General features: G+C 42.6%; 3 protein-coding genes and 1 pseudogene across 3 annotated transcripts; all 4 read right to left on the bottom strand.

Annotated features, from left to right (window-relative positions):
• Positions 1-16,187: 16,187 nt before the first annotated feature.
• On the bottom strand, positions 16,188-16,866 carry LOC121536217 (gamma-crystallin M2-like). The gene has a single exon (XM_041843486.2). The coding sequence runs from the start codon at positions 16,800-16,802 to the stop codon at positions 16,254-16,256; it is 549 nt and encodes a 182-aa protein (XP_041699420.1). The 5' UTR covers positions 16,803-16,866; the 3' UTR covers positions 16,188-16,253.
• Positions 16,867-28,522: 11,656 nt separating this feature from the next.
• Positions 28,523-29,199, bottom strand: LOC121536628 (gamma-crystallin M2-like). The gene has a single exon (XM_041844033.2). The coding sequence runs from the start codon at positions 29,135-29,137 to the stop codon at positions 28,589-28,591; it is 549 nt and encodes a 182-aa protein (XP_041699967.1). The 5' UTR covers positions 29,138-29,199; the 3' UTR covers positions 28,523-28,588.
• Positions 29,200-49,738: 20,539 nt separating this feature from the next.
• On the bottom strand, positions 49,739-50,422 carry LOC121536218 (annotated as a pseudogene).
• A 10,342-nt stretch (positions 50,423-60,764) lies between these two features.
• LOC121536096 (ras-related protein Rab-17-like) lies at positions 60,765-64,030 on the bottom strand. Its single transcript, XM_041843397.2, is given in 6 exon segments — positions 60,765-61,095; positions 61,397-61,490; positions 61,829-61,954; positions 62,061-62,107; positions 62,110-62,119; positions 64,013-64,030. Coding segments are annotated over 6 exon segments (348 nt in total). The 3' UTR covers positions 60,765-61,042.
• Between the last annotated feature and the right edge of the window lie 8,059 nt (positions 64,031-72,089).

Below are 72,089 nucleotides of genomic sequence, written 5' to 3' on the forward strand. Positions count from 1 at the left end.
GGCATTGAAGATGAAACGTGGCTGGGTCTTTCACCATGACAATGATCCCAAACACACCGCCCGGGCAACGAAGGAGTGGCTTCGTAAGAAGCATTTCAAGGTCCTGGAGTGGCCTAGCCAGTCTCCAGATCTCAACCCCATAGAAAATCTTTGGAGGGAGTTGAAAGTCCGTGTTGCCCAGCGACAGCCCCAAAACATCACTGCTCTAGAGGATATCTGCATGGAGGAATGGGCCAAAATACCAGCAACAGGGTGTGAAAACCTTGTGAAGACTTACAGAAAACGTTTGACCTGTGTCATTGCCAACAAAGGGTACATAACAAAGTATTGAGAAACTTTTGTTATTGATCAAATACTTATTTTCCACCATAATTTGCAAATAAATTCATTAAAAATCCTACAATGGGATTTTCTGGATTTTTTTTTCTCATTTTGTCTGTCATAGTTGACGTGTACCTATGATGAAAATTACAGGCCTCTCTCATCTTTTTAAGTGGGAGAACTTGCACAATTGGTGGCTGACTAAATACTTTTTTTCCCCACTGTACAATGGATGGTGAATATCTTCTGTTTGTCTTTTATTGTTACTAGAAGGCATGGCTTTGATGTTGACATTTGTTTCCCGGAGCCAGGTTTGCAGCTTATATTGAAGATATGTAACCACATATATCCACAGATGTGAGCGCAAAACAGCCAAAGGCGGAGAAAGATAGCTTTTGTTCTTATTTGTTTGTTGGTTTCTGTGCCCTGCCCCTCAGGCTTCATAGAAAGACTTCATAGATAACACCGCACCTTCATTACTTTGGATAGCCCAAGGATACACATGCCTTGATCCATCACTGAGCATATTAGGGGATAGGAAAGGGACTGATTGCAGGCTTACAGTACCAATTGGGCCATAATCTTCAACTCCCGTTACTGGTATAGAATAATCTATCCACTGTCAGCCCTTTCATTAATCAGGTTGTCCCTCCATTTGTCCGTTCGTATGTCCAGTCTTCTGTCTTTATGTCCGTCCGTCCATCCATCCATCCACCCGTCCACTACAGTCTATCTGCTAGGGCTGCACGATTTGGACAAAATATTGAATAGCTATTTTTTTTGTCCAGATACTGCAATTGCGATTATGAATTGCAATTTTTAAAGACTTGGGTGAAAACTTGGTAATTCCATCAGACATGGATAAAACAAGTGTCAGGGTAGAGAACATCAATTTTAAAATGAGATCATATGAATGAATACATACTGTGCTAACTGAATACAAAACCAAATGAAACAAATCTCTTCCAACATTGTTATAGGCTACATATGATAATATATAGGATTATTACACATACATATTAACAAACATACATTTTTAACATGGTCATCAAAATATAGTTTGCTATAAACGCAGCACTAATTCATTAATTAATTAATAACATTGAGCTCCTATTTCCTATTTTACCATTGAGTTCTTAAATAACCTAAGTTAATGATTTATTCAGGCACCATGGGCTGTAGATGGAATAGGAAGCTTATGATTGTGTAATTATGTATCAGTAGGCTCAATCATTATTAGAATTGAAATGAAGCCAGTGCCTTAAAAACATGTAACACTTAGCCTATTGATTGCAAGGTGCAGCCTGTGTCCAAAACAGTCTTGTTCAGTCATTGAACGTGATGGCCTCTACCACGTTTCCGCCTTTATTGTTATGCACACTTGTTACACCTCACAGGCCCCAGGCGGCTAAAGCTTCTCTCAAGCCCAGAGCGATGTTTTCTCCAGTGTAATCTCCGGGGAAGTAGCCTATGATGTTTGCAAGCACCGACCTTTCAGTTGAAACTCATCATCCATAAGGTGTACTTTCAAACTAATGTAGGGCTCAGTTCTACTAGACCAAAGGTCAGTTTAAGTCGCGTAATAATCAACGTGTGAGCTCTGTTTCTAATAATCAACATGTGAGCTCTGTTTCTACTTCTCCGTTCATTTTGTTGTACAGTGTTGGGATGGCGACTTGGGAAAAATATGGATGGAATCTTTTATCTACTTTCCAGCTTGTGTATCATCTTCTTGAAGCTGTCTTTGCTGAAAGTGTAAATAGGAATCATGTCTTTGGTGATAGCCTCAGTGATTTCTATGTGTCTGCAGTATGTTTTTTCGTAGGGCGTCACTTGAAAACGCATTGGCAATCAATGCCTGCTTAATGTAGGTGGCTGGCTATTAATGAGGGTCTTTTTTCACCATGCAATCGTTGTAAAGTATGGGATGGTTCTTCTTCAATTTATTGAATAAATGTGTCATGTTGCCTTTTGTTGTCACCAAAACTGAGGCACGTTTTGCACAGCACTTTCATTTGGTTGACATCGGTTTGCCTGTAGCCGAAATACTGACATACCACCAAAGATGCACCACTTTGGCACCAAACAATGTTATCGTTAGCTCTAGGAGCACTCATGTTTCCGACACACTCTGTGAAGCTCTTTCTCTCCTCACTAACATCTAACTGCGTGCTCTAAGCGGGGACGATTGTGTTTGGCCAGCATGTGCATGTCATGCAGAGAGTGAGAGAGCCCGCTTGTGATTGGTCAGCATCCTCTGTGCATGTAGAGAGTGAATGAATGAAGTCTAGTGCATCTCATTGGAGGAGGTACCGTAGTCTAGTTTTTGTTGTATTAACGGAGTGTCAAAGAAAGGAGAGAATCGCAGCCTCTTGCGATATGGATATTGCACATGTCAACATTGCAATTTCGGTCTGAATTCGATTAATCGTGCAGCCCTACAATCTGCCAAGCTATCCATCAGCTTCTGTTTATGTGTCAATCTATTGATCAATCCATCCTTGTCTCTTTCGCAGGGAACTAAAGACACAGCTAGAGAAGGAGGACACCAAGAGAGAGCTGCTGGGCACTGGGACCAGCCTGAAGAGTCCCACTACATCTGCTGCCTGCAGCCCGTTAAGTTCCTGGTGAACAGCAAGCGCCAGTGTCTGGACTGCCAGCTGTGCCCCTGCAAGGCCTTCAGCCGCAACAACAAGAAGGAGCACTGCTGGGTGTATGACCCCTGCCGCATGGCCAGGTGAGCTGGGGAAACATGCTAATGATAAGATGTTAACACGCTATCTTTTACAACCCCCCAAAACTAAATGGAGGAAGACCACAGGCCATTTCAGGCAACCAGGAAAAATATAAAAAAATAAGGGAGAATGTAACACATATCTTACATCTTGCCAATGTACAGGTTCTACTCCCAATTCCTACTCGAGGTCTGAAGGCAAGTTGATAGTCCCTTTCATCCACCCCTCTGACAAATCTCCCACATACCTGGCCAGATGCATTTCGCAAACTCCACATATCTAACATACTGTGTGTGATCATGATCCAAGTACTCTAATATTGGCTCCTACTCTGCACAAGGCCAGATTCTTCAGATGTAAACCTTGGTAGGCTACTGTACTTTACAGGTAACTGCCAAAATAAAGGAAACACTAACATAAAGTGTCTTAATAGGGCGTTGGGCCACCACAACCCGCCTGAACAGCTTCAATGAGCCTTGGTATAGATTTTACAAGTATCTGGAACTCTATTGGAGGGATGCGACACCATTCTTCCACAATAAATTCCATCATTTGGTGTTTTGTTGATGGTGGTGGAAAATGCTCCAGAAACTCCCATAAGTAATAAATAATAAATAATAAGTGTTCAATTGGGTTGAGATCTGGTGACTGAGAGACACACACACATACACACAAACTCACCCTTTAAACCCCCTATGCTCCTTTGAAACCCCTCTTTCAAAGTCGCTGAGATCTCTTCTAGCCATGGTAGCCAAAATAATGGGCAACTGGGCATTTCTATACATGACCCTAAGTATGATGGGATGTTAATTGCTTAATTAAATCAGGAACCACACATGTGGAGAGCACCTGCTTCAATATACTTTCCATCCCTTATTTATTCAAGTGTTCCCTTTATTTGGGCAGTTACCTGTATGTACAGTATCTATTGATGTGTCTATATGCACTGTTGGGATTAATTACATTTAACAAAAGTAACATCTTACTTTACAGTATTACTTTGTGTGGAAAGTCATGCGTTATATTACTAGTTATATGACTTTGCGTTACTTTCATGAAATAAATCAAAAAATCTCACCCGCGCGCTCTACCAAAGATAGGCTACTTACTAACTCAGGTTAGATCACTAGATTCTCCTTTTATCTGTGGCACTGCTTTCCTGTGCTAAGTGCTGTGCTATATATGGGCTGCCATATATAGCCATATATAGCCATATATACTGTAAGCCAGTGGTCACCAACCTGTTCTGAGTCGAGATCACTTTTTGAGTCTAAATGCAAGCCGAGATCTACCACTGTTTTACGTCATCCTATGCAACAATAACCTATTAAAAACAGTTCTGTAGCAATGAGGTTTGTGCAGTAGGCTATAGGCCCAATACATTATCACTGCATGTTGGCTATGCTTGAATTGCCCTGCCAATGTTGTTATTCTCAGACCATTTTGAAATTATATTTATAAATATATATGATCACAGTGGTAATATATCATTTGTTGTATTACTTGTGAGGCACAGCTGAGTGAGCATAATAATTGTTTTACTGGACTGTACTGGATCTGATGGTCAGTCTGAGGGAGGGAGCAGCGGTGAGGCTGCCTCTCACCCGACTCACCGTCCCTCCGCTGAGAAAAGGGGACATGATGGGGAAACTCAAGTCGCACTGCATTATTTCTGTCTCGTGCACCAATTTATGTTGTTACTCCTATGACCAGAGAAAGTGAAATATTCCTTGATATTAAAAAAGACACAAGCTGCTAATAATAACAAAGCAAGCTTATAGGAACACTTTGCTATACTCCTTTATTGCAGCTGCAGTGCTGGTTGTAGCATGAGTGGAATTAGGGAGAATGCACATTTTATGGTTTAAAGTGTTGACAGTGCTGAATAACAACTTAACCATGAACTTACTCGTAAAAACAGCAGCTCTTTGCTGTATTCGTGGAGTCTTTCTCTAGTCATGGTTTTAAACTTTTTGAAATCTCACAGTATCAACTTTGCTGCGCGTTCAAGGCTTCTTTTTACACTCAATGGCTCGAGGAAATTGTGCAGACACAGTGATCTGAGCTATCTGATTGGCCAGTGGTAGGCCTATGGGTGCACTTGATTTGCTCTGTGGGCATGCCGGGTAGGCGCAGTTCTACCTTCAGACATAAAATGGTTCAAAATGGGAGCACTTTGCCTTCCCGGCACTAGGGTTGCTGAATCAAGTGCACCAACCACTTTAACTCTACCCACATGTACATATTACCTCAATTACCTCGACTAGCCGGTGCCCCCGCACATTGACTCTGCACCAGTACCCACCTGTATATAGCCTCCCTACTGTTATTTTATTTTACTGCTGCTCTTTAGTTATTTGCTTTAATTTTTTTACTTAGCACTTTTTCTATTTTACATTTTAAATGCATTGTTGGTTAAGGGCTTGTAAGTAAGCATTTCACTGTAATGTCTACACCTGTTGTATTTGGCGCATGTGGCAAATAAAATTTGATTTGATTTGAATCTGAAATCAAACAACACAACATTTCTTTATTTTTTGTTTAAAGGAAATATGTGACTTGTTTCAGAAAACTAGGCGTATGTCGCACATCACTACTTCACAGGAGAGGCATTTGAACTTAACTTTTTTTTAAATCAAAATGTGTTTGTTGGCAGAAATGCCTTCTGGAATATGTGAACTTTCATGTGCCTTAATAACAAACTTGTATGCCATCTGTAAATACCAATAAATTGTTAAATTACTAGCCTAGTTGGTTTAGCCACGGAAAAAGACAGGAACCTTTCCGCTAGCCATGATTGGCTGAGATAATGGGTGGGCTAGATATGCCGAGAGATGAGTTTGGATTGGTCTGCCATGTAACACGCTTCTGTCTATAACATGGTCAGTATGTGTAGGTAATCCTTTCTAACGCTACTTTTTTGAAAGATATCACATAGTAGAACTGCAAAAATGTTGCTCTCCACTTTCTGGAGGGCCGAGTTTTGAAATCAGTGGAATTCCCAGTGGAATTAGAGTATAATAGCTAAGGAGATGGAGAAAATACTGCCGTTTGATTGCAAATATGCAGAGGAAGTCAAAAAGAGAACACACAGAAGGCTGTTATATAAAACACCTGTCTCTTGATTACATCTTCAAACTAAGGGCAACCATGGCATCCATGACAGAGAGGGAGAAGCTTCCATCCATGTATACGGGTAAGATAGTCTAGCTAGCTACATTTTCAGATATTATACATTTCTAATTTTGTCAGAAAGTCGTTCTCATTTCAAGTTAAAGCGTACTGTTAGCTAGCTAATGTTAGCTAGCTGGCTCGCTAGTTAACGTTATGTGTTTGATCTGTGTAGTAATATTATTCGTATCTCAGAGCCATTTGCATTGCTCGTTATAGCCTAATGTTAGCTAGCTAGCTAACATTGAACCTGGTTGGTTAGCTACCTGCAGATTCATGCAGGGTAGTAACATTATGAGTTGGGATTATGGTTCATTGTTTAACTAGCTAGCTACATGTCTAAACAAAAGACTCCACCATGCAAGTAACCATTTCACTAAACCTTCTGTATCCTGTGCATGTGACAAATAAACATGAATTTGATTTGATATAGTATGTGTTTACCAGAGACAGTAATGTGATGAACATGACCTGCACCAAAGTCAAATTAAGATATAAGGTTAGGCCAATAAGACAGGCCAAAATGATAATCAAGGACAACAACCACCCGAGCCACTGCCTGTTCACCCCGATATCGTCCAGAAGGCGAGGTCAGTACAGGTGCATCAAAGCAGTGACCGAGAGCCTGAAAAACAGCTTCTGTCTCAAGTCCATCAGACTGTTAAACAGCCTTCACTAGCACATTAGAGGCATTAGAAATCACTGGCCACTTTAATAAATTGAACACTAGTCACTTTAATAATGTTTACATATCTTGCATTACTAATCTCTATGTATATACTGTATTCTATACTATTCTACTGTATCTTAGTCTATGCCACTCTGACATTGATCGTCCATATATTTATTTATATATTCTTAATTCTATTGCTTTACTTAGATTTGTGTGTATTGGGTATATGTTGTGAAATTGTTAGATATTACTTGTTAGATATTACTGCACTGTCGGAGCTAGAAAAACAAACATTTTGCTACACCCGCAATAACAGCTGCTAACCACGTGTATGTGACCAATAAAATGTCATTTGATTTGATTTGACAGTGTCCAAGTTCTAAGATTCTCTGGTAGAAGGCCCTGCTTTTATTTTGTTACACTCACAACCATAAGCTATTTTCTGTAATTGGCTCACCATTAACTTGTAAATAATGATCTTGTTGTGAGTTTATTTTCCTGTAATAATGAAGACAAATGAGCTAAAGTGAAGATGTTGATAGCTACTGTATGTTATTTTGGACCCCCAGGCTGCTGATGTCATGCAGCCTGTAGTTTTTGTGTATATACTTTTTCATAACGACAACGACAAGTTTGACGACAATAGAATGTTCATGATGTCACTGCAACAACTGTCTACAGACATCTCAATAGACCAGCCTTTAGTCTTGAAATCTTTGGTTGTTTAGTACACTACCATACTCACTCTGTTTAGCACATGGCCTCATATGTGATTCCTTAAAGAGAAGGGCTTAAGAGGGTGTGAACAATGGTGAATGGGTGTAGACAAAGAAGAGCTCTCCGGTAGGTGTACCAAAACATTCAAGAGCCATTTTCTCAAAAGTGGGGTTACAAGCAGAATTACTTTCCCATTGTTCCTCAACTGTAGTGTATGATATACCATTTTCTAGCTCTGAGTCTCTACTTTTATCCAATGTAAAAAACACAATATCAAATTTTGCTACAGAAGTCCGATTCGAGTCGTCGTTCACAAATAGTGTCCACTTGCCAAAATATAATATAATATAATATAATATGCCATTTAGCAGACGCTTTTATCCAAAGCGACTTACAGTCATGCGTGCATACATTTTTGTGTATGGGTGGTCCCGGGGCTCGAACCCACTACCTTGGCGTTTCAAGCGCCGTGCTCTACCAGTTGAGCTACAGAGGACCAAAATGCATCCACCCCTGCATCCCAAAGGCTTTATTGTGCGTTATCCTTGATGATTGTGTGGCTTTTTCAAGTTTGATGTGTGCTTGTTTTTTAAATGGTCTAATTAATAAGCTAAACTAAAGTACCTTGCTAAAACTTGCCAAATTCTGCCCGGGCTATGTAATGAAAGAAAAATATATATAGCGTTCATTGCTATGCTGGTTGCTATGTTCTGATTGTTCTGAGGTGCGCTGAGAGAGAGGCGCGTGCAGTCAAAAGACGGGGGAAAATGCCATTGATTATTTACGAGATGTTTTAGCTTTAATACTCACTGATTATTGGTGGATAAAGTACAAAACATGATCCATGCGTGGTCGTTGATGTTTACTTTCTTGCAAAACTTGATTGCAAACCTTGATTTAGCTAGCACGCGCATGCGGCAAGCAGGCATGGATGCTGCAAACGATGGATGCAAACACTAATGTTACTGCGTGGTAAGACCACTTTTCCAAATCTCTTTATTTAGCTAGCTAGCTAACTAGCTAAGCTTTGTTTTGCATTGAATTATTTGTGTTTGTAGAAAATCAGTTGATTTAAATAGGATACTTAGTATTAAAGAGAGCTATGACAAGTGTTATAACAAGTGCTATATCAACTGTAAAATGTTATTGGGAAAAGGTGAACCCCATTAATCAATCTTCTGGTCATGAGTGATCAGATTGTACCTGGGTCCACCATAAAAGAGAGGCTGGTTTCAGACTATATCTAGAACATGCCCTCGTAAAACTGACTATCCTACCGATCCTTGACTTCGGCGATGTCATTTACAAAATAGCCTCCAACACTCTACTCAGCAAATTGGATGTAGTCTATCACAGTGCCATCCGTTTTGTCTCCAAAGCCCCATACACTACCCACCACTGTGACCTGTACGCTCTTGTTGGCTGGTCCTCACTACATGTTCGTCGTCAAACCCACTGGCTCCAGGCCATCTATAAATCACTGCTAGGCAAATCCCCGCCTTATCTTAGCTCATTGGTCACCATAGCAGCACCCACCCGTAGTCTGCGCTCCAGCAGGTATATCTCACTGGTCATTCCCAAAGCCAACACCTCCTTTGGCCGCCATTCCTTCCAGTTCTCTGCTGCCAATGACTGGAACGAATTGCAAAAATCTCTGAAGCTGGAGACTCTTATCTCCCTCAATAACTTTAAGCATCAGTTGTCAGAGCACCTTACCGATCACTGCACCTGTACACAGCCCATCTGAAATTACCCCACCCAACTACCTCATCCCTATATTGTTATTTATTTTGCTCATTTGCACCCCAGTATCTCTATTTGCACACAATCTCTTGCACATCTAGCATTCCAGTGTTAATACTATTGTAATTATTCTGCACTATAGCCTATTTATTGCCTTACCTCCATAACTTGCTACATTTGCACACACTGTATATATATTTTCTGTTGTATTTCTGACTTTATGTTTTTACCCCATATGTAACTCTGTGTTGTTGTTTTATTGCACTACTATGCTTTATCTTGGCCAGGTCGCAGTTGTAAATGAGAACCTGTTCTCAACTGGCTTACCTGGTTAAATAAAGGTGAAATAAAAAAAATTAAAAAAACTATAGAACATGCTGTGGCCTTTACCAGGGAAATGCATAAGAGGAAGGACCTGTACTAGTAGATCATAGGAAACCCTATCGCAATGAGGTTATTGTAGAAATAACAATACCTATTGAATACCAATGTAGGTGTGTAAATGAATTAATTTCTTGCTGAATTACTACATTCATGATAGCTTGGTTTTTTATCCATATACTAAAATTAATTTAGTATATGTCAATCTAGCAAACCAGGCAACTAAAAGCAACTTTCTAAACAATGTTTTGGTTCATTTCTAGCTTGTTAGCTGGCTAGGCAGTTCAAATAATGACCACATCATATAGCTGACAACGTTTTCACTTTAGCTCATTAGTATTCATTATTACAGGAAAATAAACTCACAACAAGATCATTATTTACAAGTTAATGGCGAGCTAATTACAGAAAATAGGTTACCGTTGTGAGTGTGATGAAATAAAAGTAGGGCATTCTACCGGAGAATGTTAAAACTTGGACACTGTCTCATTGGCCTAATGTTATATCCTGATTGACTTTGGTGCAGGTCATGTTGTTCTTCACATTACCGTCTCTTGTAAACACATACTATATCAAATAAAATCTAAGTGTATTTGTCACATGCATAGGATACGGAAGGTGTAAACTGTACATTTCAATTGCTACTTGCATAGTGGAGTCTTTTGTTTAGACATGTAGCTAGCTAGCTAGCTAAACAATGTACTATAATCCCAACTCATATCATTACTACCCTGCATGAATCTGCAGGTAGCTAACCAACTGGGTTCAATGTTAGCTAGCTAGCTAACGTTAGGCTATAACGAGCAATTCAAATGGCTCTGAGATACGAATAATATTACTACACAGATCATACACGTAACGTTAGCTAGCGAGCCAGCCAGCTAACTTTAGCTATATATCTAACAGTATGCTTTAACTTGAAAAGGAAACGACATTCTGACAAAATTAGAAACGTATAATATCTGAAAATGTAGCTAGCTAGACTATCTTACCCGTATACATGGTTGGACACTTCTCCCGCTCTGTCACGGATGCCATGATTGCCCTTAGTTTGAACATGTAGTCCAGAGACAGGTGTTTTATACAACAGCCTTCTGTGTGTTCTCTTTTCGACTCCCTCTGCATATGTACAATCAAACGGCAGAATTTTCTCCATCTCTTTAGCTATCATACTGTGCTTCCACCAGGCATTCCACTGATTTCAAAACTCGGTCCTCCAGAAAGTGGAGAGCAACACTTTTGCTGTTCTTCATGATATCTTTCAAAAAAGCTGTGTTAGAAAGGATTACCTACACATACTGAGCATCTGATGATATAGACAGAAGCGTACTACATGGCAGACCAATCCGAACTCATCTCTCCGCATGTCCAGCCTATCCATTATCTCAGCCATTCATGGCTAGCGGGAAGGTTCCTGCCTAGTTTCCTGAAACGAGTCACAAGTGTTTACCAAGACAATTGTTGCCTATTTGGTTCAGTTCAATGTTGACTCTAATATCTTGCCTGCTCATTTTAAATGTAAGTAATTTAGCAGACACTCTTATCCAGAGTGACTTACTGGAGCAATAAGGGTTAAGTGCCTTGCTCAAGGGCACATTGACAGATTTTTCACCTAGTCAGCTCGGTGATTCTAACCAGCGACCTTTTGGTTCCTGGCCAAAACCCACAGTCCTTGTGTTACAAGCGCAACGCTCTACCAACTGAGCCACATGGGACTCAGACTATGCTGTGAGGATGGCACCATCAGGTCTGGGTGTCTCTCAGTTCACACACTAACTCACTCTACTGGAGGTCTCACTCAGGTAACATACACATAAAACACATTTCAAATATTGTTTATGGACATCTCTCATCTTTTTTTTTTCTCTCTCTCTCGCTCTCTTCCTCTGTGTCTGTTAATCTCTCCCTCTCTGTGTCTGTATGGTTGGTCTCTAGGGAGGAGGATTTCAAGTTTGTACGTCTATAAGAAAGAAGAGAAAGGAGTTCCAGGGCTACGCACCCGTCAGCCCAATGAACAAGCAGCTTTCATTCAAAATTGGAGGGGTGGGCCTAAAGTCAACCTCACAGCTGTCTCTCATCTTCCTCATGGACCCAGCCTGGAACTTAGCAAAAGAGGACCGCTGTAACCACTTCAGCCAGAAGAGGGACATTGTCATCATTACGTTTATATAGTAAAGGACTCCGTAGAGGAGAACATAGTGAGGATTCAGAGGCAGAAGTAGGATTTGGTGGCGGAGAGCCCTAACCTATATATCATATAGATGATATTCAAGCCCTAAAGGCAAATGGTTTGATTTTGATTATTGCTCCATTTCACCTTTCAACAAAGTTTAGAATTGTAAAGAATAGAGAATAAAACCGTATTATTTGTAACTTCAAGCACTGCTTCGGGACTCCTGGTTATACACCACATGACCACACCATCAGACCAGGCTAAACATTGATGTGTGATTTTGACTCCCTCTGTCATTACTTGTACTCCATGTAAAATCTGTGTTTCAGGATTGTTTAGCTTTGTTTAGCTAAACTGAATAGGCGATATTACGTTTATTTGGCAGGGACAATCTAAAAAAAGTTTCAGAATGTGAGTAGTGACGCTTTCCACCAGAGATGTCCTTAACATAAAATAGCCCACCAAATCATGATTTATATAATAAATATATATGTACAGTATATACTGCACATGTCCTTATCACATTGCACATGGTCTCCCCCTACATACTGCTGTTTAGGAGTATTACTAAGGGGATGAATAAGTGCTTCTATCTGTTGAGTCTGCCTGAGGAGAACATTTGAAACTTTGGGTAAAGTACATAGTAAAGGTCTGAGATTCTTTTATTTGGCCGTCCCATGATTGTTTGTTCACACCCATCATATTAATTGATGTCTGGACAGTCATTTTAAACTAACTGACAATTTCACAAACCTGGCTAAAATGCCATATAATAGAAAGCTCTCTATAACAGACTGGTTAGGAGCATGACCTTGGGTTTGACTCCAAAAACCCTGAATCTACCATAAGTAAAGTCCACATTAATTAGGACCACACCACAGGTGAGTAGCCACCAATGGGTTTTAATCAAAAAACATTGTCTTGACATGTATGAGGTGGTGGTAATCACACCACTGCACAAAACTCTCAATCAATCGTATGTTATTTATAAAGCCCTTTTTACACCAGGAGTTGTCATTTAGTGCTTATACAGATACCCGGCCTAAACCCCTCAAGAACAAGCAATGCATAGTGGCTTGGAAAAACTGACTAGAAAGGCAGGAGCCTAGGCCCTAGGGGAAAACTAGAGAGGAGTGGCCATTCCTCTTCTAGCTGTGCCTAGTTGAGATTTAAGAGTGTCAGAACGGCTGATGTGGATGTGGTGTAGGAGTCAAACGCAGGACACAGAAGCTTCGTCCAACAGACTTTACTAAACGAAAAAAATAATAACACTGGGCCTCAACTAATCAGGAGGCGAACGATTACGCAGCAGTGCGTAAAACACCTAAATACTATAGCGCACGAAATACAGTGCGACTGTCCTGAACATACAAATAGCAAAAACGAGCAGCACCAAAAGACAGGCGGAACAATTACACACAACACACAACTAACAAAACGAGAAACTTATAGGAGACATAATTAACACTAAATGGAAACAGGTGTACAAAGAAGACAAAACCAAACAAACATCGATAACCTACAACGGTGGCAGCGAGTACTCCAGGGAAGACGACCGCCGAAGCCTGCCCGAGCAAGGAGGAGGAGCAGCCTCGGCCGAAACCGTGACAAAGAGTACACGTGGCCAATTAAGGCCACATTTTCTTCAAGATTTTGAACATGTTAACAAACTTTACAGTTTCAGTCAAACTTTATGTAGAAGTCATTAGGTTAATTTGACAGTCTTTTCATAATAGGCAACATAACATATTATTTTATGTTGCCTACAGTGGATTTACAGTGGATTTCTGGTAGGAGTCATATTGTTGACCTTGTCATTGAATAGAATGAAAATACAATACAGAGCCCAGCAGTTCCCATTCTAAGCTGGTTTGCTGCCAGATTCTACAAGAGTAGATTATTGAGCCAAAAACGATTTTATTGTCATCCTATGATGATAGCCATGAGTTATAATAAGGAAATACACAGTACCAGTCAAAACTTTGGACACACCTACACATTCAAGGGTTTTTCTTTATTTTCACGATTTTCTACATTTTAGAATAATAGTGAAGAAATCAAAACTGAAATAACACATATGGAATCATGTAGTAAACAAAAAAGTGTTTAACAAATCAAAATATATTTTATATTTGAGATTCTACAAATAGCCACCCTTTGCCTTGATGACAGCTTTGCACACTCTTGGCATTCTCTCAACAAGCTTCACCTGGAATGCTTTTCCAACAGTCTTAAAGGAGTTCCCACATATTCTGAGCACTTGTTGGCTGCTTTTCCTTCACTCTGCCGTCCGACTCATCCCAAACCATCTCAATTGGATTGAGGTTGGGGGATTGTGGAGGCCAGGTCATCTGATGCATCACTCCATCACTCTCCTTCTTTGTAAAATAGCCCTTACACAGCCTGGAGGTGTGTTGGGTCATTGTCCTGTTGAAAAGTCCCACTAAGCCCAAACCAGATGGGATGGTGTATTGCTGCAGAATGCTGTGGTAGCCATGCTGGTTAAGTGTGCCTTGAATTTTAAATAAATCAAAGACAGTGTCACCAGCAAAGCACCCCCACACCATAACACCTCCTCCTCCATGCTTTACGGTGGGAACTACACATGCAGAGATCATTCATTCACCCACACCGTGTCTCACAAAGACACGGCGGTTGGAACCAAGAATCTCCAATTTGGACTCCAGACCAAAGGACACATTTCCACCGGTCTAATGTCCATTGCTCGTGTTTCTTGGCCCAAGCAGGTCTCGTCTTCTTATTGGTGTCCTTTAGTAGTGGTTTCTTTGCAGCAATTCGACCATGAAGGCCTGATTCACACAGTCCCTTCTGAACAGTTGATGTTGAGATGTGTCTGTTACTTGAACTCTGTGAAGCATTTATTTGGGCTGCAATTTCTAAGGCTGGTAACTCTAATGACCTTATCCTCTGCAGCAGAGGTAACTCTGGGTCTTCCATTCCTGTGGCGGTCCTCATGAGAGCCAGTTTCATCATAGCGCTTGGTGGTTTTTCGACTGCACTTTAAGAAACGTTCAAAGTTCTTGACATTTTCCGTATTGACTGACCTTCATGTTTTAAAGTAATGATGGACTGTCGTTTCTCTTTGCTTATTTGAGCAGTTCTTGCCATAATATGGACTTCTTTTACCAAATAGGGCTATCTTCTGTATAACCCCTTTACCTTGTCACAACACAACTGATTGTCTCAAAAGCATTAAGAAGGAAAGAAATTCCACAAATTAACTTTTAGGAAGGCACACTTGTTAATTGAAATGTATTCCAGGTGACTACCTCATGCAGCTGGTTGAGAGAATGCCAAGAGTGTGCAAAGCTGTCATCAAGGCAAAGGGTGGCTATTTGAAGAATCTCAAATCTCAAATATATTTTGATTTGTTTAACACTTATTTGGTTACTACATGATTCCATATGTGTTATGTCATAGTTTTGATGTCTTCACTATTATTCTACAATGTAAAAAATTGTAAAAATAAAGGAAAACCCTTGAATTAATATGTGTGTCCAAACTTTTGACTGGTAGTGTAGATTTACTGGTAAATCTAAAACCTGTTTAGTCTGTTTGGTGCCTAGTAATAAGTCTACAACAGTAATTATAATAAGCCTTACTAACAAAACACAATTTTACTGTCATCATATGATAGCCAAACAGACGTCATAATGAGTTATAAACCTAATATGACAGGTATTCATTCCTCTTCTGTTCCCATGCTGGAGACCAGGGCTTGATTACAACCTGTTATAATGGTGCCAATATTTTGAGGCTGAACTTTCAGCGGGGGAGTGGGTGAGTGTGTCAAAGACTTGACTGGGCCCAGCACTGTGCGGTATGGCTCGTTTTTGCTGTGTGCGTGTTTGTGTACTGAGGAACAAGGCACTTTCAATTTCTTTAGGTTGGTTCATCAAGGTAAGTGTTTCTTGGTGTAACGCAGGGTTCTTCAATTCCGGTCCTGGAGGGCCGAAGCACCTCTGTTTTTCATCCTCTCCTTTTATTCAGGGGCTAATTCAGACCTGGGACACCAGGTGAGTGCATTTAACTACCAGGTAGAAATAAAAAACAGAAGTGTTTCGGCCCTCCAGGACCGGAATTGAAGAACCCTGGTGTAACGTCATCCCCAGGTTATTGCACACACAGCACATATAAGCCTGGGATATCAACCATTCAAAGTTGGCCTTAGTGGGAGTGACCATAAAATTCTATAGGAGTGACCTTACCGAGTAAAGTATTTGTCATCATCACAACTTTTTTTTATTATTTTTTTATTTACTTTTTATCAATGTTTTTATTCAATGGCTTCTCGTATTTGCATCAGTAAAAGCTATATCTAGTAACAGGACTCGTTGATACGTCTCATGCTCATGAACCTCATGCCCATGCCCATCTGGTTGAAGTTTCTGTACTCTCCAGGCCTCATGTACATCATCCTGCCTCTGTACTGGGGCTGCTCATACATGAGCCAGTGGCCGTCCATAACGTTGCAGGACATGCAGTTGTTCATGCGGTAACGATCCATGATGTTGTCACAGTCGTCCATCATCTCGTGCATCTGACCTCCGAAGTTCTCCCTCTCGTAGATCCTCATCCTGAAAGATCCTCTGTGCATGGGGATCATGCGACAGGACCTAATGTCGGTCATTCCCATCATGCGCTGGTAGTCGTGGTACTCTCCCCTCTTCATGAACCACTGGTTTCCCATGTAGTTGGGGCGGTCGTACACCATGAAGCAGCCGCTCTCAACCCTGCAGGATTGGCAGCGGCTCAGGTAGGAGGACATGTCAGCGCAGTCGCTGCTGCACTCATAGGAACGACCCTGGAAGTTCCTGTCCTCGTAGAAGGTGATTCTGCCGTTCATGTTCATGCCGGTGGAGGTCATTTCGTCTCTCTGTGCTTCTGCTGCTGCTCTTGCTGTGGAACTGTTATCCTACTGGTTTAAAACCTTTCTTTTTATACCTGTGAACCCCATTGTACTAACCCCTGACTCAGCAACATGGCATAGAGGGCCATAGATCACTGAGGTCTGTTCACATGTCCAGGGACACGGGTCTCTCAAAAGAACAAAGTTCTGTAACCATGAGCCTTTGTGAAAGGGTTTTAACACTAAAAGGTCACACCTTTGCAATTGTAAAGTGTGCATTTTGTTCATCTCACAATACCTTCCTACATTTGAGATTTTCTCCTTAGTATTTTACTATTGGAAATGCTATATTGTGTTACATTGTGGATGATAATATATAGTATAGTAACTTTTAACAAGGCACACCTGTTAACTGAAATGCATTCCAGGTGACTACCTCATGAAGCTGGTTGAGAGAATGCCAAGAGTGTGCAACGCTGTCATCAAGGCAAAGGGTGACTACTCTGAAGAATCTAAAATCTCAAATGTATTATGTTTACGACATGATTCCATATGTTATTTCATAGCTTTGATGTCTTCACTATTATTCTACAATGTAGAAAATAGTAAAAATGAAGAAAAACCCTTGAATGAGTACGTGTGTCCAAACTTGATCCGATTGTACCTGGGTCCACCATAAGAGAGGCTAGTTTCAGACTATATCTAGAATTATAGAACATGCTGTGACCTTTACCAGGGAAATGCATAAGAGGAAGGACCTGTACTAGTAGATCATAGGAAACCCTATTGCAGTGAGGTTATTGTAGCAATAACAATACTTATTGAATACCAATGTATGTGTGTAAATGAATTAATTTCTTGCTGAATTACTACATTCATGATAGCTTGGTTTTTTTATCCTTAGTTTTTTTTTAGGTTGGGTCACTCTTTAAATGACGTGCAGCTTATAAAGGCTTCATAAAGCCTTCATAAACACTACATAAATGTGTTACAAATAATCAATAAATGTATGACATACTTTATAAAGGGTTCATAAATGTGGCATAACTGTGTGACATAACCGCCAATGTCAAATGTGACATAACCAACTGTGTCAAATATGACATAAACCTGTGCTTTATAAAGGGTGGCATAAACACTGCTTAATAAAGGCCTTATAAATCCTATTAAATTGAGGCTTCACAAAGCATTTATAACCCTGTCATGCATATTGGTAGAGCATTGCAACGCCCAGATATTGGGTTAGATTCCCGGGACCACCCATACTTAAAAATGTATTCATGCATGGCTGTTAGTCGCTTTGGATAGAAGTGTCTGCTAAATTGTATGTATTATATTTCACTAAAACATTTGTAGGAGGGCCCAACCTCATTCCCATTTGGGTGCATAGTCAATATGTGACCGACCGGCTCAATGGTATATCATACAATGCAGTTGAGGAACAATGGGAAAGTAATTCTGCTTTGAAAGTTGAAAAACTTGTAACCCCCCTTTTGACAAAATGGCCATTGAATGTTTTGGTACACCTACTGGAGAGCTCTTCTTTGTCTACACCCATTCAGCATCGTTCACACCCTCTTAAGCCTTAGCCACACCCATCTCTTTAAGGATTCACATGTGAGGCCATGTACTAAACAACCAAAGATTTCAAAACTAAAGGGTGGTTTATACATTTACATTTACGTCATTTAGCAGACGCTCTTATCCAGAGCGACTTAAAAGTTGGTGCATTCACCCTATAGCCAGTGGGATAACCACTTTACAAATATTTTTTTTTGGGGGGGGGTAGAACTGTCTATCGACAGTTGTCACAGTGACATCATAAACATTCTATTGTCGTCCGATATCAAACTTGTCGTTGTCATTATGAAAAAGTATAAACAGAAAAAGCAGCCAGGTGGTCCAAAATAGCATAACTGGTGTATTTTAACACCAATAAAAACACCCTTTTAAAATGAATTTAGTATATGTCAATCTAGCAAACCAGGCAACTAAAAGCAACTTTCTAAACAATGTTTTGGTTCATTTCTAGCTTGTTAGCTTGCTAGATAATGTCAAGTTAGCTGGCCAGCCAGTTCAAATAATGACCACATCATATAGCTGACATTTTCACTTTAGTTCATTAGTATTCATTATTACAGGAAAATAAACTCACAACAAGATAATTTTTTACAAGTTAATGGCAAGCCAATTAAAGAAAATAGCTTACGGTGGTGAGTGTGACGAAATAAAGCAGGGCATTCTACCGGAGAATGTTAGAACTTGGACACTGTCTCTTTTGGCCTAATGTTATATCCTAATTGACTTTGGTGCAGGTCATGTTGTTCTTCACATTACCGTCTCTTGTAAACACATACTATCTCAATTAAAATCAAAGTGTATTTGTCACATGCATAGGATACAGAAGTTGTAAACTGTACATTTAAATTGTTACTTGCATAGTGGAGTCTTTTGTTTAGACATGTAGCTAGCTATCTAGCTAAACAATGAACTATAATCCCAACTCATATCATTACTACCCTGCATGAATCTGCAGGTAGCTAACCAACCGGGTTCAATGTTAGCTAGCTAGCTAACGTTAGGCTATATCTAGCAATGCAAATGGCTCTGAGATACGAATAATATTACTACACAGATCATACACGTAGCGTTAGCTAGTGAGCCAGCCAGCTAACTTTAGCTATATATCTAACAGTATGCTTTAACTTGAAAAGGAAACGACTTTCTGACAAAATTAGAAACATATAATATCTGAAAATGTAGCTAGCTAGACTATCTTACCTGTATACATGGATGGAAGCTTCTCCCGCTCTGTCACGGATGCCATGGTTGCCCTTAGTTTGAAGATGTAGTCCGGAGACAGGTGTTTTATACAACAACCTTCTGTGTGTTCTCTTTTCGACTCTCTCTGCATATGTGCAATCAAACAGCAGAATTTTCTCCATCACCTTAGCTATCATACTGTGCTTCCACCAGGCATTCCAATGACTTCAAAACTTGGTCCTTCAGAAAGTGGAGAGCAACACTTTTGCAGTTCTTTGTGAAATCTTTCAAAAAAGCTGCGTTAGAAAGGATTACCTACACATACTGAGCAGCTGATGATATAGACAGAAGCATGCTACATGGCAGACCAATCCGAACTCATCTCCCCGCATGTCCAGCCTATCCATTATCTCAGCCATTCATGGCTAGCGGGAAGGTTCCTGCCTAGTTTCCTGAAACGAGTCACAAGTGTTTAGAAAGACAATTGTTGCCTATTTGGTTCAGTTCAATGTTGACTCTAATGTCTAGCCTGCTCATTTTAAATGTAAGTAATTTAGCAGACACTCTTATCCAGAGTGACTTACTGGAGCAATAAGGGTTAAGTGCCTTGCTCAAGGGCACATTGACAGATTTTTCACCTAGTCAGCTCGGTGATTCTAACCAGCGACCTTTTGGTTCCTGGCCAAAACCCACAGTCCTTGTGTTACAAGCGCAACGCTCTACCAACTGAGCCACATGGGACTCAGACTATGCTGTGAGGATGGCACCATCAGGTCTGGGTGTCTCTCAGTTCACACACTAACTCACTCTACTGGAGGTCTCACTCAGGTAACATACACATAAAACACATTTCAAATATTGTTTATGGACATCTCTCATATATTTTTTTCTCTTTCTCTCTCTCTCTCTCTCTCTCTTCCTCTGTGTCTGTGAATCTCTCCCTCTCTGTGTCTGTATGGTTGGTCTCTAGGGAGGAGGCTTTCAAGTTTGTACGTCTGGACGGCACTATAAGAAAGAAGAGAAAGGAGTTCCAGAGCAACGCACCCGTCAGCCCAATGAACAAGCAGCTTTCATTCAAAACTGGAGGGGTGGGCCTAAAGTCAACCTCACAGCTGTCTCTCATCTTCCTCATGGACCCAGCCTGGAACTTAGCAAAAGAGGACCGCTGTAACCACTTCAGCCAGAAGAGGGACATTGTCATCATTACGTTTATATAGTAAAGGACTCCGTAGAGGAGAACATAGTGAGGATTCAGAGGCAGAAGTAGGATTTGGTGGCGGAGGCTTTCGGCCTCCGCCACCAAATGCACAGAGCCCTGACCTATATATCCTGTAGTTGATATTCAAGCCCTAAAGGCAAATGGTTTGATTTTGATTATTGCTCCACTTCACCTTTCAACAAAGTTTAGAATTGTAAAGAATAGAGAATAAAACCGTATTATTTGTAACTTCAAGCACTGCTTCGGGACATCTGGTTATACACCACATGACCACACCATCAGACCAGGCTAAACATTGATGTGTGATTTTGACTCCCTCTGTCATTACTTGTACTCCATGTAAAATCTGTGTTTCAGGATTGTTTATCTTTGTTTAGCTTAACTGAATAGGCGATATTACGTTTATTTGGCAGGGACAATCTAAAAAAAGTTTCAGAATGTGAGTAGTGACGCTTTCCACCAGATATGTCCTTAACATAAAATAGCCCACCAAATCATGATTTATATAATAAATACAGTGGGGAGAACAAGTATTTGATACACTGCCGATTTTGCATGTTTTTTTACTTACAAAGCATGTAGAGGTCTGTAATTTTTATCATAGGTACACTTCAACTGTGAGAGACGGAATCTAAAACAAAAATCCAGAAAATCACGTTGTATTATTTTTAAATAATTAATTTGCTTTTTATTGAATGACATAAGTATTTGATCACCTACCAACCAGTAAGAATTCCGGCTCTCACAGACCTGTTAGTTTTTCTTTAAGAAGCCCTCCTGTTCTCCAATCATTACCTGTATTAACTGCACCTGTTTGAACTCGTTACCTGTATAAAAGACACCTGTCCACACACTCAATCAAACAGATTCCAACCTCTCCACAATGGCCAAGACCAGAGAGCTGTGTAAGGACATCAGGGATAAAATTGTAGACCTGCACAAGGCTGGGATGGGCTACAGGACAATAGGCAAGCAGCTTGGTGAGAAGGCAACAACTGTTGGCGCAATTATTAGAAAATGGAAGAAGTTCAAGATGACGGTCAATCACCCTCGGTCTGGGGCTCCATGCAAGATCTCACCTCGTGGGGCATCAATGATCATGAGGAAGGTGAGGGATCAGCCCAGAACTACACGGCAGGACCTGGTCAATGACCTGAAGAGAGCTGGGACCACAGTCTCAAAGAAAACCATTAGTAACACACTACGCCGTCATGGATTAAAATTCTGCAGCACACGCAAGGTCCCCCTGCTCAAGCCAGCGCATGTCCAGGCCCATCTGAAGTTTGCCAATGACCATCTGGATGATCCAGAGGAGGGATGGGAGAAGGTCATGTGGTCTGATGAGACAAAAATAGAGCTTTTTGGTCTAAACTCCACTCGCCGTGTTTGGAGGAAGAAGAAGGATGAGTAGAACCCCAAGAACACCATCCCAACCGTGAAGCATGGAGGTGGAAACATCATTCTTTGGGGATACTTTTCTGCAAAGGGGACAGGACGACTGCACCGTATTGAGGGGAGGATGGATGGAGCCATGTATCGCGAGATCTTGGCCAACAACCTCCTTCCCTCAATAAGAGCATTGAACCAGGGCAACTAAGGAGTGGCTCCGTAAGAAGCATCTCAAGGTCCTGGAATGGCCTAGCCAGTCTCCAGACCTGAACCCAATAGAAAATCTTTGGAGGGAGCTGAAAGTCCGTATTGCCCAGCGACAGCCCCGAAACCTGGAGGATCTGGAGAAGGTCTGTATGGTGGAGTGGGCCAAAATCCCTGCTGTAGTCTGTGCAAACCTGGTCAAGAACTACAGGAAACGTATGATATCTGTAATTGCAAACAAAGGTTTCTGTACCAAATATTAAGTTCTGCTTTTCTGATGTATCAAATACTTATGTCATGCAATAAAATGCAAATTAACTACTTAAAAATCATACAATGTGATTTTCTGGATTTTTGTTTTAGATTCCGTCTCTCACAGTTGAAGTGTACCTATGATAAAAATTACAGACCTCTACATGCTTTGTAAGTAGGAAAACCTGCAAAATCGGCAGTGTATCAAATACTTGTTCTCCCCACTGTATATATGTACAGTATATACTGCACATGTCCTTATCACATTGCACATGGTCTCCCCCTACATACTGCTGTTTACGAGTATTACTAAGGGGATGAATAAGTGCTTCTATCTGTTGAGTCTGCCTGAGGAGAACATTTGAATCTTTGGGTGAGGTACATAGGAAAGGTCTGAGATTCTTTTATTTGGCCGTCCCATGATTGTTTGTTCACACCCATCATATTAATTGATGTCTGGACAGTCATTTTAAACTAACTGACAATTTCACAAACCTGGCTAAAATGCCATATAATAGAAAGCTCTCTATAACAGTCTGGTTAGGAGCATGACCTTGGGTTTGACACCAAAAACCCTGAATCTACCATAAGTAAAGTCCACATTAATTAGCACCACACCACAGGTGAGTAGCCACCAATGGGTTTTAATCAAAAAACATTGTCTTGACATGTATGAGGTGGTGGTAATCACACCACTGCACAAAACTCTCAATCAATCGTATGTTATTTATAAAGCCCTTTTTACATCAGGAGTTGTCATTTAGTGCTTATACAGATACCCGGCCTAAACCCCCCAAGAACAAGCAAAGCATAGTGGCTTGGAAAAACTGACTAGAAAGGCAGGAGCCTAGGCCCTAGGGGAAAACTAGAGAGGAGTGGCCATTCCTCTTCTAGCTGTGCCTAGTTGAGATATAAGAGTACACATGGCCAATTAAGGCCACATTTTCTTCAATCAAACTTTTCAATCAAACTTTATGTAGAAGTCATTAGGTTAATTTGACAGTCTTTTTATAATAGGCAACATAACATATTATGTTATGTTGCCTACAGTGGATTTACAGTGGATTTCTGGTAGGAGTCATATTGTTGACCTTGTCATTGAATAGAATGAAAATACAGAGCCCAGCAGTTCCCATTCTAGGCTGGTTTGCTGCCAGATTCTACAAGAGTAGATTATTGAGCCAAAAACGGTTTTATTGTCATCCTATGATGATAGCCATGAGTTATAATAAGGAAATACACAGTACCAGTCAAAACTTTGGACACACCTACACATTCAAGGGTTTTTCTTTATTTTCACTATTTTCTACATTGTAGAATAATAGTGAAGAAATCAAAACTGAAATAACACATATGGAATCATGTAGTAAACAAAAAAGTGTTTAACTAATATTTGCGATTCTACAAATAGCCACCCTTTGCCTTGATGACAGCTCTTGGCATTCTCTCAACAAGCTTCACCTGGAATGCTTTTCCAGCAGTCTTAAATGAGTTCCCACATATTCTGAGCACTTGTTGGCTGCTTTTCCTTCACTCTGCCGTTCGACTCATCCCAAACCATCTCAATTGGGTTGAGGTTGGGGGATTGTGGAGGCCAGGTCATCTGATGCAGCACTCCATCACTCTCCTTCTTGGTAAAATAGCCCTTACACAGCCTGGAGGTGTGTTGGGTCATTGTCCTGTTGAAAAGTCCCACTAAGCCCAAACCAGATGGGATGGTGTATTGCTGCAGAATGCTGTGGTAGCCATGCTGGTTAAGTGTGCCTTGAATTTTAAATAAATCAAAGACAGTGTCACCAGCAAAGCACCCCCACACCATAACACCTCCTCCTCCATGCTTTACGGTGGGAACTACACATGCAGAGATATTCATTCACCCACAGCGCGTCTCACAAAGACACAGCGGTTGGAACCAAGAATCTCCAATTTGGACTCCAGACCAAAGGACACATTTCCACCGGTCTAATGTCCATTGCTCGTGTTTCTTGGCCCAAGCAGGTCTCTTCTTCTTATTGGTGTCCTTTAGTAGTGGTTTCTTTGCAGCAATTCGACCATGAAGGCCTGATTCACACAGTCCCTTCTGAACAGTTGATGTTGAGATGTGTCTGTTACTTGAACTCTGTGAAGCATTTATTTGGGCTGCAATTTCTGAGGCTGGTAACTCTAATGACCTTATCCTCTGCAGCAGAGGTAACTCTGGGTCTTCCATTCCTGTGGCGGTCCTCATGAGAGCCAGTTTCATCATAGCGCTTGGTGGTTTTTCGACTGCACTTTAAGAAACGTTCAAAGTTCTTGACATTTTCCGTATTGACTGACCTTCATGTTTTAAAGTAATGATGGACTGTCGTTTCTCTTTGCTTATTTGAGCAGTTCTTGCCATAATATGGACTTGGTCTTTTACCAAATAGGGCTATCTTCTGTATAACCCCCTTACCTTGTCACAACACAACTGATTGGCTCAAACGCATTAAGAAGGAAAGAAATTTCACAAATTAACTTTTAGGAAGGCACACCTGTTAATTGAAATGTATTCCAGGTGACTACCTCATGCAGATGGTTGAGAGAATGCAAAGAGTGTGCAAAGCTGTCATCAAGGCAAAGGGTGGCTATTTGAATCTCAAATATATTTTGATTTGTTTAACACTTATTTGGTTACTACATGATTCCATATGTGTTATTTCATAGTTTTGATGTCTTCACTATTATTCTACAATGTAAAAAATAGTAAAAATAAAGAAAAACCCTTGAATGAATATGTGTGTCCAAACTTTTGACTGGTAGTGTAGATTTACTGGTAAATGTAAAACCTGTATAGTCTGTTTGGTGCCTAATAATAAGTCTACAACAGTAATTATAATAAGCCTTACTAACAAAACACAATTTTACTGTCATCATATGATAGCCAAACAGACGTCATAATGAGTTATAAACCTAATATGTAGTGACATAAAAAGTACTTTTATTTTAATTTAGTTTATAAGATAGGTGTTTGTTATTTTTCTTTTGGTAACATTCAACTGACACAGTATGATTCTATCAAGATTAGATCGCGCCTTTTAGATCTTCCAGTCTTGTTTCACATGATAACTTTGTCCCGAGGCTGGCCGGAAGTGACACAAGGTCGGGAACACCGCTCAATCAAAACTGTAACCAATCACAGAGAAAACATCCAGCGCCTGATCCTCCAATCAGTGCTCCCTATCCTCCCACTTCTCTCGACACGCCCATTAAAAGAGTCACTCCAGCGATGCAGCTACACTATATATACAAAAGTATGTGGACACCCCTTCAAATTAGTGGATTCTGCTATTAAAGCCACACCCATTGCTTACAGGTGTATAAAATCGAGCACACAGCCAATCTCCATAGACAAACATCGGCAGTAGAATGGCCTTACTGAAGAGCTCAGTAAGTCGACACGCCCATTAAAAGAGTCACTCCAACTTGGCACCGTCATAGGATGCCACCTTTCCAACAAGTCAGTTCGTCAAATTTCATCCCTGCTAGAGCTGCCCCAGTAACTGTAAATGCTGTTCTTGGGAAGTGGAAACGTCTAGGAGCAACAATGGCTCAGCCGCAAAGTGGTAGGCCACACAAGCTCACAGAACGGGACTGCCGAGTGCAGACGTGCGTAGCGTGTAAATATTGTTGGTCCTCGGTTGCAACACTCACTACCGAGTTCCAAACTGCCTTTGGAAGCAACGTCAGCACAAGAACTGTTCATCGGGAGCTACATGAAATGGGTTTCCATGGTCGAGCAGTCGCACACAAGCCTAAGATCACCATGCGCAATGCCAAGCGTCGGCAGGAGTGGTGTAAAGCTCGCCGCCATTGGACTCTGGAGCATTGGAAACGCATTCTCTGGAGTGATGAATCACGTTTCTGACGGAATAATCTGGTTTTGACGGATGCCAGGAGAACGCTACCTGCCCCAATGCATAGCGGCAGCTGTAATGTTTGGTGGAGGAGGAATAATGGTCTGGGGATGTATTTCATGGTTCGAGCTAGGCCCCTTAGTTCGTTCCAGTGAAGGGAAATCTTAACGCTACAGCATACAATTGCATTCATACGATTCTGTGCTTCTAAGTTTGTGGCAACAGTTTGGGGAAGGCCCTTTCCTGTTTCAGCATGACAATGCCCCTGTGCACAAAGCGAGGTCCATACAGAAATGGTTTATCGAGATCGGTGTGGAAGAACTTGACTAGCCTGCACAGAGCCCTGACCTCGACCACATCGAACACCTTTGGGATTAATTGGAGCACCGAAAGCGAGCCAGGCCTAATCGCCTTACATCAGTGTCTGACCTCACTAATGCTCTTATGGCTGAATGGAAGCAAGTCCAGGCAGCAATGTTCCAACATCTAGTGGAAAGCCTTCTCAGAAGAGTGAAGGCTGTTATAGTAGCAAAGAGGGGACCAACTCCATATAAATGCCCATGATTTTGGAATGAGATGTTTGACGAGCATGTGTCCACATACTTTTGGTAATGTAGTGTACCTACACTTGACAATTTAGCAAGCTAGCAGGCTTAGCTAAATACAAATCCCCCTAGATACAGCCATGTCTCACTGTCACGTCATGAGATTTGTAAATGAAAGAGGAATATAATCATACGAATTGAATGGAGTTTCCCATCTTCCCATTTAGAGTTTCTGGTGCAGCACAGAAATTCCCTTATCCAGATGGTGTGACAAAGGCATTTCCTAACAGACCTGCTAAATTTCTTCGTTGTTACTTCAAGGTTGGAACCAACATGCAGTACCTCCAGCAAGAAGAGAGGCAAGAACCATTCATCTGCCAGCTCAGGGAAAAGCTACACTATTCACAGCCCTGTGTAATGTCAATGTAATTGCATTGCTGACTTTTTGAAACTGAATGTATTTGTATTGTTTAAAGAATGTACAAATAAAAAAGAAATGTGTGGTATAAACATATTTGTTTATTTGTTTTAGCTGTTAGTGATAATTCCTTAAATGTTAATACATTTGTGTTTACATCATCAAGTCTTTATGTATGTATCATGAATGACCAAAGGTGTCTGACTTTAAATTAAGTACATCGTCATGCAATATGGAGTCTTTATGGATGTGTTTTGAATGACCGAAGGTGTCTCACTTCAAACAAAGTATTACAGGACTCTACATAAAGTGTCAATAAATAGGTTATTCATGTTTTGCTGATTTATGAAGGTTCTCTCATGATCCACAAGTTATTGTAGGGTGTGAGAGGTATTTCAATGGTTAATAGACCTGCAAAGCTTGCGTGTTTGTGTGTGTGTGTGTGTCAGAAACAATATAATTTGGAGTAGTCCAACCGGAGACTGCTGCACCAGGTATTCATTCCTCTTCTGTTCCCATGCTGGAGACCAGGGCTTGATTACAACCTGTTACAATGGTGCCAATATTTTGAGGCTGATCTTTCAGCGGGGGAGTGGGTGAGTGTGTCAAAGACTTGACTGGGCCCAGCAATGTGCGGTATGGCTCGTTTTTGCTGTGTGCGTGTTTGTGTACTGAGGAACAAGGCACTTTCAATTTCTTTAGGTTGGGGGCGTTCATCAAGGTAAGTGTTTCTTGGTGTAACGCAGGGTTCTTCAATTCCGGTCCTGGAGGGCCGAAACACCTCTGTTTTTCATCCTTTCCTTCTAATCAGGGGCTAATTCAGACCTGGGACACCAGGTGAGTGCAATTAACTACCAGGTAGAAATAAAAAACAGAAGTGTTTCGGCCCTCCAGGACCGGAATTGAAGAACCCTGGTGTAACGTCATCCCCAGGTTATTGCACACACAGCACATATAAGCCTGGGATATCAACCATTCAAAGTTGGCCTTAGTGGGAGTGACCATAGAATTCTATAGGAGTGACCTTACCGAGTAAAGTATTTGTCATCATCACAACTTTTTTTTATTTCTTTTTTATTTACTTTTTTTCAATGTTTTTATTCAATGGCTTCTCGTATTTGCATCAGTAAAAGCTATATCTAGTAACAGGACTCGTTGATACGTCTCATGCTCATGAACCTCATGCCCATGCCCATCTGGTTGAAGTTTCTGTACTCTCCAGGCCTCATGTACATCATCCTGCCTCTGTACTGGGGCTGCTCATACATGAGCCAGTGGCCGTCCATAACGTTGCAGGACATGCAGTTGTTCATGCGGTAACGATCCATGATGTTGTCACAGTCGTCCATCATCTCGTGCATCTGACCTCCGAAGTTCTCCCTCTCGTAGATCCTCATCCTGAAAGATCCTCTGTGCATGGGGATCATGCGACAGGACCTAATGTCGGTCATTCCCATCATGCGCTGGTAGTCGTGGTACTCTCCCCTCTTCATGAACCACTGGTTTCCCATGTAGTTGGGGCGGTCGTACACCATGAAGCAGCCGCTCTCAACCCTGCAGGATTGGCAGCGGCTCAGGTAGGAGGACATGTCAGCGCAGTCGCTGCTGCACTCATAGGAACGACCCTGGAAGTTCCTGTCCTCGTAGAAGGTGATTCTGCCGTTCATGTTCATGCCGGTGGAGGTCATTTCGTCTCTCTGTGCTTCTGCTGCTGCTCTTGCTGTGGAACTGTTATCCTACTGGTTTAAAACCTTTCTTTTTATACCTGTGAACCCCATTGTACTAACCCCTGACTCAGCAACATGGCATAGAGGGCCATAGATCACTGAGGTCTGTTCACATGTCCAGGGACACGGGTCTCTCAAAAGAACAAAGTTCTGTAACAATGAGCCTTTGTGAAAGAGTTTTAACAATAAAAGGTCACACCTTTGCAATTGTAAAGTGTGCATTTTGTTAATCTCACAATACCTTCTTAAATTTGAGATTTTCTCCTTAGTATTTTACCATTGGAAATGCTATATTGTGTTACATTGTCGATGAGAATATATAGTATAGTAACTTTTAACAAGGCACACCTGTTAACTGAAATGCATTCCAGGTGACTACCTCATGAAGCTGGTTGAGAGAATGCCAAGAGTGTGCAACGCTGTCATCAAGGCAAAGGGTGACTACTCTGAAGAATCTAAAATCTCAAATGTATTATGGTTACGACATGATTCCGTATGTTATGTCATAGCTTTGATGTCTTCACTATTATTCTACAATGTAGAAAATAGTAAAAATGAAGAAAAACCCTTGAATGAGTACGTGTGTCCAAACTTGATCAGATTGTACCTGGGTCCACCATAAGAGAGGCTGGTTTAAGACTATATCTAGAATTATAGAACATGCTGTGGCCTTTACCAGGGAAATGCATAAGAGGAAGGACCTGTACTAGTAGATCATAGGAAACCCTATTGCAGTGAGGTTATTGTAGCAATAACTATACCTATTGAATACCAATGTATGTGTGTAAATGAATTAATTTCTTGCTGAATTACTACATTCATGATAGCTTGGTTTTTTATCCTTCGTTTGTTTTAGGCTGGGTCACGCTTTAAATGACATGCAGCTTATAAAGGCTTCATAAAGCCTTCATAAACACTACATAAATGTGTTACAAATCATCTATAAATGTATGTCATGCTTTATAAAGGGTTCATAAATGTGGCATAACTGTGTGACATAACCGCCAATGTCAAATGTGACATAAGCAACTGTGTCAAATATGACATAAACCTGTGCTTTATAAAGGGTGGCATAAACACTGCTTAATAAAGGCCTTATAAATCCTATTAAATTGAGGCTTCACAAAGCATTTATAACCCTGTCATGCATCTTGGTAGAGCATTGCAACGCCCAGATATTGGGTTAGATTCCCGGGACCACCCATACTTAAAAATGTATTCACGCATGACTGTTCGTCGCTTTGGATAGAAGTGTCTGCTAAATTGTATGTATTATATTTCACTAAAACATTTGTAGGAGGGCCCAACCTCATTCCCATTTGGGTGCATAATCAATATGTGACCGACCGGCTCGATGTTATATCATACAGTACAGTTGAGGAACAATGGGAAAGTAATTCTGCTTTGAAAGTTGAAAAACTTGTAACCCCCCTTTTGACAAAATGGCCATTGAATGTTTTGGTACACCTACTGGAGAGCTCTTCTTTGTCTACACCCATTCAGCATCGTTCACACCCTCTTAAGCCTTAGCCACACCCATCTCTTTAAGGATTCACATGTGAGGCCATGTACTAAACAACCAAAGATTTCAAAACTAAAGGCTGGTTTATACTACGTCTATCGACAGTTGTCACAGTGACATCATAAACATTCTATTGTCGTCCGATATCAAACTTGTCGTTGTCATTATGAAAAAGTATAAACAGAAAAAGCAGCCAGGTGGTCCAAAATAGCATAACTGGTGTATTTTAACACCAATAAAAATACCTGTTTAAAATGAATTTAGTATATGTCAATCTAGCAAACCAGGCAACTAAAAGCAACTTTCTAAACAATGTTTTGGTTCATTTCTAGCTTGTTAGCTTGCTAGATAATGTTAAGTTAGCTGGCCAGCCAGTTCAAATAATGACCACATCATATAGCTGACATTTTCACTTTAGTTCATTAGTATTCATTATTACAGGAAAATGAACTCACAACAAGATACTTTTTTACAAGTTAATGGCAAGCCAATTACAGAAAATAGCTTACGGTGGTGAGTGTGATGAAATAAAGCAGGGCATTCTACCGGAGAATGTTAGAACTTGGACACTGTCTCTTTTGGCCTAATGTTATATCCTAATTGACTTTGGTGCAGGTCATGTTGTTCTTCACATTACCGTCTCTTGTAAACACATACTATATCAAATAAAATCTAAGTGTATTTGTCACATGCATAGGATACAGAAGTTGTAAACTGTACATTTAAATTGTTACTTGCATAGTGGAGTCTTTTGTTTAGACATGTAGCTAGCTATCTAGCTAAACAATGAACTATAATCCCAACTCATATCATTACTACCCTGCATGAATCTGCAGGTAGTGTGGTGTCTAAGGAATTTATGACTTTGCTAACGTTTCCAAATGGTGACTTGGAGGATGTTGATTCAGCTTAGGGAAGCATTTGGGGAGCAGTTCTATAGGGGCACCCCATAAAAAAGAGGAAGTCTGTTGTGTGGAGTCATGGGATTGGTCTGTAGGGGAAACCACCCATATCATGGTAAAGATTATAAATACTTGGTTGAAACAAAGGAGGACAGCACAACATATTATTTTGAGTCCGTTGTTCTCCAGATGCCTGCAGATGTCTGTAAACGTACGCTGAAATCTTGTGATATAAATAAACCTTTATAATCAAAGTACAGTGTAAGCGGACTCCTTGGTCTCACAGCAAAATTTGCATTATTATTTAGATACCGCAGTAGCTAACCAACCGGGTTCAATGTTAGCTACTAGCTAAAGTTAGGCTATAACTAGCAATGCAAATGGCTCTGAGATACGAATAATATTACTACACAGATCATACACGTAACGTTAGCTAGTGAGCCAGCCAGCTAACTAGCTATATATCTAACAGTATGCTTTAACTTGAAAAGGAAACGACTTTCTGACAAAATTAGAAACATATAATATCTGAAAATGTAGCTAGCTAGACTATCTTACCTGTATACATGGATGGAAGCTTCTCCCGCTCTGTCACGGATGCCATGGTTGCCCTTAGTTTGAAGATGTAGTCCGGAGACAGGTGTTTTATACAACAACCTTCTGTGTGTTCTCTTTTCGACTCCCTCTGCATATGTGCAATCAAACAGCAGAATTTTCTCCATCTCCTTAGCTATCATACTGTGCCTCCACCAGGCATTCAACTGACTTCAAAACTTGGTCCTTCAGAAAGTGGAGAGCAACACTTTTGCAGTTCTTTGTGATATCTTTCAAAAAAGCTGCATTAGAAAGAATTACCTACACATACTGAGCAGCTGATGATATAGACAGAAGCATGCTACATGGCAGACCAATCCAAACTCATCTCTCCGCATGTCCAGCCTATCCATTATCTCAGCCATTCATGGCTAGCGGGAAGGTTCCTGCCTAGTTTCCTGAAACAAGTCACAAGTGTTTACAAAGACAATTGTTGCCTATTTGGTTCAGTTCAATGTTGACTCTAATGTCTAGCCTGCTCATTTTAAATGTAAGTAATTTAGCAGACACTCTTATCCAGAGTGACTTACTGGAGCAATAAGGGTTAAGTGCCTTGCTCAAGGGCACATTGACAGATTTTTCACCTAGTCAGCTCGGTGATTCTAACCAGCGACCTTTTGGTTCCTGGCCAAAACCCACAGTCCTTGTGTTACAAGCGCAACGCTCTACCAACTGAGCCACATGGGACTCAGACTATGCTGTGAGGATGGCACCATCAGGTCTGGGTGTCTCTCAGTTCACACACTAACTCACTCTACTGGAGGTCTCACTCAGGTAACATACACATAAAACACATTTCAAATATTGTTTATGGACATCTCTCATATATTTCTCTCTCTCTCTCTCTCTCTCTCTCTCTCTCTCTCTCTCTCTCTCTCTCTCTCTCTCTCTCTCTCTCTCTCTCTCTCTCTCTCTCTCTCTCTCTCTCTCTCTCTCTCTCTCTCTCTCTCTCTCTCTCTCTCTCTCTCTCTCTCTCTCTCTCTCTCTCTTCCTCTGTGTCTGTGAATCTCTCCCTCTCTGTGTCTGTATGGTTGGTCTCTAGGGAGGAGGCTTTCAAGTTTGTAGGTCTGGACAGCACTATAAGAAAGAAGAGAAAGGAGTTCCAGAGCAACGCACCCGTCAGCCCAATGAACAAGCAGCTTTCATTCAAAACTGGAGGGGTGAGCCTAAAGTCAACCTCACAGCTGTCTCTCATCTTCCTCATGGACACAGCCTGGAACTTAGCAAAAGAGGACCGCTGTAACCACTTCAGCCAGAAGATGGACATTGCCATCATTACGTTTATATAGTAAAGGACTCCGTAGAGGAGAACATGGTGAGGATTCAGAGGCAGAAGTAGGATTTGGTGGCGGAGGCTTTCGGCCTCCGCCACCAAAGGCACAGAGCCCTGACCTATATATCCTATAGATGATATTCAAGCCCTAAAGGCAAATGGTTTGATTTTGATTATTGCTCCACTTCACCTTTCAACAAAGTTTAGAATTGTAAAGAATAGAGAATAAAACCGTATTATTTGTAACTTCAAGCACTGCTTCGGGACTCCTGGTTATACACCACATGACCACACCATCAGACCAGGCTAAACATTGATGTGTGATTTTGACTCTCTCTGTCATTACTTGTACTCCATGTAAAATCTGTGTTTCAGGATTGTTTAGCTTTGTTTAGCTTAACTGAATAGGCGATATTACGTTTCTTTGGCAGGGACAATCTAAAAAAAGTTTCAGAATGTGAGTAGTGATGCTTTCCACCAGATATTTCCTTAACATAAAATAGCCCACCAAATCATAATTTATATCAGAAATATATATGTACAGTATATACTGCACATGTCCTTATCACATTGCATATGGTCTCCCCCTACATACTGCTGTTTAGGAGTATTACTAAGGGGATGAATAAGTGCTTCTATCTGTTGAGTCTGCCTGAGGAGAACATTTGAAACTTTGGGTGAAGTACATAGTTGTCACGATCGTCTAATGAGGGAGTGGACCAAAGCGCAAAGCGTTGAGCGAACATTACTTTATTTAATTAAAGTGCAACACGAAAACCACAAAACATATGACGATACGTGAAGTCCACAGTGACAATGACTGACAAGGAACAAAAACCCACAAACACAAGGTGAACACAGACAGTTTAAATATGGCTCCCAATCAGAGATAACGAGCCGACAGCTGACACTCGTTACCTCTGATTGGGAGTCACTCGATCAACCAAGAAAACACAACCAAAGACAACCAACCAAAACACAACAAAACGAACACACCCTGGCTCAAAATACAAAGTCCCGGAGCCAGAGCGTGACAGTACCCCCCCCTAAAGGCGCGGACTGCGACCGCGGCCTCAAAACCCCAAATAGGGGAGGGCTGGGTGGGTGTTGCTCCTCGGAGGCGGCTCCGGCTCGGGCTTGACCACCACCCTTCTTCAATCCCCCCGTAGCGCCCCGGTCCGATCTGACCCAGCTGGTAGGATCTGGACTGACGACGCGCACCCCTGGCTTGGCGCGTGAGGCAGGAACGGACCGGACCTGGCCGACGATACGCACCCCTAGGCTTGATGCGTGGATTCGGAACGGGCCTCACCAGGCTGACGACTCGCCTCCCTGGCTTGGTGCGAGTAGCAGGAATGGGCTGGATCAGGCTGACGGCTCGCACCCTTGGCTTGGTGCGAGTAGCAGGGACGAGCTGAACCAGGCTGACGACTCGCACCCTTGGCTTGGTGCGAGTAGCAGGAACGGGCTGAACCAGGCTGACGACTCGCACCCTTGGCTTGGTGCGAGTAGCAGGAACGGGCTGGACCAGGCCGACGACTCGTACCCCTGGCTTGGTGCGAGTAGCAGGAACGGGCTGAACCAGGCTGACGACTCGCACCCTTGGCTTGGTGCGAGTAGCAGGAACAGGCTGGATCCGGCTGACGACTCGCACCCTTGGCTTGGTGCGAGTAGCAGGAACAGGCCGGGCTGGGCTGGCGACGCACACCGTAGGCTCTGTGCGTGGAGCAGGAACAGGCCGGGCTGGGCTGGCGACGCACCCCGTAGGCTTTGTGCGTAGAGCAGGAACAGGCCGGGCTGGGCTGGCGACGCACACCGTAGGTTTTGTGCGTGGAGCAGGAACTGGCCGGGCTTGGCTGGCGACGCACACCGTAGGCTTTGTGCGTAGAGCAGGGACAGGCCGGGCTGGGCTGGCAACGCACCCCGTAGGCTTTGTGCGTAGAGCAGGAACAGGCCGGGCTGGGCTGGTGACGCACACCGTAGGCTTTGTGCGTAGAGCAGGGACAGGCCGGGCTGGGCTGGCAACGCGCACCATTAACTTAGTGCGTGGAGCAGGGACAGGCCTCACCGGACTGTGGAGACGGATAGGAGACCTGGAATGAAGAGCGGCCACAACCCGTCCCGGCTGAATGCCTACCTTCACACACTCTGTGTGAGGCATCCGCACAGGACGTACAGGGCTGTGTACCCGTACCGACATGACAGCATGTGATACTGGAGCAGGATATCCGGGACCGCGGAGAGGCATAGGAGACCACGAGCGTTGAGCCGGCACACTCCGTCCTGGCTGCATACCCCCCTTCGCACGACACGTGCGGGGTGCTCGCACAGGACGTACAGGACTGTGCCGGACCACTCGTGGCACCGTACGCTGCTCCGCATACCGCGGAACCTGCCCCGTCCCATGCTGCCATGCCTGAGTACGGGAAGTTGGTTCCGCTCTCCATCCCGGCCTCGCCAACCTGCCTTCTGGCCCCCAAAACCCGGTGGCCTCCTCTCCAAATTGCCCTGTGGCATCCTCCTGCTGCCCAGCCGCCCAAGCCATGTGCCCCCCCAAAAAAATTTCTTGGGGTTGCCTCTCGTCCTTCCGACGATGGCCCTGCTGACGCCGTTGCTCCTCTCTCGCCAGGGCCTTGATCCTACCCCAAGGTCCCTTGCCCCCGAGCATGTCCTCCCAGGACCACGATTTGCCCACCTGGGCCATCGCCAGCCTCTCTATCTCCTTACCCGGCGCTTCCTCCCATGTCCAGCCTCCTTGCTCCTGGACACGCTGCTTGGTCCTTTTACGGTGGGTTTTTCTGTCACGATCGTCTAATGAGGGAGTGGACCAAAGCGCAGCGCGTTGAGCGAACATGACTTTATTTAATTAAAGTGCAACACGAAAACCACAAAACAAATGACGATACGTGAAGTCCACAGTGACAATGACTGACAAGGAACAAAAACCCACAAACACAAGGTGAACACAGACAGTTTAAATATGGCTCCCAATCAGAGATAACGAGCCGACAGCTGACACTCGTTACCTCTGATTGGGAGTCACTCGATCAACCAAGAAAACACAACCAAAGACAACCAACCAAAACACAACAAAACGAACACACCCTGGCTCAAAATACAAAGTCCCGGAGCCAGAGCGTGACAATAGTAAAGGTCTGAGATTCTTTTATTTGGCCGTCCCATGATTGTTTGTTCACACCCATCATATTAATTGATGTCTGGACAGTCATTTTAAACTAACTGACAATTTCACAAACCTGGCTAAAATGCCATATAATAGAAAGCTCTCTATAACAGTCTGGTTAGGAGCATGACCTTGGGTTTGACTCCAAAAACCCTGAATCTACGATAAGTAAAGTCCACATTAATTAGCACCACACCACAGGTGAGTAGCCACCAATGGGTTTTAATCAAAAAACATTGTCTTGACATGTATGAGGTGGTGGTAATCACACCACTGCACAAAACTCTCAATCAATCGTATGTTATTTATAAAGCCCTTTTTACATCAGGAGTTGTCATTTAGTGCTTATACAGATACCCGGCCTAAACCCCTCAAGAACAAGCAAAGCATAGTGGCTTGGAAAAACTGACTAGAAAGGCAGGAGCCTAGGCCCTAGGGGAAAACTAGAGAGGAGTGGCCATTCCTCTTCTAGCTGTGCCTAGTTGAGATTTAAGAGTGTCAGAACGGCTGATGTGGATGTGGTGTAGGAGTCAAACGCAGGACACAGAAGCTTCGTCCAACAGACTTTACTAAACGAAAAAATTATAACACTGGGCCTCAACTAATCAGGAGGCGAACGATTACGCAGCAGTGCGTAAAACACCTAAATACTATAGCGCACGAAATACAGTGCGACTGTCCTGAACATACAAATAGCAAAAACGAGCAGCACCAAAAGACAGGCGGAACAATTACACACAACACACAACTAACAAAACTAGAAACTTATAGGAGACATAATTAACACTAAAAGGAAACAGGTGTACAAAGAAGACAAAACCAAACAAACATCGATAACCTACAACGGTGGCAGCTAGTACTCCGGGGACGACGACCGCCGAAGCCTGCCCGAGCAAGGAGGAGGAGCAGCCTCGGCCGAAACCGTGACAGTACCCCCCCCCCCGGCTCCAGCCGTGCGCCGACCCCGGCCTCGGGGACGACCAGGAGGACGCGGAGCAGGGCGCGTGGGATGACCACGGTGGAACTCAGTCAGGAGATACGGGTCTAAGATGTCCCTCCTCGGCACCCAGGACCGTTCCTCCGGGCCGTACCCCTCCCACTCCACGAGATATTGGAGACCCCCCATCCGACGTCTCGAATCCAAGATGGACCGAACTGTGTACGCCGGAGCCCCCTCGATGTCCAGTGGGGGCGGAGGAGTCTCTCCAATCTCACAGTCCTGGAGTGGACCAGCTACCACCGGCCTGAGAAGAGACACATGGAACGAGGGGTTAACGTGATAATCAATAGGCAGTTGTAACCTGTAACACACCTCGTTCAGTCTCCTCAGGACTTTAAAAGGCCCCACAAACCGCCGACCCAGCTTCCGGCAGGGCAGGCGGAGGGGCAGGTTTCTGGTCGAGAGCCAGACTCGATCTCCAGGTGCGTACACCGGACCCTCAATGCGGTGGAGATCGGCGCTCGCCTTTTGTCGACGGATGGCCCACTGCAGATGGACGTGTGCAGCGTTCCACGTCTCCTCCGAGCGCCGCACCCACTCATCCACCGCAGGGGCCTCGATCTGGCTCTGATGCCATGGTGCCAGAACCGGCTGGTACCCTAACACACATTGGAAAGGGGTTAGGTTGGTGGAGGAGTGGCGGAGAGAGTTCTGTGCCATCTCTGCCCAGGGGATATACCTCGCCCACTCCTCCGGCCGGCCCTGGCAATACGATCTCAGAAACCTACCCACATCCTGGTTCACTCGTTCTACCTGCCCATTGCTCTCCGGGTGGTACCCCGAGGTAAGGCTCACCGAGACCCCCAAGCGCTCCATGAACGCCCTCCAGACTCTGGAGGTGAACTGGGGACCTCGATCAGACACTATATCCTCGGGTACCCCGTAGTGCCGAAAGACGTGGGTGAATAGTGCCTCAGCGGTCTGTAGGGCAGTAGGGGGGCCCGGCATTGGGAGGAGACGACAGGCCTTAGAGAACCGATCCACAACGACCAGTATAGTGGTATTCCCCTGAGAGGGGGGAAGGTCTGTAACGAAATCCACCGAGAGGTGAGACCAGGGTCGTTATGGAACGGGCAGGGGTTGTAACTTCCCCCTGGGCAGGTGTCTAGGCGCCTTACACTGGGAGCACACCGAGCAGGAGGAGACATAAACCCTCACATCCCTGGCTAACGTTGGCCACCAGTACCTAGCGCTAAGGCAGTGCACTGTCCGGCCAATACCTGGATGTCCAGAGGAGGGGGACGTGTGAGCCCAATAAATCAGTCGATCCCGAACCTCGAGCGGAACGTACGTCCGACCCACAGGACACTGTGGAGGACTAGGGTCGGTACGCAACGCCCGCTCGATTTCCGTATCGACCTCCCACACTACCGGTGCCACCAGACAAGACTCCGGCAGTATGGGAGTGGGCTCAATGGACCTCTACTCTGTGTCATACCGCCGGGACAGGGCGTCTGCCTTACCGTTCTGGGACCCAGGGATGTACGTGATTTTAAATACAAACCGGGCTAGAAACATGTTCCACCGAGCCTGACGAGGGTTCAATCTCCTAGCTGCCCGGATGTACTCCAGGTTACGGTGGTCAGTCAAAATGAGAAAAGGGTGTTGAGCCCCCTCAAGCCAATGCCTCCACACCTTTAGGGCCTGTACCACGGCTAACAGCTCCCTGTCCCCCTACGTCATAATTTCGCTCCGCTGGGCTGAGCTTCTTGGAGTAAAAAGCACAGGGGCGGAGTTTAGGTGGCGTGTCGGACCGTTGCGATAGTACGGCCCCAATACCGGCCTCTGACGCGTCCACCTCTACCTGAAATGGTAAAGCGGGGTCCGGATGCGCCAGCACCGGAGCCGAAGTAAACAGGTCCTTCAGTCTCCCAAATGCCCTGTCCGCCTCAGCAGACCACTGCAAGCGCGCCGGACCCCCTTCAGAAGAGACGTTATGGGAGCTGCCACCTGTCCAAAACCCCCGGATAAACCTCCGGTAGTAATTTGCAAAACCCAAGAACTGCCGCACCTCTTTAACCGTGGTTGGGGTTTGCCAATTACGCACGGCTGACACACGGTCAACCTCCATCTTCACCCCTGACGCGGACAACTGATAACCCAAAAAGGAGATAGACTCCTGGAAAAACAGACATTTCTCTGCCTTGACATACAAGTCGTGCTCCAACAGCCTCCTCAACACTCGGCGCACCAGAGCTACATGCTCGGCTTGGGTAGAAGAGTACACTAGAATGTCGTCAATGTACACGACCACACCTTGCCCCTGCATGTCCCGGAAGATCTCGTCCACAAAGGATTGGAAGACTGAAGGAGCATTCATCAACCTGTATGGCATGACGAGATACTCGTAATGACCCGAGGTGGTACTAAATGTTGTCTTCCATTCATCGCCCTCCCTAATGCGCATCAAGTTGTAGGCGCTCCTGAGATCCAGTTTTGTGAAGAAACGCGCTCCGTGTAATGATTCTGTCATAGTCACAATCAGAGGAAGTGGATAACTGTATTTCACAGTGATCTGATTGAGACTACGGTAATCAATACACGGGCGCAACCCTCCATCCTTCTTCTTCACAAAAAAGAAGCTCAAGGACGCAGGGGAAGTGGAGGGCCGTATGTATCCTTGTCTCAGAGACTCGGCTATGTATGTCTCCATAGCCCCCTTCTCTTCTTGAGACAGAGGATACACATGGCTCCGCTGAAGCGCTGCTCTTGCCTGGAGGTCTATCGCACAATCCCCCCTGTCTATGAGGAGGCAACCGCGCCGCCCTCGTCTTGCTAAACACGAGTGCTACTTCCTCATACTCAGGGGGAATGTGCATTGCGGGCACTTGGTTCGGACTCTCCACCGAGGTCGCCCCCACGGAAACACCTAGACATCGCCCCACACACTGGGCAGACCACTCCTTAAGAGCCCTCTGTTGCCACGAAATGGAGGGATTATGGGTAATCAACCAGGGAAGCCCCAGCACCACTGGATACGCAGGAGAGTCGATCAGATATAACTGAATAGTTTCCTCATGACCCCCCTGCGTACTCATCCTAAGTGGTGCTGTGACCTCCCTAATCAACCCCGATCCCAACGGGCGGCTATCTAGTGCATGGACAGGGAAGGGAGCATCAACAGGAAGGAGGGGAATCCCTAACTCTACACAAAAATTCAGATCAACAAAATTCCCAGCTGCGCCTGAATCTACTAGCGCCTTGTGCTGGGAATGAGGTGCAACCTGTGGAAATCTTACAGGTATACATAAGTGCACAACAGAGAGCTCTGGGTAAGTGGGGCGCCTACTCACCTGGAAGGGCTCCCCAGTGCGTGGCCTGTTGTCCCCTCCCCCTGGAGACCCTCCCCAGCACCTAGCCGCAGTGTGCCCTCCACGGCCACAGTTGGTGCAGGGACGGCCCCCTCGGGCTCCTTCTCCTCCTCTCTCTAGCGCCAGCACCCCCGAGCTCCATAGGGCTCGGCTCGGAGGTGCTGGAGGATGGAATGGACGGCCCCCACTCGGGACGTCCGCGGGTGGCCAGCAGGGCGTCGAGACGGATGGACATGTCCACCAACTGGTCGAACGAGAGGTTGGTGTCCCTGCAGGCCAGCTCTCGGCGGACGTCCTCCCGTAGACTGCACCGATAGTGGTCGATGAGGGCCCGCTCATTCCACCCTGCATCCGCCGCTAGAGTCCGGAATTCCAGGGCGAACTCCTGTGCGCTCCTCTTCCCCTGTCGGAGGTAGAATAGACGCTCCCCCGCCGCTTTCCCCTCAGGTGGATGGTCGAACACGGCCCTGAAGCGGCGGGAGAACTCCGCGTAGGTGATGGTGGCGGCGTCTATCCCCCTCCATTCGGCGTTGGCCCACTCCAACGCCTTGCCGGTGAGACAGGAGATGAGGGCGGAAACGCTCTCGTGTCCCGAGGGCGCCGGGTGTACGGTGGCCAGGTAGAGTTCCACCTGCAGGAGGAACCCCTGACACCCGGCAGCGGTGCCATCATACGCCCTCAGGAGCGAGAGCCGAATCCCACTGGATTCCGGAGCTTGGATGGGAGGACTGACCGATGGTGGTGGTAAGGTAGGTGGAGGTGTGGGTACCCCTCTGGTCTCCCATCGGTGCAGAGTATTAATCACGTCCTGCAGGGCGGTCCCGAGTTGTAGGATCCTATCGTCCTGCCCGCGGACGCGCTCCTCCAATGACTCGGGCGCTGCTGCTGCTCCTGCTGACTCCATTAGATGGTGTGTAATTCTGTCAGAGCGGCTGATGTGGATGTGGTGTAGGAGTCAAACGCAGGACACAGAAGCTTCGTCCAACAGTCTTTACTAAACGAAAAAATTATAACACTGGGCCTCAACTAATCAGGAGGCGAACGATTACGCAGCAGTGCGTAAAACACCTAAATACTATAGCGCACGAAATACAGTGCGACTGTCCTGAACATACAAATAGCAAAAACGAGCAGCACCAAAAGACAGGCGGAACAATTACACACAACACACAACTAACAAAACGAGAAACTTATAGGAGACATAATTAACACTAAAAGGAAACAGGTGTACAAAGAAGACAAAACCAAACAAACATCGATAACCTACAACGGTGGCAGCTAGTACTCCGGGGACGACGACCGCCGAAGCCTGCCCGAGCAAGGAGGAGGAGCAGCCTCGGCCGAAACCGTGACAAAGAGTACACGTGGCCAATTAAGGCCACATTTTCTTCAAGATTTTGAACATGTTAACAAACTTTACAGTTTCAGTCAAACTTTATGTAGAAGTCATTAGGTTAATTTGACAGTCTTTTCATAATAGGCAACATAACATATTATTTTATGTTGCCTACAGTGGATTTACAGTGGATTTCTGGTAGGAGTCATATTGTTGACCTTGTCATCGAATAGAATGAAAATACAATACAGAGCCCAGCAGTTCCCATTCTACGCTGGTTTGCTGCCAGATTCTACAAGAGTAGATTATTGAGCCAAAAACGATTTTATTGTCATCCTATGATGATAGCCATGAGTTATAATAAGGAAATATACAGTACCAGTCAAAACTTTGGACACACCTACTCATTCAAGGGTTTTTCTTTATTTTCACGATTTTCTACATTTTAGAATAATAGTGAAGAAATCAAAACTGAAATAACACATATGGAATCATGTAGTAAACAAAAAAGTGTTTAACAAATCAAAATATATTTTATATTTGAGATTCTACAAATAGCCACCCTTTGCCTTGATGACAGCTTTGCACACTCTTGGCATTCTCTCAACAAGCTTCACCTGGAATGCTTTTCCAACAGTCTTAAAGGAGTTCCCACATATTCTGAGCACTTGTTGGCTGCTTTTCCTTCACTCTGCCGTCCGACTCATCCCAAACCATCTCAATTGGATTGAGGTTGGGGGATTGTGGAGGCCAGGTCATCTGATGCAGCACTCCATCACTCTCCTTCTTGGTAAAATAGCCCTTACACAGCCTGGAGGTGTGTTGGGTCATTGTCCTGTTGAAAAGTCCAACTAAGCCCAAACTAGATGGGATGGTGTATTGCTGCAGAACACTGTGGTAGCCATGCTGGTTAAGTGTGCCTTGAATTTTAAATAAATCAAAGACAGTGTCACCAGCAAAGCACCCCCACACCATAACACCTCCTCCTCCATGCTTTACGGTGGGAACTACACATGCAGAGATCATTCATTCACCCACACCGCGTCTCACAAAGACCAAGAATCTCCAATTTGGACTCCAGACCAAAGGACACATTTTCACCGGTCTAATGTCCATTGCTCGTGTTTCTTGGCCCAAGCAGGTCTCGTCTTCTTATTGGTGTCCTTTGGTAGTGGTTTCTTTGCAGCAATTCGACCATGAAAGCCTGATTCACACAGTCCCTTCTGAACAGTTAATGTTGAGATGTGTCTGTTACTTGAACTCTGTGAAGCATTTATTTGGGCTGCAATTTCTGAGGCTGGTAACTCTAATGACCTTATCCTCTGAAGCAGAGGTAACTCTGGGTCTTCCATTCCTGTGGCGGTCCTCATGAGAGCCAGTTTCATCATAGCTCTTGGTGGTTTTTCGACTGCACTTTAAGAAACGTTCAAAGTTCTTGACATTTTCCGTATTGACTGACCTTCATGTTTTAAAGTAATGATGGACTGTCGTTTCTCTTTGCTTATTTGAGCAGTTCTTGCCATAATATGGACTTCTTTTACCAAATAGGGCTATCTTCTGTATAACCCCCTTACCTTGTCACAACACAACTGATTGTCTCAAACGCATTAAGAAGGAAAGAAATTCCACAAATTAACCTTTAGGAAGGCACACCTGTTAATTGAAATGTATTCCAGGTGACTACCTCATGCAGCTGGTTGAGAGAATGCCAAGAGTGTGCAAAGCTGTCATCAAGGCAAAGGGTGGCTATTTGAAGAATCTCAAATCTCAAATATATTTTGATTTGTTTAACACTTATTTGGTTACTACATGATTCCATATGTGTTATTTCATAGTTTTGATGTCTTCACTATTATTCTACAATGTAAAAAATTGTAAAAATAAAGGACAACCCTTGAATTAATATGTGTGTCCAAACTTTTGACTGATAGTGTAGATTTACTGGTAAATGTAAAACCTGTATAGTCTGTTTGGTGCCTAATAATAAGTCTACAACAGTAATTATAATAAGCCTTACTAACAAAACACAATTTTACTGTCATCATATGATAGCCAAACAGACGTCATAATGAGTTATAAACCTAATATGTAGTGACATAAAAAGTACTTTTATTTTAATTTAGTTTATAAGATAGGTGTTTGCTATTTTTCTTTCGTTAACATTCAACTGACACAGTATGATTCTATCAAGATTAGATCGCACCTTTTAGATCTTCCAGTCTTGTTTCACATGATAACTTGTGAAGGCTGGCCGGAAGTGACACAAGGTCGGGAACACCACTCAATCAAAACCGTAACCAATCACAGAGAAAACATCCAGCGCCTGATCCTCCAATCAGTGCTCCCTATCCTCCCACTTCTCTCAACACGCCCATTAAAAGAGTCACTCCAGCGATGCAGCTACACTATATATACAAAAGTATGTGGACACCCCTTCAAATTAGTGGATTCTGCTATTAAAGCCACACCCATTGCTGACAGGTGTATAAAATCGAGCACACAGCCAATCTCCATAGACAAACATCGGCAGTAGAATCGCCTTACTGAAGAGCTCAGTGACTTTCAACGTGGCACCATCATAGGATGCCACCTTTCCAACAAGTCAGTTCGTCAAATTTCATCCCTGCTAGAGCTGCCCCAGTAACTGTGAGTGCTGTTATTGGGAAGTGGAAACGTCTAGGAGCAACAATGGCTCAGCCGCAATGTGGTAGGCCACACAAGCTCACAGAACGGGACTGCCGAGTGCAGACGTGCGTAGCGTGTAAATATTGTTGGTCCTCGGTTGCAACACTCACTACCGAGTTCCAAACTGCCTTTGGAAGCAACGTCAGCACAATAACTGTTCATCGGGAGCTTGATGAAATGGGTTTCCATGGTCGAGCAGTCGCACACAAGCCTAAGATCACCATGCGCAATGCCAAGCGTCGGCTGGAGTGGTGTAAAGCTCGCCGCCATTGGACTCTGGAGCAGTGGAAACGCGTTCTCTGGAGTGATGAATCACGTTTCTGACGGACTAATCTGGTTTTGACGGATGCCAGGAGAACGCTACCTGCCCCAATGCATAGCGGCAGCTGTAATGTTTGGTGGAGGAGGAATAAGGGTCTGGGGATGTATTTCATGGTTCGAGCTAGGCCCCTTAGTTCGTTCCAGTGAAGGGAAATCTTAACGCTACAGCATACAATTGCATTCAAACAATTCTGTGCTTCTAAGTTTGTGGCAACAGTTTGGGGAAGGCCCTTTCCTGTTTCAGCATGACAATGCCCCTGTGCACAAAGCTCGGTCCATACAGAAATGGTTTATCGAGATCGGTGTGGAAGAACTTGACTACCCTGCACAGAGCCCTGACCTCGACCACATCGAACACCTTTGGGATTAATTGGAGCGCCGACTGCGAACCAGGCCTAATCGCCTTACATCAGTGTCTGACCTCACTAATGCTCTTATGGCTGAATGGAAGCAAGTCCCGGCAGCAATGTTCCAACATCTAGTGGAAAGCCTTCTCAGAAGAGTGAAAGCTGTTATAGTAGCAAAGGGGGGACCAACTCCATATAAATGCCCATGATTTTGGAATGAGATGTTTGACGAGCATGTGTCCACATACTTTTGGTAATGTAGTGTACCTACACTTGACAATTTAGCAAGCTAGCAGGCTTAGCTAAATACAAATCCCCCTAGATACAGCCATGTCTCACTGCAGTGGCGGCTCCTGAAAAAATTCTCAGGAGGGGCAATTTTTCTGATGATTTAGGTGACCTACACACATTTTAAAAAAGATATGTCCAGCAACAACATGAAGACAGGGGCAGCATATAAGTCAATACCAGAAGCATTTATTGACTGATCTCAAAAGTGTTGGCTTACCAGGGTTGGTGGAGCCCTCAGTTTCATCTTTGCCTCGCAAAGCTAACTCAAACACTCCGCAAAACTTCACACACTGGATTAGCCGGCTGAGGATGTGGCGGTTCTTGCTAATGTCGTAGTAAATATATTTGTTATAGTGAATATGGAATATGATATGTTGAGTAAAATGTTGTGCTAAGATCTATTTAGGTCAGGAGCTGGTTATAAGTTATGTTCCTATCCAATAACAATGGACAAAAGGGTCCTATCTTGTCAGCCTTGTCAGCAGGTGGCCAAGGACAACACCCACGCCATAGGCCTCTCAGTTCTTCCAACTCACGAGTTCTTGCTCTGAGGACACACACACACACAAACACACACACACACACACATCATCACTGTTAAACACACACACACACACACACATCATCACTGTTAAACACACACACACACACACACACACACACACAAAAATCCCCTCTCTTAGGCTGAACATTTGAAGACAGAGAACCAGACTCAGAGCCAATGCAACAGTGACAGTAGCCTGGAGGGGACCTCGCCCAACTCATCAGGACCAATCAGAAGATCAGAACTACTAGATTGAACCTACTTCATTTATTGCATAAAATGTCTGCACACAATGTTTCGGGGCTCTCTTCAGATAATAATAATAATAATATGCCATTTAGCAGACGCTTTTATCCAAAGCGACTTACAGTCATGCGTGCATACATTTTTGTGTATGGGTGGTCCCGGGATCGAACCCACTACCTTGGCGTTACAAGCACCATGCTCTACCAGCTGAGCTACAGAAAGTGGATACTCATGGATGCGCATTGCAATTGTAAAATGTCAACACAATTGGAGACACCACGTCATTTTTGGAGACATGTTATTGACAGTAAACTATTGTAGATGCGACTGCTAACTAAATAAAACATTTTAGCTGGCTAGCTAATCATCTTAGCTAAATGTGGGGCAAACAATTCAGTTATTTACCGTTAATTTGAGGGATTGGGGTGAAAGAAATCGAGTTACATAGTGATACTTTACGATATACTGTATTGACAATATCGCAATATTTTAGCGCTAGTTGGCTGTACCTGCACCAAAACACCATTATTGTTCCTTCATAGCTTGTTCTCAATCTTTTCACATTGGGAGCCAATTTGTTTTCAGCACTTTTATTTCCATGACTGATCAAAACTCGTTCTCATGGCTTTCTGATCCCTCTGCAACAGACATATGGTGCGCAATAAAATCACAGTATCGAATCGCAATACGTATAGAATCATGAGACTCGCAATGCTGATGCATATATCTTATCGTGAGGTTCCTGGCAATTCCCAGCCCAAGTTCATTTGCCACAACAAATCTCTTCGCTAGCAAACGCAATGTGTCTCCAGCAATGTTTACTTTTTTGACGTTCTATGGCATCTCCACTTTCCAAGCATATATGACCACATGTAATATTTTGGTAAGTGATGCAAATAGTGAACTATGTAGGGCCAGGATGTAAAATATATGTAGCTGCAGCAATTTCTCTTATCTGATATGGTAAGTAATGGGGCTTGATTTATAGCTCCCTAAGAGTTTGACGAACGGGTCCGTGAACGCGATTGCAGATATCTTTACCTCTGAATAAACTGCCTTATATTATACAATTATCCACCTTGTCCAAAAGTCTCTACTTTTTCTCCGTTCTCCAGTAAACTTGTTTTATCAACAATAGTAAGGTTCAATGACACAGAAAGCAGTTCAATGTCGGGGTACAGTCGCTCTCTTACCAGGATCGCGGTCCGCTCTGACCAGGGTGAAGGTGGCCGGCTCCACCTCTCTGCCAGCAGCGTTTTCATTATTTAGTCCGTTCGTAGCGGGTATGTACACGATCAACAAGATCAGTCCAAAACCGAAGATCAGTCCAAAGCAGAATGTTTGCAGAATGTTTGTAAACTAAGTCTACAAATTAAAAACATAAAATAACGCCACACTGCAGGTCGCAACATAGACGCTGATAGCCGCCATTGTCTTAGTTACGTTCAACGTTACGTCACGTATGACGAAAGCGCGTAAGTGCATGCACACAGACACCCATAGAGAATGTATTGAAAGCTTTGAAATGTGAAAAAAAATAGATTTTACATGACAGGCTATGAGAGACTTCTGGGCGATTTTCAACCTGACTGAAATCGCCCAAAAAACGGGCGGGGCCATTTGAAGCACGACTTTAGCCTGATTTGACATTTAGTGGCTGGCAGATCAGACGTGAACACTGATAACTGCTGTTGCCGTGATATAATTTTTTATAAATTTATAAAAAAAAATTATAATTTTTTTTTTTTTTTTTTTATAATTGATTAGAAAAAAAATCCCTTCCTTTTCCCGTTTGGCAGTGCGTCGCCCATATCGCCCTATTGAACAAGCCGTCCCTGTCTCACTGTCACGTCATGAGATTTGTAAATGAAAGAGTAATATAATCATACGAATTGAATGGAGTTTCCCATCTTCCCATTTAGAGTTTCTGGTGCAGCACAGAAATTCCCTTATCCAGATGGTGTGACAAAGGCATTTCCTAACAGACCTGCTAAATTTCTTCGTTGTTACTTTAAGGTTGGAACCAACATGAAGTACCTCCAGCAAGAAGAGAGGCAAGAACCATTCGTCCGCCAGCTCAGGGAAAAGCTACACTATTCACAGCCCTGTGTAATGTTCAATGTAATTGCATTGCTGACTTTTTGAAACTGAATGTATTTGTATTGTTTAAAGAATGTACAAATAAAAAGGAAATGTGTGGTTTAAACATATTTGTTTATTTGATTTAGCTGTTAGTGATAATTCCTTAAATGTTAATACATTTGTGTTTACATCATCAAGTCTTTATGTATGTATCATGAATGACCAAAGGTGTCTGACTTTAAATTAAGTACATCGTCATGCAATATGGAGTCTTTATGGATGTGTTTTGAATGACCGAAGGTGTCTCACTTCAAACAAAGTATTACAGGACTCTACATGAAGTGTCAATAAATAGGTTATTCATGTTTTGCTGATTTATGAAGGTTATCTCATGATCCACAGATTATTGTAGGGTGTGAAAGGTATTTAAATGGTTAATGGACCTGCAAAGCTTGCGTGTTTGTGTGTGTGTGTGTGTGTGTGTGTGTGTGTGTGTGTGTGTGTGTGTGTGTGTGTGTGTGTGTGTGTGTGTGTGTCAGAAACAATATAATTTGGAGTAGTCCAACCGGAGACTGCTGCACCAGGTATTCATTCCTCTTCTGTTCCCATGCTGGAGACCAGGGCTTGATTACAACCTGTTACAATGGTGCCAATATTTTGAGGCTGATCTTTCAGCGGGGGAGTGGGTGAGTGTGTCAAAGACTTGACTGGGCCCAGCACTGTGCGGTATGGCTCGTTTTTGCTGTGTGCGTGTTTGTGTACTGAGGAACAAGGCACTTTCAATTTCTTTAGGTTGGTTCATCAAGGTAAGTGTTTCTTGGTGTAAACGTCATCCCCAGGTTATTGCACACACAGCACATATAAGCCTGGGATATCAACCATTCAAAGTTGGCCTTAGTGGGAGTGACCATAGAATTCTATAGGAGTGACCTTACCGAGTAAAGTATTTGTCATCATCACAACTTTTTTTATTTCTTTTTTATTTACTTTTTTTCAATGTTTTTATTCAATGGCTTCTCGTATTTGCATCAGTAAAAGCTAAATCTAGTAACAGGACTCGTTGATACGTCTCATGCTCATGAACCTCATGCCCATGCCCATCTGGTTGAAGTTTCTGTACTCTCCAGGCCTCATGTACATCATCCTGCCTCTGTACTGGGGCTGCTCATACATGAGCCAGTGGCCGTCCATAACGTTGCAGGACATGCAGTTGTTCATGCGGTAACGATCCATGATGTTGTCACAGTCGTCCATCATCTCGTGCATCTGACCTCCGAGTTCTCCCTCTCGTAGATCCTCATCCTGAAAGATCCTCTGTGCATGGGGATCATGCGACAGGACCTGATGTCGGTCATTCCCATCATGCGCTGGTAGTCGTGGTACTCTCCCCTCTTCATGAACCACTGGTTTCCCATGTAGTTGGGGCGGTCGTACACCATGAAGCAGCCGCTCTCAACCCTGCAGGATTGGCAGCGGCTCAGGTAGGAGGACATGTCAGCGCAGTCGCTGCTGCACTCATAGGAACGACCCCTGGAAGTTCCTGTCCTCGTAGAAGGTGATTCTGCCGTTCATGTTCATGCCGGTGGAGGTCATTTCGTCTCTCTGTGCTTCTGCTGCTGCTCTTGCTGTGGAACTGTTATCCTACTGGTTTAAAACCTTTCTTTTTATACCTGTGAACCCCATTGTACTAACCCCTGACTCAGCAACATGGCATAGAGGGCCATAGATCACTGAGGTCTGTTCACATGTCCAGGGACACGGGTCTCTCAAAAGAACAAAGTTCTGTAACAATGAGCCTTTGTGAAAGAGTTTTAACAATAAAAGGTCACACCTTTGCAATTGTAAAGTGTGCATTTTGTTCATCTCACAATACCTTCCTAAATTTGAGATTTTCTCCTTAGTATTTTACTATTGGAAATGCTATTTTGTGTTACATTGTGGATGAGAATATATAGTATAGTAACTTTTAACAAGGCACACCTGTTAACTGAAATGCATTCCAGGTGACTACCTCATGAAGCTGGTTGAGAGAATGCCTAGAGTGTGCAACGCTGTCATCAAGGCAAAGGGTGACTACTCTGAAGAATCTAACATCTCAAATGTATTATGGTTACGACATGATTCCGTATGTTATTTCATAGCTTTGATGTCTCCACTGTTATTGTACATTGTAGAAAATAGTAAAAAATGAAGAAAAACCCTTGAATGAGGACTTGTGTCCAAACTTTTGACTGGTACTGTATATTTGTAATTAAAAGTGATAAATCGATTCATCATCACTACTTAACACCGTCAAAAATGATTGCTAAACCCTGCCCATTTCCACAAATGATCTTCTTAAATAGTTGGTTATTATGCACGTTAGTGTGCCTTTTTGGTGTATTTGACCTGTTAAGAGAGTTAGTAATTATTAGTTGGTCAGGCCTAAGATGGTGCTGGAGCATGTTCATTTGGTAGTCGTATTAGGTCCCACCCTTTCCAGTGTCTTTGTAGGAATTAGTCATATTCCATCCATTCAGTCATTCGTAATGGCCTAGTCATTGGGTTACTACTGCCACCTAGTGGTGCTTTAGTTTAAGCCCTTTGTAGTAACATGGTTATTTATAGTGATGCCTTTATAGTTTGTATTCTAAGTGGTGTCATATAATGTAATTGTATTTCTATGTCTGTTATCATGATATAAATGGCACTTTGTGTTCTGCTCTCTCCTACAGAAACCACACATGCACCCTTCCACGGCCATAGTTATGGATCCGTGGTGCAAACAGAAGCCTTCCACGCCAGAACTAAGAGATACAAAAGAATCACCCTTCTTCTGCCAAGACTCTGAGGATCCCCCTCTCTTCTATTATGTACCTTACTTGTCATTCATACTTCTGTTTTCTCAACTAAATTGTATTTTATATGTGTTGATGTTAGCCTATACCCATGTATTGCAGTCTATAACTACCATGTGGGTATATTCAATGAAATAAATAAGTTAATGACAACGTTTTAGTATTTCAATCTTAAATATTGCCAGGTCGGTTTTGACAGGGTGCTCATTTAATGAATTAATTGTTGTAACTCTTTTTGGTATTTTCGAGTTCAACATTATTCAACTGTCTTGTGTCCTGCATTATGTTAATTCAACCAGTGTACTACTGTAGTACTGAGCTATGCCTATGCCATGTGTTGGGAGGGAGAAAATTAATCATATTAGGACTATTAGCATAATTTAGTGTACACTCAAAAAAGGTGCTTTCTAGAACCTAAAAGGGTTCTTCGGCTCTCACCATAGGAGAACCACAGAGGGTTCTACATGGAACCCAAAGGAGTTCTACCTGGAACCCAAAAATATTCTAACTGTAACCAAAGGTTTCTACTTGGAACCAAAAAGGGTTCTTTAAAGGGTTCTCCTATGGGGAGAGCCGAAGAAGGGGAGGGAAGCACAAAATAAAAACATTCCATCCAGATGAGCCAATGTATGAATTGAATTGATTTGCACATTAATTAAGTGATAATAGCTGCATAGGAGCTCACTTTACAATCTGAAAAGTTAGTTAATGTGCAGTTTACCCGTTTTCTTTGCTATTTCAAATTGTAGAAATGTTTAAGACATGGATTTTAATGTTGTTGAAATGTTTTTATTATATTTTATTATTAGTGAATATTAAAACATACAATCTACCTGCAGTGATGTCGCTCAACATTTACATTCATTCAGTCATCTAACAGACTCCCATCCAGAGCGACCCACAGAAGCAACCATGGTCAACACCCTGCCCAAGGGCACGTCGACAGGTCTCCCACCAAGTCATAACGGGGCACCCGAACCAGCAACCTATCGGCCACCGGCCCAAGCTCCCAACCGCCAGGCCACCAACCCTCCAAGATCCCCCCACCGTTCCCCAAGACCCCCCCTCCAAATTGTTTAAATAATAAATAATAAACAAAAATACCTCTCCCTCCTTTCCCCACCCCCAAAGCCCCCCCTCCCCCAATGCACCAACAACCAGGAAAATGAACAAAAGAGAAACAATTTAAAAACAAAGGAACACACCAGAAAACAACAACGCAAAAACAAAAGACATCAAGGACAGCAAAAATCTAAACAGCAAGGCCAACTGTATATGTTTGAGTGCATGTTTGGCACTATTTACATGTGTGTATGTGTGTGTGTGTGTGTGTGTGTCCATGTGTGTTCACATGTGTGCGTTTGAATGCGAGCATGTGTATATGCATTGGTACACGTGTAAAAGCACCTGCGCGGCATCAGCCTCAGCCAACAGGCATTGGATGTAACAGCGTTGCCACTCAGTGTCATTCAAACTTATTTTTTGTTTTGTTTATTTTTACTTTATTTTTACTTCTATCCCCCGCCCAGCAACTCCACTCCCACTTGTATCCACATCCCAACCCTCAGCTTCCCTCATCCCATCCCATCTATGGTGAATATTATCTTCCCCAAACTTGAAACTCACGTGCTGCTTATGTATGCCAGTTAGGCTCTACACCCTTTGTAAAGTGGATTAATGTGCTTCATTTTAAGAAGTTATTTGGCCACTTTAGTTGTGATACAAACCTACATATCACCTCAATTACCTCGACTAACCGGTGCCCCACACATTGACTCTGTACCGGTATCCCCTGTATATAGCCACCCTACTGTTATTTTATTTTACTGCTGCTCTTTAATTATTTTTTACTTATCAATTTTTTACTTAACACTTTTATTTTCTTAAAGCTGCATTGTTGGTTAAGGGCTTGTAAGTAAGCATTTCACTGTAACGTCTACACCTGTTGTAGTCGGCACATGTGGCAAATAACATTAGATTTGATCTGATTTATCAAAACATATAGGCCTATGGGCTAGGATACATAAGGTGTGAGACTGTGATTTGAAAAAGTCGCAAACAAAAGGCATGGGTTTTTTGCAATGGATGGGAATGGGCTACAAGACCATCGGCAAGCAGCTTGGTGAAAAGGTGACAACAGTTGGTGCAATTATTCGCAAATGGAAGAAACACAAAATAACTGTCAATCTCCCTCGGCCTGGGGCTCCATGCAAGATCTCACCTCGTGGAGTTGCAATGATCATGAGAACGGTGAGGAATCAGCCCAGAACTACACGGGAGGATCTTGTCAATGATCTCAAGGCAGCTGGGACCATAGTCACCAAGAAAACAATTGGTAACACACTACGCCGTGAAGGACTGAAATCCTGCAGCGCCCGCAAGGTCCCCCTGCTCAAGAAAGCACATATACAGGCCCGTCTGAAGTTTGCCAATGAACATCTGAATGTTTCAGAGGAGAACTGGGTGACAGTGTTGTGGTCAGATGAGACCAAAATCGAGCTCTTTGGCATCAACTCAACTTGCCGTGTTTGGAGGAGGAGGAATGCTGCCTATGACCCCAATAACACCATCCCCACCGTCAAACAAGGAGGTGGAAACATGATGCTTTGGGGGTGTTTTTCTGCTTAGGGTACAGGACAACTTCACCGCATCAAAGGGACGATGGACGGGGCCATGTACCGTCAAATCTTGGGTGAGAACTTCCTTCCCTCAGCCAGGGCATTGAAAATGGGTCGTGAAAGGGTATTCCAGCATAACAATGACCCAAAACACATGGCCAAGGCAACAAAGGAGTGGCTCAAGAAGAAGCACATTAAGGTCCTGGAGTGGCCTAGCCAGTCTCCAGACCTTAATCCCATAGAAAATCTGTGGAGGGAGCTGAAGGTTCGAGTTGCCAAACGTCAGCCTCGAAACCTTAATGACTTGGAGAAGATCTGCAAAGAGGAGTGGAACAAAATCCCTCCTGAGATGTTTGCAAACCTTGTGGCCAACTACAAGAAACATCTGACCTCTGTGATTGCCAACAAGGGTTTTGCCACCAAGTACTAAGTCATGTTTTGCAGAGGGGTCAAATACTTATTTCCCTCATTAAAATGCAAATCAATTTATAACATGTGTTTTTCTGGATTTTTTTTGTTGTTATTCTGTCTCTCACTGTTCAAATAAACCTACCATTAAAATTATAGACTGATCATGTCTTTGTCAGTGGGCAAACGTACAAAATCAGCAGGGGATCAAATACTTTTTTCCCCTCACTGTATATAATTCACAAGTGATAGGCTAATATTGTCACCCATCAGACTATTCTTGTTGTAATCTTGTCTTTACATATACTAAATAATATATGTGTGAAATTTGTTTTGATTTAGAATGGACCATTATCATGCACCTGTCTCGAACAGGGACAGGGGAAAAAAATACATGTCATCTATGCACTTATATAGCATATGGAGGATGCTTTTTCCATGGTTCATTTTCATGCCAGCCAGGTAGGCTATACTCCTGTTGTAAAGAGAAGAAATGTGCCTAAACACAATGAAGACCAGGGACGTGCTCATTAGGCACCAAATGGAAGAAAACGGACTGAAACAAGGAGGCACTACCGGGACATATCCAATAAGAAACGCTCATTTTGGTTTTCCATTGCAAAAAAAACAATTTTTTCATTTTCTATTGCGTGCCCTAATGAACACAACCCAGCAGTCCATTTGGCGCTTCAGAAGTTTGTTCTCTGTCAACTAAATCCCATATTCTATATTTAAATCCCATATCTCTCTTTCGATAGTCATTCTTAAGCCAATGTTTACCCATGTTTTCAATCAGCAAGAAATAAGATGCAGCCTTCTGCTGGAAACTTGGAACGATCCTGGGAGAAAATACTGCTTGAGTGTCTTGAGAAGACAGGAGAACAAATAAAAGCACAAATATTGGAATAGATGGAGTCCCATGCTGATGCAAAGTGGTGGGACTCTGTGGGAGGGACTGTACTTCTAACATCATAGAATATAGACTGATGCCAGTAAAACATAACGATGAACAGGCTCTCTCTGCACACACACACATGCACAAACACACACACACACACACAAACTTTCTTTGGGTTCAAGAACATCTGTCAATGTCTGCTATGGCTGTAGATTGCCACTCGAAAGAGGCAGATTCACACTCTAACCCACACATACACATAGACACATTATCAGTACACACACTCACGCATGTGTATAGTACATACATAAACACTGACACTTTCACACACAGGCAGTGATATTGTTTGTGTCATGGTATACATTTTTGACACACACATGTATTTCATTTGACAGAGGCTCATGTGCCATAATGAATACGACCCACCCAGCTCCCTCAGGATCATTCTTCTGGGCTTGGCTCTGGGGGTACAGAGGGACACTGTATCTAATTGGTATCCGTTGAATATCTGCCTTTATTTAAAAGCCCAATGCAGCCGTTTTTATATCATCAAATCATTTCTGGGTTACAATTAGGTACTTCAGTTTAATAGATTACCATTGAAATTAGCAAAAATAGCTTTCTAGCTAAAAACTATTTCTCAAGACAGAATTTTGCTAGGACTATCTGTGAGTGGTCTGAGTGGGGAGGGGAAAACTGAAAACTAGCTGTTATTGGCAGAGAGGTTTGGAACTCTCTTTGTTATTGGACTATTAACCAATTTACCGCATGGTGATGTAACCATGGAAATCCGAAAGTCCCGCCCATGCAACCTGCTGATTAAAAAGGTCCTGTGTAGACTGTATTTTCAACCAGCAACTATCAGGAAATAACACTGGTCAAATTGTTTCAAACTTTCACAGTGTTAGTTTTGTCAGCTGTTGTACAATATGATATAAAATACAGGAAAAAAAAAAATATTGACTGCACTGGGTCTTTAAGCCTCAAAGTATGCTCAGTCAAATTCATACTGACACCATCCGAGATTAGCATTGTCAACAAACTGAAATGTATTTGTCCGGCACAACTTTGTCGTTGCATTTCTGTTATGAACATCAGAGAGGCTATATTCTTTTAATATTGGTTCCTCTCCCTGACTATTATGGGTAAGCACTGTCTATTGACTTGGCATTAGCAGTTACACAGCACCATTCTCAAAATATGTAATTTTTGTGGTTTATGCCATAACCCTTCTCTTTTTCAGATGGTACGTTTTAGAGTCTGGTTAGGAGGTTTGTCCACGGGCAATCACGGTCAAAGATACGATTGGTGCCTTATCAAGACTCAATTATCTTTAATGTTCCATTCACTTTTTCCACATTTTGTGACGTTATAGCCGTATTCTAAAATTGATTAAATTGTTTTTCCCCCCTCATCAATCTACACACAATACTCCATAATGACAAAGCAAAAACTGGTTTTTAGACATTTTTGCAAATGTATATTGAAAAGAAACTGAAATATCACATTTACATAAATATTCAGACCCTTTACTTAGTACTTTGTTGAAGCACCTTTGGCAGTGATTACAGCCTCTAATCTTCTTGGGTATGATGCTACAAGCTTGGCACACCTGTATTTGGGGAGTTTCTCCCATTCTTCTCTACAGATCCTCTCAAGGTCTGTCAGGTTGGATTGGGAGCGTCGCTGCACAGCTATTTTCAGGTCTCTCCAGAGATGTTCGATCGGGTTCAAGTCCAGGTTGTGGCTGGGCCACTCAAGGACATTCAGAGACTTGTCCCAAAGCCACTCCTATGTTGTCCTGTTGGAAGGTAAACCTTTGCCCCACTCTGAGGTCCTGAGCGCTCTGGAGCAGGTTTTCATCAAGGATTTCTCTGTACTTTACTCTGTTCATCTTTCCCTCGATCCTGACTAGTCTCCCAGTCCCTGCCGCTGAAAAATATCCCTACAGCATGATGCTGCCACCACCATGCTTCACTGTAGGGATGGTGTCAGGTTTCCTCCAGACGTGATGCTTGGTATTCAGGCCAAAGAGTTCAATCTTGGTTTCATCAGACCAGCAAATCTTGTTTCTCATGGTCTGAGAGTTCTTTTTGTGCCTTTTGGCAAACTCCAAGTGGGCTGTCATGTGTCTTTTACTGAGGAGTGGCTTCCATCTGGCCACTCTACCATAAAGGCCTGATTGGTGGAGTGCTGCAGAGATGGTTGTCCTTCTGGAAAGTTTTCCCATCACCACACAGGAACTCTGGAGCTCTGTCAGAGTGACCATCGGGTTCTTGGTCACCTCCGTGACCAAGGCCCTTCTCCTCAGGCGGCCAGCTCTAGGAAGAGTTTTGGTTGTTCCAAACTTCTTCCATTTCAGAATGATGGAGGCCACTGTGTTCTTGGGGACCTTAAATACTGCATAAATTTTTTGGTACCCTTCCCCAGATCTGTGCCTCGACACAAGCTCTACAGACAATTCCTTCGACCTCTTGGCTTGGTTTTTGCTCTGACATGCACTGTCAACTGTTGGACCTTATATTTGCAAACATTTCTAAAAACCTGTTTTCACTTTGTCATTATGGGGTATTGTGTGTATATTGATGAGGAAAAACATGTATTTAATCAATTTTAGAATAAGGCTGTAACGTAACAAAATGTGACCGACCAGCTCGATTCGGTCTTATATAGCAACATTTGAAATGGTGTTTTTTACATTGGATAAAAGTAGAGACTCAGAGCTATAAAATGGTATATCATACACTACCGTTGAGGAACAATGGGAAAGTAATTCTGCTTTGAAAGTCGATGTACTTGTAACCTCACTTTTGAGAAAATGGCCCTTGAATGTTTTGGAACCTACTGGAGAGCTCTTCTTTGTCTACACACATTCAGCATCGTTCACAGCCTCTTACGCTTTAGCCCCACCCATCTCTTTAAGGAGTCACATGTGAGGCTATGTACTAAACAACCAAAGATTTCAAGACTAAAGCTGGCTTATACTACGGGTGTGTTCCTAAATGTAATCTAGAGTGCCAGAGTGTGCTCTGTGCATTCGTAAACTCAGAGCGTTGTCAGATTGTCCGTTTGTAAATTCAGAGCGTTTCGCTCTCTGAGCATTCAGAGCACACACTGGACGAGGAGTAGGGTTGATCTGAGTGTTCTGACCTAACAACAGCAGTCAAGCACCCAAGCTAACTAGCTAATGTTGGCTAGCTTGCTAGCTACTTCCAGACACAAATGAGAGAACAACTCACTCTGACCATTTTACTCGCCCTAGAAGAGCTGGTTAGGCTGTTTTTATGTTATCCAGAGCTTTGGTGACTGCAACTGTGCTGCTTGCAACAATTTAATTATGCTTTTTGCCAACGTTTACTGACGCTGACCATATTCAACGGGTGTAGAGCGTTCGTAAATTCGTCAGTTATTCTGTGCTCTGGCACACTCAGATGAGATTGCTCTGAAATCGGAGTAGACAGGCAGAGTGAATTTACCAGCTACGTCTATCGACAGTTGTCACAGTGACATCATGAACATTCTATTGAAATAGTTAATTGCATAGTGGAGTCTTTTGTTTAGACATGTAGCTAGCTAGCTAGCTAAACAATTAACTGTAATCCCAACGCATGAATCTGCAGGTAGCTAACCAACCAGGTTAGGCTATAACTAGCAATGCAAATGGCTCTGAGATACGAATAATATTACTACACAGATCACACACGTAATGTTAGCTAGCGAGCCAGCCTGCTAACGTTAGCTAGCTAGCTAACAGTACACTTTAACTTGAAATGAAAATACTTTCTGACATAATTAGAAACGTGTAATATCTGAAAATGTAGCTAGCTAGCTAGACTATCTTACCCTTATACATGGATGGACGCTTCTCCCTCTGTCACGGATGCCATTGTTGCCCTTAGTTTGAAGATGTAATCCGGAGACAGGTGTTTTATACAACAGCCTTCTGTGTGTTCTCTTTTCGACTCCGTCTGCATATTTGCAATCAAATGCCAGAATATATCTCCTTAGCCATCATACTATAATTCCACTGATTTCAAAACTCTAGAAAGTGGAGAGCAACACTTATGCAGTTCTACTACGTGATATCTTTAAAAAAAACTGTGTTAGAAAGGATTACCTACACATACTGACCAGCTCATGTTATAGACAGAAGTCTGCTACATGGCAGACAAATCCGAACTCCCGCTAGCGATGCTTGGCTGAGATATTGAGTGGGCTGGACATGCCGAGAGATGAGTTGCTGTCTTTTTCCGTGGCTAAACCAACTAGGCTCATAATTTAACAAACGTATTTGTATTTACAGATGGCATACAAGTTTGTTATTAAGGCACATTAAAGTTCACATGTTCCAGAAGGCATTTCTGCCAAAAAAACATATTTAGATTTTTAAAGAAAGTTTACGTTCAAATGCCGCTCCTGTGAAGTAGTGACGCGCGACATATGCCTAGTTTCCTGAAACAAGTCACAAATGTGGAAAAAGAGAAAGGGTCTGAATACTTTCCGAATGCACTGCACATAAGTAAAAGATACAGAAAATATACAAAGATGCACAAAGTAAAAGATATTGGTAAGGGCAATCGGATGCACTTTAACATTCCCAAAGAGTTCTCTTGTACAAATAAGGCAAGGTTCGATTTAGGTTAACCTTAAATCTTTGAACATAGTTTCTCCTCTTCCCTTAAGGATTTCACATTCGGGTGAGCAAACTAAAAGGTCATGGGGGAACTGCAGTTCCATTAGGGTCTGTAATCTTATCATCTCTGTTACGCACGCCTCTCGGAAGAGGGAACGCAACACCCTGCTACAACTCAACTCTCCGTGGTGTGAAAGAGGTATGGGACTGTAGGTGTGAGTAAGGATGACAAAAGGCAGAGAATACCGTTAACAGGGAATTTATTCCTTCGCACGGTAAGTTTGGGGAAAAGGGGCTGGACGGAACCAAAGCAAAGAAAGTAAATATCAAAGCCCCCTCTCCTACCTTACCTGCCTACCCACTACTTACTGAACTAGCACCACCTGGTGCACTAACCAAAATACAAGGGATGGTCCGCCCAGGTCTTTCCTAGTGTTTATAGACAGTCAACTTCTACGGGTAATGTATGCCCGCGGGCCTCTTGCCTAAGCACTCCCTAGGTGCCTTCCCCTTCCCCCCTTGGGAACAAATGAAACAAAAATAGCATAAACTGGTTCACAACAAAAACCTGAGAAAAACTAACTCAGGACATTATAGAAACTCTGAGCCACAAACTAACACAAAACATTATAATTGGTTCTCAGAGCAACAACAACATAGTACATACCAACTCTTAGCATATAACCAACATGCTGTACCTCTCAGCAATTAGTTCCCCTTTTTCCTGCCTTTTCTGAGCAACTGGGGCTTATATAGCTTCAGGAGGAGTTGTTAAATTGGAGACAGCTGCGTCCTGACGAGGGTGCGGTGTTAGCTCTCCAATTATCAATGTTTTTAACCAATCAGCTGCTTGTTGGGGAATTTCAGGAACCCATTTCCTGAAATACCTACATGTAAATACACAAACCACAACATAGAAACTGGGGAACGTAACAATCTCTCTTCACAACAACAACACACACACACACACACACACATACACATACAACACACATAAGGGTCCAATATATATATGTTTCTGTCTGTATCTGCTGCTCTCTAGTGGTCTATCTTCAGACCTACACATTCAAAGCTGTTAGAAAACATTTTATGTCGCAATTTTGAATATCAAAGAACAGAAATTGGGAAATATTATAATATATATATATTGAGTACAATGACAATTCTTACAGATGCCCAACTACTTACCAATAGCCAGCATCAGTTCACTGACTTGATTCCCTGACTTGACCAAGGTCTCCATAAAAAGCAAGCCTCTGTCAATGGCAAGACTATGTCCTTCCTATGAAATAAATAGAGAGGATCAAATAGTAATCGAATATGAGTGGGAAGTTGCATTGCTGACACGTGGTGACCAATGTGAAAGTACAGTACAATGTGTATAGGTTTGTAGGATGGGGGAAGGGATGTTTATGTCAGAATCGTCATCATATAGGAATGCAGTCAATATCCACGTGCGACATATGTATGACTCCCTATAGTCTCCCTACAGAATGTGTTTGTGTGCTGTTACATGTACACTGTATGTGGATGTGTTATGAGGGTGGGTGCAAGTGTGACTATGCAAGAGTGTGTACATGTATGTGTGTGTGTGTTGTTTGTATACAGTGAGTACAGTACCTGTAATGTCTCCTGGCGCAGCTCTGAAAGGTCCCCCTTGTTCCCTAGTAGAACCATCACGATGGATCCTGGGATACAGTGCTTCTCCAGCTCCTTAAGCCACATCTGGAACCTTATGAAGCTCTCCTAAACACACACACACACACACGCATGCATTAGGTATGCGCACATGTAATCTACATCCAGTGTGTGTTTGTGTGTGTGCCTTTGTGCATGTGCGTGTTCGTTTTACCTGTTTGCTGATGTCGTACACCACCAGTGCATCGTGGGCTCCTCTGGAGTATCCCAGATCTAAAAGCGAAGTGTGACATCATTCAGACACACCATCTGGGTGAGGTAGGCACTTTGGAGGGGGACAGAATATACTGTGACACCAGGTAGAATAAAGACATACAGTAACCTACCCTGAGGCAACTTTCCTCAACCAGATCTCTGAGGTAGTAACAGTAACAGTATTGAAATGTAATCCACATCCCCTGATACACACAGGAAGTTATAAGCAGTGACTTTGGCAACCTTATGAAATAAATATTTTTTTACCAAAACAGCATGGCAAAAAAATTTCATGAAAAAATATACCAGCGAGACAACTTAGCTTGTGGTTTTGAAAGAAAATACTACTACAGTGTATGAGACTTGTTCCCCAGAGACAAAGAGAGAGCAGCTACAAGTGCAGTATGGGCGAGTGGGTGTGTCGAAAGGAAAATAGTGGGCGTGTGGAAAGGAGTGAGTGTGTCGAAAGCGCTCTGCTATAGGTTAGACGGTTTTGATTGAGCAGTTTTTTTCTTCCGTTTCTTACCACCCAACAACCATACATTTGAGCTACCATATCGGGAGAGTTTGGACTTCTGCTTGAGTCTGAGACATATTTCACTGTTAGTTTTACACAAATAATTGTAAATGTTCAGTTATAAAACTGACAATTATTTATTTTTGATTAAAAGTATTGATGATCGGTGTACTGTTTTTACTGTGCTTACTGTGACTGTCACCCTGATATTGGCTACCACAGTGGTTCCTCAATTAAAACCTTCGAGCTTATGCCGCAACCATTTGTGGTAGATGGTGGCAGATTGTGGTAAATTGCGTAATTATGTCACTGCACCACACTATCACAAGGGGGAGTTAGAACGCTGATCTATCGGTAGTCAGAACTGTGGCACAAATTGACTACCTTTTCGTAAATTAATGGAGGTGTGAATGTTTCAGTCCAAGAGTCTCTCTTCTCTGGCACTAGAGTCCTGTATCAGGCAACAACAACAAAAAATAGCTGGCGGGTGGTCCCGGAGTTGAGAGAACTTGGATAAATACAATGGCGCAATTACACTTGACATGTGGACTGGCGATTTTCGAAAAATAGGCACGGTGGGCTTTTGGTTTCTGTCCCTCTAAAAACAGACAGAAATAATTCTAAATAACAAACTGGCTTTATTTACCACAGTGTGAAAGAGTGATAGCCCCTCTATGTAAAGTGAGTCCTTCTTTGCTGATGTGAAGAAACGGAATGAAAGAGAGTTCAGCGAGGATAGGGAGGGAAACAAGGTTCCCCATATTTTCAAGACCTGAGCTACTTCATTTATTTATGAAATGTACTATTTAGTTAATTTAATATATTTGTTTAGGCTTGGCCTATTTAATAGGCTATTTCACAGCATAAAGCTATATTTGTCAGCATAAAGCTGAGTGACTCACTCATTCATGGCTTTGGATCAAAATAAATAAGTACCAACATTCTTTCTGATAGTCTTTATTAAAGAAATGTTTTGACCAAGTTAATCTGCTCATGTTGTGTGTGTTCAATTACTTGTGACATTGTGGTTACAATGAAGAACGTAAATAAATCCTATTCATAATGAATAATCAGACACGTGTTGCAAGCTTGTCATTTTTCCTAATTACATTTTTTTTGTACGATTTAATTGTATCTTTTTAGACAATACAAAACATACACATACAAACGACAACTACATCACACCTACCCAGACCCACCTGCACACCCCCCAATCTCCAGCGCCCGCATCACTCTCCGCCACATGCCCTCAAACTGCACCATTTTGTTTCTCGCCGTTGCCCACACACACTTTGAAGATTTAGATAAAGGCTGACATTGATTGATTTTCAGTTTTTAAGTATACGTTTTTTTCAAGATAATTGATGAGAAATGTATCGTCCAACCCATCTCACTGCACCCTTATATGCCATGTCTTGAAATATGCGGACAGGCGGATTTAAAGTTATTTTCCATTGTAATACTTCTTACAGCCAACTTTCTAACTCCACCCATAACCTTTGGACTTTATAACATTCCCAGAAGGCATAGATTATTATAACCTAATGAAAAATGAACCTGGTAATCTAATTTAATTTACTGCAGGCCTAAGACCTATGGGTTTAACCTTCTTAATGAATGATTATATTGAAAATAGAAGCCGCCTCTTAATGAGTTCCGAGAGCCGATCAGTTACCCAACCAAATAATATCAATTTATTTTGCCTAATTGTTTTTATGACTACAGACAGTAATTAATTTGGCATTAATTAATTTGTCTGCATGTCTATTCAACATTGGGCTAAAAATAAACCATGCCATTATTATTATTTTTTTTTACACAATGCAATGCAGCACATTGACAACTCAAATCGCTTTAAAGAGCCTTCTAATATTAGACAAAAAATAAATATACAGTGGGGGAAAAAAGTATTTAGTCAGCCACCAATTGTGCAAGTTTCCCACTTAAAAAGATGAGAGAGGCCTGTAATTTTCATCATAGGTACACGTCAACTATGATAGACAAAAAAATCCAGAACATCACATTGAAGGATTTTTAATGAATTTATTTGCAAATTATGGTGGAAAATAAGTGGTCACCCACAAACAAGCAAGATTTCTGGCTCTTACAGACCTGTAACTTCTTCTTTAAGAGGCTCCTCTGTCCTCCACTCATTACCTGTATTAATGGCACCTGTTTGAACTTGTTATCAGTATAAAATACACCTGTCCACAACCTCAAACAGTCACACTCCAAACTCCACTATGGCCAAGACCAAAGAGCTGTCAAAGGACACCAGAAACAAAATTGTAGGCCTGCACCAGGCTGGGAAGACTGAATCTGCAATAGGTAAGCAGCTTGGTTTGAAGAAATCAACTGTGGGAGCAATTATTAGGAAATGGAAGACATACAAGACCACTGATAATCTCCCTCGATCTGTGGCTCCATGCAAGATCTCACCCCGTGGGGTCAAAATGATCACAAAAACGGTGAGCAAAAATCCCAGAACCACACAGAGGAACCTAGTGAATGACCTGCAGAGAGCTGGGACCAAAGTAACAAAGCCTACCATCAGTAACACACTACGCCGCCAGGGACTCAAATCCTGCAGTGCCAGACGTGTCCCCCTGCTTAAGCCAGTACATGTCCAGGCCCGTCTGAAGTTTGCTAGAGTGCATTTGGATGATCCAGAATAGGATTGGGAGAATGTCATATGGTCAGATGAAACCAAAATAGAACTTTTTGGTAAAAACTCAACTCGTCGTGTTTGGAGGACAAAGAATGCTGAGTTGCATCCAAAGAACACCATACCTACTGTGAAGCATGGGGGTGGAAACATCCATGCTTTGGGGCTGTTTTTCTGCAAAGGGACCAGGACGACTGATCCGTGTAAAGGAAAGAATGAATGGGGCCATGTATCGTGAGATTTTGAGTGAAAACCTCCTTCCATCAGCAAGGGCATTGAAGATGAAACGTGGATGGGTCTTTCAGCATGACAATGATCCCAAACACACTGCCCGGGCAACGAAGGAGTGGCTTCGTAAGAAGCATTTCAAGGTCCTGGAGTGGCCTAGCCAGTCTCCAGATCTCAACCCCATAGAAAATCTTTGGAGGGAGATGAAAGTCCGTGTTGCCCAGCGACAGCCCCAAAACATCACTGCTCTAGAGGAGATCTGCATGGAGGAATGGGCCAAAATACCAGCAACAGTGTGTGAAAACCTTGTGAAGACTTACAGAAAACGTTTGACCTGTGTCATTGCCAACAAAGGGTATATAACAAAGTATTGAGAAACTTTTGTTATTGACCAAATACTTATTTTCCACCATAATTTGCAAATAAATTCATTAAAAATCCTACAATGTGATTTTCTGTACCTATGATGAAAATTACAGGCCTCTCTCATCTTTTTAAGTGGGAGAACTTGCACAATTGGTGGCTGACTAAATAAAAAATTTCCCCACTGTAGTAAAACAATAACATCAAAAACAGTCCATTTATCACTGGATTTCTTCAAATTGCTGTGCAGGAAAAGGATGTCATCCACTGTGCCTGGTTGCAGGCTCGCATCTGGCTTCTCTCTGAAACCACACATCCATCTGAAGGTGAAGCTTTATCCTTTGGAACCACGCAATTACCAGGTGGACAGTAGGCCTCTTGAAGCGATAGAGGAAATCAACAAGATCCACAAGTATTCTTTCACAATAGCTGGCCTTACGTTATCTGCAGGTTTGAGCTGCACTCTCCCACTCCGTGGTGGCTAACATCCACTCTTTGTTTATGTAATGGGCTTTAAGGCCCAAGTATCCTATTTTTCGAAAATCGTCAGTCCACATGTCAAGTGTATTGCACCATTGTATTTACCCAAGTTCTCTCTCAACTCCGGGACCACCCGCCAGCTGATTTTTTTTTGCCTGATGCAGGACTCTAGTGCAATAGGGGAGAGACTGACTGAAACATTCACACCTTCATTAATTTACAAAAGGTTTGTCTAATAACTCGGCTAGGTGTGAAAAATCACCCAATTTGTGCCACAGTTTAGACTACCGATAGATGCTGCGGTCAGTCAGAGTTGAGTCCTATTGTAAAGTGTAGCCTAAAGGCCAAAAAAGGGTAAACTTGCAATGTAATTGATGCTTAAGTACTCTAAAGTTTTACATTTCTAACTCAATATCACAGACCAGATTTACCCTAACAAAAAATGCATCAACCCCTACAAATATATTAATTTATTATAATCCACATAATAATTCAAACGAAAGTAGCTGTAGCTCATTACCTGTATATAAGACACCTGGGAGCCAGAAATCTTTCTGATTGAGAGGGGGTCAAATACTTATTTCCCTCATTAAAATGCAAATCAATTTATAACATTTTTGACATGCGTATTTCTGGATTTTGTTGTTGTTATTCTGTCTCTCACTGTTCAAATAAACCTACCATTAAATTTATAGACTGATCATTTCTTTGTCAGTGGTCAAACGTACAAAATCAGCAGGGGATCAAATACTTTTTTCCCTCACTGTACAGATTCTGTGATCAACAAGCCTCATGCAACCGCAAAATGTCGGATAAAGGAATTTCACAACCGGCTGTTTTTAAACTTTGCTATGCTGTATTAAAGACTTTACAATTGTTTTTTTCATTAGAACAGACTCTGTGGTATTACTTATACTTTATTTAGTATTGTTTACACTGTTCCAAACTGGCAGATAAATTATATTGTAATCTAACAGCACCTGTTTGTCTTGCGCTTTTGACAATGATTTTACATGAGGCCTAATTCACATGATATGCCTAAAATACTTATATCCACTAGGCTAATAAATAATTTAAAAAATCGTTTTGATTGCTCTTCCTCTGACCCGCACGCATAGTAAAACAAATACACTTTTTTTTGTTTATACAGTGGGGGAAAAAAGTATTTAGTCAGCCACCAATTGTACAAGTTCTCCCACTTAAAAAGATGAGAGAGGCCTGTAATTTTCATCATAGGTACACGTCAACTATGACAGACAAATTGAGAAAAAAAATCCAGAAAATCACATTGTAGGATTTTTTATGAATTTATTTGCAAATTATGGTGGAAAATAAGTATTTGGTCACCTACAAACAAGCAAGATTTCTGGCTCTCACAGACCTGTAACTTCTTCTTTAAGAGGCTCCTCTGTCCTCCACTCGTTACCTGTATTAATGGCACCTGTTTGAATTTATTATCAGTATAAAAGACACCTGTCCACAACCTCAAACAGTCACACTCCAAACTCCACTATGGCCAAGACCAAAGAGCTGTCAAAGGACACCAGAAACAAAATTGTAGACCTGCACCAGGCTGGGAAGACTGAATCTGCAATAGGTAAGCAGCTTGGTTTGAAGAAATCAACTGTCTGAGCAATTATTAGGAAATGGAAGACATACAAGACCACTGATAATCTCCCTCGATCTGGGGCTCCACGCAAGATCTCACCCCGTGGGGTCAAAATGATCACAAAGACGGTGAGCAAAAATCCCAGAACCACACGGGGGGACCTAGTGAATGACCTGCAGAGAGCTGGGACCAAAGTAACAAAGCCTACCATCAGTAACACACTACGCCGCCAGGGACTCAAGTCCTGCAGTGCAGACGTGTCCCCCTGCTTAAGCCAGTACATGTCCAGGCCCGTCTGAAGTTTGCTAGAGTGCATTTGGATGATCCAGAAGAGGATTGGGAGAATGTCATATGGTCTGATGAAACCAAAATAGAACTTTTTGGTAAAAACTCAACTCGTCGTGTTTGGAGGACAAAGAATGCTGAGTTGCATCCAAAGAACACCATACCTACTGTGAAGCATGGGGGTGGAAACATCATGCTTTGGGGGCTGTTTTTCTGCAAAGGGACCAGGACGACTGATCCGTGTAAAGGAAAGAATGAATGGGGCCATGTATCGTGAGATTTTGAGTGAAAACCTCCTTCCATCAGCAAGGGCGTTGAAGATGAAACGTGGCTGGGTCTTTCAGCATGACAATGATCCCAAACACACCGCCCGGGCAACGAAGGAGTGGCTTCGTAAGAAGCATTTCAAGGTCCTGGAGTGGCCTAGCCAGTCTCCAGATCTCAACCCCATAGAAAATATTTGGAGGGAGTTGAAAGTCTGTGTTGCCCAGAGGAGATCTGCATGGAGGAATGGGCCAAAATACCAGCAACAGTGTATGAAAACCTTGTGAAGATTTACAGAAAACGTTTGACCTGTGTCATTGCCAACAAAGGGTATATAACAAAGTATTGAGAAACTTTTGTTATTGACCAAATACTTATTTTCCACCATAATTTGCAAATAAATTCATTAAAAATCCTACAATGTGATTTTCTGTATTTTTTTCCTCATTTTGTCTGTCATAGTTGACGTGTACCTATGATGAAAATTACAGGCCTCTCTCATCTTTTTAAGTGGGAGAACTTGCACAATTGGTGGCTGACTAAATACTTTTTTTTTCCCACTGTACTTTGTCAGAGAAGCTGTAACTGGACCGTAACTTATTACTTACTAAAACTGTTGTTACACTGTAAGGTTTTTATTCTAAGATAAATGAAAATGGTCTGTTATATTCCATTATATTCTTAAAATATATGTTGACTGAATATGCCCAAGTGATGTCTCCTAAATTAACAAGTTGATGACGAAGCCATGAAGCCTCCACTACTAAGCACAGATTTAAAAAGAAATACAAATTAAAGTTTAACATATTTTCAATACCTGAGCTATTTAATGGTGTTTTATTTATTACATTTACTTGTGGAATGTTACCGAATACAGTTGAAGTGGGAAGTTTACACACACCTTAGCCAAATTAAACTCAGTTTTTCACAATTCCTGACATTTAATCCTAGTAAAAATTCCATATCTTAGGTCAGTTAGGACCACCACTTTATTTTAAGAATGTGAAATGTCAGAATAATAGTAGAGAAAAATTTTTATTTTAGCTTTTATTTCTTTCATCACATCCCAGTGGGTCAGAAGTTGACATAAACTCAATTAGTATTTGGTATCATTGCCTTTAAATTGTTTAACTTGGGTCAAATGTTTTGGGTAGCCTTCCACAAGCTTCCCACAATAAGTTGGGTGAATTTTGGCCCATTCCTCCTGACAGAGCTGGTGTAACTGAGTCAGGTTTGTAGGCCTCCTTGCTCGCACACGCTTTTTCAGTTCTGCCCACACATTTTCTATAGGATTGAGGTCAGGGCTTTGTGATGGCCACTCCAATACCTTGACTTTGTTGTCCTTAAGCCATTTTGCCACAACTTTGGAAGTATGCTTGGGGTCATTGTCCATTTGGAAGACCCATTTGCGACCAAGTTTTAACTTCCTGACTGATGTCTTGAGATGTTGCTTCAATATATCCACATCATTTTCCTTCCTCATGATGCCATCTATTTTGTGAAGTGCACCAGACCCTCCTGCAGCAAAGCACCCCCACAGCATGATGCTGCCACCCCCGTGCTTCACGGTTGAGATGGTGTTCTTCGGCTTGCAAGCGTTCCCCTTTTTCCTCCAAACATAACAATGGTCATTATGGCCAAACAGTTCTATTTTTGTTTAATCAGACCAGAGGACATTTCTCCAAAAAGTACAATCTTTGTCCCCATGTGCAGTTGTAAACCGTAGTCTGGCTTTTTTATGGTTGTTTTGGAGCAGTGGCTTCCTCCTTGCTGAGCGGCCTTTTAGGTTATGTCAATATAGGACTCGTTTTATTGTGGATATAGATACTTTTATACCTGTTTCCTCCAGCATCTTCACAAGGTCCTTTGCTGTTATTCTGGAATTGATTTGCACTTTTCGCACCAAAGTACGTTCATCTCTAGGAGACAGAACGCGTCTCCTTCCTGAGCGGTATGATGGCTGCGTGGTCCCATGGTGTTTATACATGCGTACTATTGATTGTACAGATAAACGTGGTACCTTCAGGCGTTTGGAAACTGCTCCCAAGGATGAACCAGACTTGTGGAGGTCTACCATTTATTTGGCTGATTTCTTTTGATTTTCCCATGATTTCAAGCAAAGAGGCACTGAGTTTGAAGGTAGGCCTTGAAATACATCCACAGGTACACCTCCAATTGACTCAATTTATGTCAATTAGCCTATCAGAAGCTTCTAAATCCATGACATCATTTTCTGGAATTTTCCAAGCTGTTTAAAGGCACAGTCAATTTAGTGTATGTAAACTTCTGACCCACTGGAATTGTGATACAGTGAATTATAAGTGAATTAATCTGTCTGTAAACAATTGTTGGAAAAATTACTTGTGTCATGCACAAAGTAGATGTCCTAACCGACTTGCCAAAACTATAGTTTGTTAACAAGACATTTGTGGAGTGGTTGATTAACGAGTTTTAATGACTCCAACCTAAGTGTATGTAAACTTCCGACTTCAACTGTAGATAAGAACAATAGAAAGAAAAATCTGGTGGCACTGGTAAAGAGTCTCTTGCCGAGTTTAGGGACTTTAAACATATTCATAGATATTTGCGAGGCATGTCACTTCACCCATCTCTTTGCATAACCCACCACATACACTGTGTTCTAACCACATCTGGATGGATCCATAGCGAATTACTATGGGAATAAATATCACTGAATGACAGAAATATTGGAATAAAGTAGGTTAATGCAATTGAAGGCAACAAATTGTTGCATACTGAAACACCCAAAGTCTTCCAATTGTTATAATAGGATTTGAAGCAATAGCCTACCCGCATGGTCAACTATTTCAGTACCGTTTCGCGCTGCTTTGAGACAAGCATGGGGACTGGTCTTGATAAATAATCAGATTTTTATTTTCACTGAATCTCCGTTTGGGTATTGGTTAGCCTACAATTAGGGTGTGGAAATGTTAGGATTATTTTGCTCTTCACTCACAGTCGCTTAGTAGCCTAGCCCTACCACCCGACCGATCACGTTGTACAGAGACATATTTTCCCGACGGAAACTCTGAGGCCTACATAGGCTACTGTAAAATGCATATTTGTTTTTCTTGGAATAGAAACACCAAAATATTATTCAATTTAATCGAGCTCAATTTCTAACAGTATAAACAGCACAATAAATACAATAATAATTTACAAACAAATTATAATCAATCCCATATAGTCTGTTCTAACAAAAAAAGGTTTTAAAGTCTCTAGTACAGCCAATATTAAAAACAGTCAAATGAATTCAATGGCTTTTGCCGACATGTTGCGATTTATTCATTGTTTAATTATTCAAGGCTCCCTTTGTTATTTTGTTTTATAAATGAAATGCTTGACATGTATAAAGACATGGATGACTTGTATGCTGTGTGATGGCATGCACAAATTAATTAATGATTGATTGATATACAGTATATTGAAGTAGGCCTTTATGCCAATAAGTAAGTTATGCTCAAACAGCTACAGTAAACTGGACTCTTAGGCATACAGCTACATGCACTGCAAGCTGTGCTGCAGTATAACACAACTTTTAAAGGAAGAACCACTG

Source organism: Coregonus clupeaformis, chromosome 23 (genome assembly GCF_020615455.1).
Source record: "Coregonus clupeaformis isolate EN_2021a chromosome 23, ASM2061545v1, whole genome shotgun sequence".
Lineage (NCBI taxonomy): Eukaryota > Metazoa > Chordata > Actinopteri > Salmoniformes > Salmonidae > Coregonus > Coregonus clupeaformis.

Coding starts and splice junctions, on each gene's coding strand:
- LOC121536217 (XM_041843486.2), bottom strand. CDS start 16,802: ATGACCTCCACCGGCATGAACATGAACGGCAGAATCACCTTCTACGAG.
- LOC121536628 (XM_041844033.2), bottom strand. CDS start 29,137: ATGACCTCCACCGGCATGAACATGAACGGCAGAATCACCTTCTACGAG.